General features: G+C 35.3%; 2 non-coding genes across 2 annotated transcripts; one reads left to right on the plus strand and one right to left on the minus strand.

The window, feature by feature from the left end:
* Positions 1–31,052: 31,052 nt before the first annotated feature.
* Positions 31,053–31,160, plus strand: LOC112760614 (small nucleolar RNA R71). The gene has a single exon (XR_003181046.1). It is a non-coding gene; the product is annotated as a small nucleolar RNA R71 (small nucleolar RNA).
* Positions 31,161–40,127: 8,967 nt separating this feature from the next.
* Positions 40,128–40,235, minus strand: LOC112760241 (small nucleolar RNA R71). The gene has a single exon (XR_003180690.1). It is a non-coding gene; the product is annotated as a small nucleolar RNA R71 (small nucleolar RNA).
* Between the last annotated feature and the right edge of the window lie 31,854 nt (positions 40,236–72,089).

Raw genomic sequence — 72,089 nt, forward strand, 5'->3', positions numbered from 1 at the left:
TATATATATATATATATATTAATTTACATACATCTCATCACAACCCTATCCCTCTTACAAGACTTGCAAAATTAAAGGCGAGGGAAACATAAGTACTAAAACGATACAAAAATATCGTCTGACAGAAAATAAATAATATCTTCTGAACTTCGTCGTCTGTAACCTGAAAAGAGAAGATCTGTAGGGGAGTGAGAACATCATCCTCGAAAGGGTTCTCACTTTAGTGTTGCAGAATTACTATAATAGGATACGGGAGATAAGATCGTTACAGTGATTAATAACTGCCTTATGCATCTTTTCAAAAGCAAATGTTTACTATAAAATAATAATCTGAAATCTTTTCTAAAAGAGGAACTGCTCATTTCTTAAAAATTCAAAAGCCTTTCAAAAGGTTTATCTATGTTGAGCCAGATTAATTTTTTCATAATTTTCCAAACTAGAAACACAACCGAAACCAACCATTGGCCCATCTCATAATCAACCACGGCCCTAGGCCCAAACAATCCAACAGCAGCCAATCCACCACAATCCAACAGAGTTTTAGTCACAAACACAAGTAGGAAGCTCAAGCACAAACAAGCAGTTACATCAAGTAGAGCAATTAGCAATTAAACACAATTAATCACATAGGCAAACCAAGTACAATATGCACACCCAAACAATGTCACATAGATGCAAATGATGAATGCCTGTCCTAGTGGCTGATGATATCATCTGTCAGTTATAAAGCCAACCCGACAAGTCCTGGTAGCTAACCATTAGACTGTCTCTCTGTCGTGCATCCCCAACTCGAGTTATTCACAATCATAATCATAATTTATATCCAACACCCTAACTGGTGTATATTCACAGGGGAGAGCTCATCCGAAACTTTCACAGTGTCCGGCCACACTTACGACATAGGGTCAGTAGAGTATCGAGTCTCAACCTGGAGCACATGGTGGCTAGCCACTGCTTCCACCCAGGGCAACTCGTATCTCAGATAATTGGAAGTACAATAATCACAATATCAATAACTCAACATATATGCATTTATTCTCAGCCATGAATCAACATTCATCTTAGCCATCTGGCTTAAATTCATAATTCATAGTCAGCCATCCGACTCATAACATATTCCATAATCAGCCATAATTCATTATCATACACAGCCATTCCGGCTCATAACAAAATAGCACTTCCACCATCCAACATCATCAAATTCATAACATCATCATTCAAGCCATAAATCACTTTTTCTCAATTCACTTCACGTTGAAATCAAATTTCAACTCTTTTCAGCCTTGGCTTTAAAGTTCCCATTCCTCAAATCATCTCAGGCTCATAAGCCACTTTTACTCAAGTAAATTCCCTTTTTAAAAAAACAAAGACACCCTCGGCATCTTGGTGCACGAAATTGTGATCTCAGGCAACGGCGCCAAAAACTCTGTACGCACGTCTTAATAAATCGTTTTTCATTCACAACTTCGATACAACTAACCAGCAAGTGCACTGGGTCATCCAAGTAATAAACCTTACGTGAGTAAGGGTCGATCCCACGGAGATTGTTGGTATGAAGCAAGCTATGGTCATCTTGTAGATCTCAGTCAGGCGGATATCAAATGGTTATGGAGTTTTCAGAAATAATAATAATTAAACAGAGAATAAAGATAGAAATACTTATGTATATCATTGGTGAGGATTTCAGATAAAGGTATAGAGATGCTTTCATCCCTCTGAACTTCTGCTTTCCTGCTGTCTTCATCCAATCAGTCATACTCCTTTCTATGGCTGGCTTTATGTAAGGACATCACCATTGTCAATGGCTATTTTTCATCCTCTCTGTGAAAATGGTCAGATGCGCTGTCACTGCATGGCTAATCATCTGGAGGCATCACCGTGGTCAATGGCTGCATCCTATCCTCTTGTGAAAATGGTCCAAATGCTCTGTCACAGCACGGCTAATCATCTGAGGTTCTCGATCATACTGGAATAGGATTCACCCTCCTTTTGCGTCTGTCACTACGCCCAGCACTCGCGAGTTTGAGGTTCGTCACAGTCATTCAATCCCAGAGTCCTACTCGGAATACCACAGACAAGGTTTAGACTTTCTGGACTCTCATGAATGCCGCCATCAATTTAGCTTATACCACGAAGATTCTGACTAAGAGATCCAAGAGATACTCATTCAATCTAAGGTGGAACGGAAGTGGTTGTCAGGCACGCGTTCGTGGGGGAATGATGATGATTGTCACATTCATCACATTCATATTGAAGTGGAATGAATATCTTAGAAGAGGAATAAGTTGAATTGAATAGAGAAACAGTAGTACTTTGCATTAATTCATGAGGAACAGCAGAGCTCCACACCTTAATCTATGGAGTACAGAAACTCTACCGTTTGAAAATACATAAGTGAAAGGTTCAGGCATGGCCGAATGGCCAGCCCCATGATCTAAGAACCAGACGGCCCAAGATGTCTAATACAATAGTAAACAGTCCTATTTATACTAAACTAGTTACTAGGGTTTACAGAAGTAAGTAATTGATGCATAAATCCACTTCCGGGGCCCACTTGGTGTGTGCTTGGGCTGAGCTTGAATGTTGCACGTATAGAGGCTCTTTCTGGAGTTGAACGCCAGGGTGTAACGTATTTCTGGCGTTCAACATTGGTTTGTGACGTGTTTCTGGCGTTTAACTCCAGATAGCAGCGTAGAACTGGCGTTCAATGCCCTTTTACATCGTCTAAACTCGGCCAAAGTATGGACTATTATACATTGCTGGAAAGCCCTGGATGTCTACTTTCCAACGCAATTAGAAGCGCGCCATTTTAAGTTCTGTAGCTCCAGAAAATACACTTTGAGTGCAGGGAGGTCAGAATCCAACAATATCAGCAGTCCTTCTTCAACCTCTGAATCTGATTTTTGCTCAAGTCCCTCAATTTCAGCCAGAAAATACCTGAAATCACAGAAAAACACACAAACTCATAGTAAAGTCCAGAAATATGAATTTAACATAAAAACTAATGAAAACATCCCTAAAAGTAACTAGATTCTACTAAAAACATACTAAAAACAATGCCAAAAAGCGTATAAATTATCCGCTCATCACATCTTCTTTCCAAACTTCCAAAACCATGGCAAATTATAGATTTATTTTGAAATATTCAAAATCACACATCCAACAACGGATTTTATAACAAAAGTCCCTCGACAGAGTCTCAAGTCTTTAGGGGAGAATAACATACTCATTTCCTTAAATTCGCTTAAAACCTTTAAAATCTTGGTTTTCTGATTTGAGTTATAAAAATAGGATCTAAGCCAAACTGAGTCGTATAATCAATTACTCCTTTCAAAACCATTCCCTTTACTTAAACAAAACCAGCTTCAACCTCATGATTAATTCTACAGCATTTCAAACTGCTCAAAAATTATTTTAGTCTTGCAAGAATTCAGAATTCAAAGAGTACGTAAAACTTTTCCCAAAACATTTTAAAATGAAACTTGTCAATAGACGTTCAGGCCCTTTCAAAGTCACTGAAACTCCTCCAATTGAAACCCTCAAGTCAAATTCAAAGACATAACCCTTTTCACATTTAAAACAGTCTTAAAACATAAGTTTCATATAAATAACTTGCTCCCAAAAGAGATACAATACTTTTCTTAAGAAACAAGACTAAATCACAATTTCCTTTTCAATGATTCATTTCAAAAGCATAAGTCATCCCTTTCTTAATAATTCAAATAAAATAGTAGAAGTCTTTAACTCATAATTTTCCGAATAACATTTCAATAAAGTCCCAGATTCTCTCGGAATTTCGACAGCACCTCCCCTAAAACTTGGACTCTGCCACCCTTTCCGGGTCCCATCCAAACAGATCCACAATCCTTTTCAACGGTTAAAAACCAAAAATCAGTTCAAAAGCAAACTGAATCCAACATTCACCTCATTTTCATATCTCAAGGAAATTGTCTCAAGTTCAAATCATTATCAACCGATTAAACTCATTTTCAAAACTTTAAAGGGACAATTCGGCAACAATCCATTTATCAAAACCAAACAATAACCCAATCAAACATATAATCATATTCATCCAAAATAGCCAGGCAATACATAAGACTTATACAATTACTGAAAAGCATATAATTCTCACATCAGTATCCATTTATACAATTCCAAATTATAAAATCAAAATTTTAGAAAAACCCCTACCTCGACACGTTGAAACCACAACCAAAACTCGTTAACTAACTCCTTTCGTCTCGACCCAAATCGACTGCAACCAACACCTCAGCTCCACTTGCTTTCTCGATAATCACAACCACTCTAATCGCAACATATAATAATCAGGACTCGACCCCACGTTACCAAAACTCATATTCATTAACCAAACACAACAGAATACTAACGCGAGGCTTTTTGAAACATAGTTATTTACCGAAATAACAAAATGAGGCAGCTGCGATTCCGAACCGACCCGACAACAGCTCTGGTAGCGGCCAGAAGCTTCGGTGGATCAACTATAATAACCACGCAGCATCAAAACCTTTTCGAAATCCAAAAAGACAGAAACCTCAATTAAAACCCTTACCGGCAGAGTTTTCCGTCGACGGCAGCGGGGTTTTGGGCGGCAGGAGTGGCGGCAGTTCCGACGGAGGCGACGCGAAAGGCGGCTGGGTGTGGTGGTTGGACTCCCAGCTCAGCCTTAGCTCTCTCTCGTCTGCTCTATTCCCGAACTCTCTCTCTCTCTCTGGCTCTGCCATAAATGACGGCGACTGACTCTGAAGCAAGGACGACGGCAGCGCAGTGAGGACGACGGCGGCAGTGAGACCCCAACAGCGGCGAGCTTCACGGCAGCAGAGCAAGCATGAATTGCGACGACGCAGACTGGAGGTTTTGGGGGGGGGTTCGGTGGCTGCTAGGGTTAGAGGGGATTAGGGTGTTGAGTAAAATTAGGGCTAGAGGCATTTTTATAATTTCATAGGATAATTAGAAATATAAAATAATAATAAAAAATCAAATTAAATATAAAATCTTTATCTTTAAAAATACCTTTCAATTATAATTTATTAATTTATTTCCATTCAAATACTAATTTAGTAAAACTCAGAGATAAGTAAATCAACTCTCTTTTATTTATAAAATAAAGTTAAAATTAAGAACTCTAAATTAAAAATAAGAATTATTCTACTTATATACGAAAATCTCTAAAAATATAATCTTAATTAAATATGTTAAATCATAAATAATTTATCAATAACTTTTCAAAATTCAGGGACTTACATCAGACTAGAGAATACTATGGGAAACGAAAAAAAATATTTACTTGAACTTTTACTCTTTTAAATATTAGGAGGATAATTATAAAGATGGATCAAGACTCTCAATCTATGAAAAACAGACACGGACATGGAATACGATATGACACGGGACATAGCGACACACCAATTTAAAAAAAATTGTCGGATACAGAGACACACATATATAAATAGTATATTAATTAATATTAAACCAATAACTATTTTCAAAAACAACCATATGATATGCATTCTTTCAAAAGTGTATAGGTATTCAAAAGATAAAATCATAAACTCTTATGTCTTAATAGAATTAGTAAGAGTTTTGTACATCACATGCACACAAAAAACGTTATGTAAAATCATACAATTTTTCTATCATATATGGTTAATATCTTTATCTTTAAAAAAATTAGTCTTTCCAACTTTGCTTCATTAAGAGAAAGGTGGACAACTTCAAAGACACCATTTTCTTCATCAATTGATGAAAAATCATCTCCGACAATATTCCACATCATAGTTTCTCCTTTATTGTATTGTGGAGTTTTTATTGAAAGAAGACAAAGATTAATATGGACAAATACTAAATTTTCTGCACATTTAAGCTTAAATTTGTTTCTTTTTAGGAATGGATAAAGGAATAAGTGCTCCAATTCCTTTCACAACAAGAAGATGAAGATGTTTGTCCTAGTAGTTTAAGAGCAATTGTTTGAAGAAGTTTTGTTTTATCACCATGAATTAGCCATCAAGATTTTGCATCGAATATGCCTCTATCATTTAAGGAGCATAATCATCAAAGATACTTCTACTATAAAAAAAGCTTACAAATTTAATGTTTATTTTTTTGCTATGTTTTTTCATCAGAAAAATACCTCTTTAAATATTTAACTCTCTCTCGTTAGTAATCTCAATATCTTGACGAAGAAAAACTCATGTAGAGTCTTCTCTCAACTATTAATGATACTTATATAATTAGTGGTTAAAAAAAATTAGTAAAAATTTAATTCTTTATTTATAAATAAAAATTATAAATTACAAATAAAAAAAATTGATTGTAAATCAAATTCTGCATTAATAATTTAATTAAGAATAAATATAAATATTTATTAATATATGAAGTTATATTAAATTTTTTAATTTTAATAAATATATACTAATTTTAAAAAGTATTTTTTTAAATAATTTTAAAAGAACCTATATTTTTTTTAGAAATACAAATACAAATATATAATTTTTTTACCAAACACAAAAAAAAATATTTGTGCTTTACCTCTCTAAAAAACTTACTGGATCTTAGTAATTTTATATATTCTCTTGCTTATTTATCTAAAATAGACAAGAAGAGTAACAAATTTTTTTTTTATTATTTAATCATTTACCAAAATAAAATAAATTAATATATTTAAAAACAATATTACAACAATTTATTAAAAATAAAGATAAATTAAATAAAAATCTAACAAAAATGTTCTAAATCGGAAGAACTAAAAAAAGAATTTTTGAAGAATTTTAATAAAGAATTAATAACAACTTTTAAATTTCTTGTTCTCCTAATAATAAACCTAATAAAATTCATGAATGAATTCACACCCTCCAAGGTCATTTCCTTGCCTCCAAAGTCCAAATCCTCATTAACCATAGTCAAGAACAAACCCTTGGTAAAGCTAGTCATCATTGCCATCTATATTTGGTTAGACAAAGCTTTAGATGTTTGACCAGTGAATCAATATTTAATTTGACCGGCGGGTCGCCAAATTTAAGTTATTATTATTTACTTTTATATATGAAAAAATAAAAAATATATAAAATAAATGTTTTAAATAACACCACTTATATGAACATTTTTTAACGGTCGTACGAAATACATGTATGGCTACAAAACTTTCTTAATACAAGGATATTAAAAATTAACCATCCTTTCTTATTTAAAAGAAAAAAACACTATGATGTGAACACATGACGTGTATTGCGTAGTATGCTCAATTTTATAGTATCTTACAAAATAACCAACAAATCCTGAAAGAACAACAAACCACAATTTCATATAATCTCACTCCCATATTTGGTTTTTTTTTTTTTTTTTTTTACGATATTTTTTAATCCATCAAGTCAAAGATTAATTTGTTATAAATTAGAATTTTATTTAAAAATTTATTTCTGATAAATAAATTAATATATACATAAAGTAAAAATCTTCAACATTTATTGAAAGAGACTAATAATCTAACTATTACACTAACCCAAGGTTCTTATCTCATTCCTATTTTTCATTGAACTCCAACCAAACCGTTTTGGAATTGTCCACGAAAGCCCAATTCATACGTCCAAGACTCAGAACAGTCCACAAAGACCCAATCTAAGGTGTAGGAATGAAAGTAGTATATGCGAAGGCCCAATATGGGACTTACAATTTGTCCATCAGTTTATCACATGCTCAACCAAAGAAAATACATATTCTCCAAAAAAAAAAAAAATCTAGAAAAAGGATCAAGTGATCAACTCCTAAACTTGCTTCAGCTAATTGGCGAAATTACACGAATCATAAATAGAGATGAGAATCAATTTTTATGAAAAGAGATTCCTTCCCGTCTTGGTCCTTTTTTTTTTTTTCATTTAATAAAATGTCCCATATTTTTGCCTCATCTTTATTATAGGTCTTCATTTATTTCTTTTTATACAAAAACAAATATCCATAAGTATTTAAGGATATTAAGATTAAAAAAATTTTAAAAAAATTATGACAACTATAATAAAATTTAATATAATTCCATCAAATATAGAGAATCAAATGCAATTCAAACATAATAACATACGCATAAAATTTTTACATTATAAATTAAAATAAAATAAATTAAAATTACTTACATAACTTTTATATATATATATATATATATGAGAATTTAAGTAAATTTTTTTTTACGAAAATTTCGTAGATTTTCATAGAACAGGTATCTTAATTTTCATCCCCGACTCTATTTATTTAGGGAACGAATTCCATTTTCGTAGAGATTTTGTAAATTCCTATTATTATCTCTATCACAAATAATTCTGTGAGTGTGAATTTTTTTGCCGTTTTTGACCATAAAACCATTTCTTTTATAACTTATGGAAATTAGAGCTAAGAAGGACAAAATAAGTAGATTAAAGAAGAAAAAAAAATTTTGCTAATGTTTTTTTGTGTAAAAGCTCGAAATTTATTCGGTGGTCTATACATTATGGAGAGGCGAGTGCTAACGTGAGAAAGTATCTTTTTTTCTACATGTGAGAAAGATGTGTGGATTTTAGAGTGCTTGATGTGTGGCAGTGCCATGTTGGCACGCACTGACAGTGACTTGGAAGGAGCAGAAGTTGTCGAGTAGTGGGTTAATTAAAGGTGTTAGAATATGGGATCTTTTTTAAATAAATAATTTAATTGTTTTATTTACCGATGTATTTAATTTGTAGCTTATTTACCAATTTCACAACGTTATATATCTTGTTTATAGTGTACATGAGATAAACCACGTTCCACATTGCATATATCACGTTTGCACATGTGTTGTGGCACAAGGCTTATCTGGTTTACATTGTAAATGAGATATGCTCAAAGTCAATTCGTTTACAGTGTAAATGAGATAAGTCTGATCCGCACTTATATAAGGAAGTCGTTTATAGCATGAGGAATGTCACTTTCATTCACTCTTACGCTTCCTTTCACTTTCTTTTGGATATTTTTTTTTATATTCTTGAGACACTTGGACATTATGGCGCGCAGATGCATAAGATGATGACATTAAGCGCCTAAATGTGACGTGGCATATCACTAGCGACTTCCGTGTTAGTGTTTTTATATAAGACTAGAATAGATGTTGCTTTAGTAACATAAAATAGGTTAGTTGCCAGATTAACTTTTATTAGGTGGTGGAATGTATTGTTAGTAAGTTGTTTTGCTAAGTATTAATTGTAATGTTATTAAATAAAATTTTTAAATGTTTGATTTAGAAAATTAATTTAGAAAAATTAATTTATTAATTAATTTAATATAATTTTAAAGAATAATAAATTATGAAAATGTGAAACAAATGTTTATTACATTTTTATTTCTTTATTTCAAAATTTATATTTTTAGTTTTGATTTTGAATATGCTAGATAACTTATTTTGCTGAATATTTGTTGCAGTGTTCTTGAATAAATGTTTTAAATGATTAATTTACAAAATAAATTTTTTTAATAGATTTATGGATGTAGTTAATTTAATTTTAACTATAATTAAATTATAAAATGTGAAATAATTATTTATAATTTTTTCTCTTTGTTTTGAATTTTATATTTTTATTTTTGATTTCAAATATGTCATCTATTAAATAGAATTTTTACTGAAATATTTTATATTTTAATAGAGGCTTTGCTTACTATTCCCTAGTCGAGTTAGCCACACTCTCGTACCACCGGATGTTATTCTCCCTTACTTGAGGGAGGCTGGGTTTGGCAACACGATGGAGCTTAAGGACTTTGTGTTTGACAATACCCTGATTACTATATTCATGGAGCATTGAAATCTAGAGACCCACACTTTTCACCTGCCTTGGGTTGAGTGCACCATCACCTTGCAGGATATTATGTACCACCTTGGGTTATGCATCAATGGAAAGCTTGTGGATGGGTACTTGCGTGACTTCCAAACATAGTACCAGCACCCAACGTTAGAGTGGGTAGAGGAGCTCTTCGGTGCTAGGCCTCCACATACTCAGCAGATCCAGCCACCCTCCGACAATACGCGAGGTGTTACTTCCTATTGCAGATCGGGGGTTAACTGATAATAGATATGTCAAACAATCAGGTCCATATCAGGTGGCTTCCATTGTTGGCCGACTTCAAAAGGTGTGATAAACCCCTATTTTATGATTCATCTTGTGCTCAATTAAGTGTTTTTATCAATTCTTCACCCACTTATTCATACTAATTGCATGGTTTTACAATTTCCTTCCTGATTTTGTTCTATGATTGAAAACATGTTTCTTTGGTCTTAATTTAGCTAATCTTAATCCTCTCTTATTACCATTCGATGCCGTGATATGTGTGTTAAGTGATTTTAGGATTTATAAGGCAGGAATGGCTTAGAGGATGGAAAGGGAGCATGCAAAAGTGGAAGGAATACAAGAAACTGAAGGAACTGCTAAAGCTGTCTAGACTGACCTCTTGGTACTAAATTGACCATAACTTGAGCTACAGAGGTCCAAATGAGGTGATTCCAGTTGCGTTGGAAATCTAACATCCGAGGCTTCGCAATAATATATAATTTGTCATAGCTGCCCTGAAGCCAGGTGACGCGCACGCGTAGATCACGCGGATGCGTGACTTGGCAAAAATTCATTCCACGCGAACGCGTGGACGACGCCCTCGCGTGACTTTGCAGCGACCTGTACGTAGGGCTGTTTTTGATCCAGTTTTCAGTCCAGAAAACACAGATTAGAGGCTATAAAGTGGAAGAATCAATCCATTCATTAATACAACATATTAGAACATTCATAATTAATAATTTTAGGTTTAGATGTAGTTTTTAGAGAGAGAGGCTCTCTCCTCTCTCTTAGGATTAGGATTTAGGATTTCTATTATGATTAGGCTACTTCTCTTCAATCACAGGTTCAATGTTCTTTTAATTTATTTTATACTTTTATTTATTCTATTACTTTAATTGTTATTTATCTTTTCAATTTGGCTTATGAACTTCATGTTAGAGTTGATTTCTTTATTTAATATAATTTGAGCGTATTTCAGATTTAAGATTTCTTTCTTTTATTTATGTTATTGCTGCTTCTAATCTGAAGGTATTTTTATTCGAGTAGATCTTCTCCCTTTTTGCTTTGGTTAAGTAATTGGTAACACTTGAGTTATCAAACTCAGCAGTTGATTGAGATTTGGGAATTACTGATTGATTTGGATCGCTCTAAAGCTAGTCTTTCCACAGGAGTTGACTAGGACTTGAGGATCAAATTAATTAGTCCACTTGACTTTTCTTTATTTAGTAAGGTTAACTAAGTGGGAGCAATAACAATTCTCATCACATTTGATAAGGATAACTATGATGGAATTTCCAGTTCTTATACCTTGCAAGAGATTTTTATAATTATTGATTTATCTTTCTTCCTATTTAAGTTACTTGCTCCCTATTTTAAAAAAAAACCCAAAAATACACCTTTTTCCTTAACCCATAATAAATCATACCTCCCTGCAATTCCTTGAGAAGACGACCCGAGGTTTGAATACTTCGGTTATAAATTTTATTGGATTTGCTTAAGTGACAAATAAGTTTTTGTATGAAAGACAATAGTTATAAATTTTATTGGGTTGGTCCATGCGGGATATAAGTGCTTGAAGAGTAGAGGTGAGACTAGTGATAGAGGCAAATGTGGTATGAAGCTCTGTTTGCCCTTGGTGAATAACACCAATGGTGTTGTCATCCAGTGGAGGTTGGGGTGGATATGGGTTAGGGTCATATAGAGGTGAATGGTGTAAAGGGGCTTGTGAGTATGTTGGTTCAAAGGTGTATTGGGGAGGTGGTTCATAAGCATATGATGGGGCTTGTTGGTAACTACAAGGGGTCCACCATATCTATCATCTTGGTATGCACCTCGGAATGGCTCTTGACCATAGTAATTTAGTGGATGTTGGTTGTCACGAAGGGGTCCACCATATCTAATGTCTGGGCATGCATTGTAGGATGGTCGTTGTCCATGGTATCTTGGAAGGTGTTGTTACCGAAAGGGTTGATCAGATCCTTGTGGCTCATTCCATCTTTGATTGTTTCGACCTTGATGCATGTTCCTGTTATAGCTTCCATTCCTTTCAACAACATTAGAACCAAACTTGAAACCAGAGGTGTGAGAATTCATAGTAGCAAAAGAAAATAAAAACAAAAACTAATAAAAAAATTAATGAAAAAATGGCAAGAAAAATAAATTGATATAAAAATTAATATCAAAATGGCGCCGTTGCCGGAGAATTGCAAACGTGTGCCTTATTATTGGTTATTGTAAATAGTTGCTTTTTGCTTGTTTATTTGTTTTTATTTTTGTTTTTATTTTTACTTTTTCGTAAATTAAGAGGTTATTGATTTTTATTTAGTTATTAAAATTTTCGAAAATAATATTCCTTGTTCTTTCTTGATTTTTAAGTTGTTCTTCGTGTTCATCTTGACCTTCAAGTTGTTCTTGGTTGTTTTCTTCGTTTTGATCTAAAAATTTTAAGTTTGGTATCATTTTATTATTTTTCTCTTTCCTCATTAAATTCAAAAATATATTTTCTCTTTATTTTAATTGATTTTTTCGAAAATTACAAAAAAAAATTCAGATTTTTATTTTAAAATTTTTATCTTATCTTATCTCAGTTTTAAATTTCAAAATTCAAATCTTTTTCAAAAATCATATCTTTTTCAAAATCTTATCTTATTTCAAAATCAAATTTCAAATTTCAATATTTAAATTCCAAAATTCAAAATTCAAATTCAAAATTCAAATTTTAAAATTTAAATTTAAAATTTTAAAAATCAAACCTTTTCAAAATTTAAACCTTTTTCAAATCTTTATCTTATATTGTTGTCAGTGTTTCTAGTTTTAGGAGTTTATTTTCATTAATTTTTTTATTAGTTTTTGTTTTTATTTTCTTTTGCTACTATGAATTCTCACACCTCTGGTTTCAAGTTTGGTTCTAATGTTGTTGGAAGGAATGGAAGCTATAACAGGAACATGCATCAAGGTCGGAACAATCAAAGTTGGAAGGAGCCACGAGGATTTGATCAACCCTTTCGGCAACAACACCTTCCAAGATACCATGAACAACGACCATCCTACAATGCATGCCTAGACATTAGATATGGTGGACCCCTTCATGACAACCAACATCCACCAAATTACTATGGTCAAGAGCCATTCCGAGGTGCATACCAAGATGATAGATATGGTGGACCCCTTGTAGTTATCAACAAGCCCCATCATATGCCAATGAACCACCTCCCCAACACACCTTTGAACCACCATACTCACAAGTCCCTTTACACCATTCACCTCGATATGACCCTAACCCATATCTACCCCAACCTCCACTGGATGACAACACCATTGGTGTTATTCACCAAGGGCAAACAGAGCTTCATACCACACTTGCCTCTATCACTAGTCTCACCTCTACTCTTCAAGCACTTATATCCCGCATAGACCAACCCTCTACCTCCAATATTCAACCCTCAAGCTCTAGTGCGCTTCTTTTTCAACCACATAATAATCTCCCCATCCCATCACCACCCTCCATGGAAGAGCACCCACATCCATCAATCCAAGAGCAAGATGATCCCAGTTATGCTATTGATATGAAACAAGAAAAAAGGAATCATCTTTGCGAATCCATACTTCATAAGAAGCTAGAGGAGACCCTACAGATGGAGGTAGTAGAGACCCTTGAAGTTGAAGAAGCGGTGGAAGAATTAGTGAAGGAAGATATAAAGGAGGAGTTCGATTTTGTCTTAGAGCAAGAGGAGGCCCAAAATGTGGAGATAGGAGAGACCCTTGCAGATGAAGGAGTAGTTGAAGGGAGTTGTCATGGAAAGGAAATCATTAAGAATGAGTACAATTTTATACTAAAACAACTGGACAAAGCAGCAATTATTAAAGAGGAAGAAGAGGTTGAAGACTTAGGAGATGCTGAACCTCCATGGGAAAGTCCAGTCATAGAACCTCCTTCCAAGACGTCTGAATTTGATGTTGAAGAGGGTGTATAACCTCCAAGGCATATCATGGTTGAAGACTTTGCAGAGGTTGATCAAGAGATAGAGATTAAAGAAGAGGAAGCACAACCTCCCATGCCCTTGGTAAGCCATAAAGAAGAGGTTGGTTTAGAAGAAAGCTACCAAGAGGAAGATGTTGGAATTGAAGAAGCTTGCAAAGAGGTGGAAGTTGTCAAAGAAGAGCACAAGGGAGTGGAGCTTGAAATCACCTTGCCAAAGTTGTTAGAGACCTCTCCGCCTAAGTCACCATTATCCTTCACAACATTCAAGTGGGTAAAATTCATATCCCTTAGCTTTCTCATCCCACTTGAATATGGTTTACTTGAGACAGATGGTCAACTTAGAGCTCTTTGTGGCATTAAGAGTAAGAGGAAAATGGTTAATGGTAGGAGTTGCCCTGCAAGGTTCAATACGGTTGCACACTTTAAGTTGAAATGCAAGTATTGGTGTAAAGCTCAACTGAATGGGTCTAGGAAGCTGTTTAGATGCCGTAGTGAGAATTCGGATTGCTTACCACCCGGATGGAATCATGATGATCAACTTGAAGACGGGTATAGAATCAAGATTTGGGATCCGGGAATATATGAGGATCAATTTTGGGAGCTCAAAGCTTGTGAAGAACTCCATCAAAGCTTGACAAATTTACCTGGTATTGATAGAGCTTATTGGAAGTCCAAGCATTGGTGGAAGTTTTAAGATGAGTTCAAACACAAGCCTCCATAACAAGGAGCTCATCAAATGTCCAACTTAAGGACTTTAACTAAAAGTGCTAGGTGGGAGACAACCCACCATGGTATGATCGTTCAGTTTCAGTCTTAGTTTTATTTTACTTTATTCTATTTTTATTTTTTTGTTAACGACTCTTCTTATAATCTCTGCATATAGCTGCATATAGCCTGCATTTGCACTTGCATACTAAAAAAAAACGCACGCGACGCGCAAGCGTCGCTGACGCGTCTGCGTCATAGGTGCATTTGAAAGAAAAGAGAATTGAACAGAAAGTCACGCGAGAGCGTGGCTGGAGGCGTGCCTTAGGCACAAACACACCCACGCGAACGCGTCCCTGACGCGTCCACGTCATTCTGAAAAAGAGCCTCCCACGCGACCGTGTCACCCACGCAAACGCGTGGTTCTGCAAAATCGACGCAAAGATGTATATGGCAGCAAGTTATGATGGAGCTGGGCTGGAATGGTGCTGGAAGCACAAGCCCTATCACGCGAATGCGTGCCCCACGTGTCCGCGTCATTTTTCAACAAATGACCATTCACGCGATCGCATGACCCACGCGAACGCGTCACCCTAAATTTTGGCAAAATGCATTCAAAACAGAAAGTTGCACGAATGCACGGCTGCACTCGTGCCAATAGCACAAATCAGGCCACGCGATCGCGTGACCCACGCGTCCGCGTCACCTGAACTTATCATACACCACGCGATCGCGTAGCTCATGTGTTCGCGTCACATGCGACGCACAGATTATCCAGATCAGCGCCAGAATTCCTATCTTTTCTTCTCCAATCCTACTTATCTTTTTATTATCATTCTTTCTTCTTTCTTCTATCTTTTCTTATTCTTTCTTCCTCCTTTCTTACTTTCTTCTTCTGCATCTCTTTAACTTCTCATCCTTCTTCACTTTCATTCTATTTTACTTAATTTATTTGCATACTTTCATTCATTGCATTTTAATTTTGTGCATATTTTTATTTTTTTCTAAATTTATTATTTTTTCATTTGTGTTAAAATTTTCTAATTCAAACTGTTGCATCTTTTCTTGAATTATTCTGGTACTTCATGACTTGTTTTATTCTGACTGGGTTTTATTCTTCATGAGTCAATGCTAATTTTTTTTATGATACTTGTATTCCATTTGCATTGACATGGACTCACACTGTCTTGCATTACCCACACTCTCTTTCCCATTTTTGCAACTTTTGCACTATTGATATGTCATTTGCTTCTACTATTTTTTCACTTACATGTTGTAGCTACCATGTAATTGAGACTCTCATCATTTGGTATTAACCCAACCATATTTTAAATTGTTTCCTATCTTTGTTTTTGGGTTATTTTTCTTCTTTCTCCTCTTCTTTCAGGATGGCCACCGAGGAAGGGAAACGGAAAACCTTTATATGGGACAACAGACAAGTCCATCTGCACAATCTTTGGAGAAAAGCATCAGTTGTAGCAGCCCGTCCACTTGCACATCTCAGCATGCACCGAGGACGGTGCAATCTTTAAGTGTGGGGAGGTTGATACCGATCTCCATGGGTTAGTTATTTTCTTCTCAACTCCAATATTTTATTTTCTTTGTTTGTTCATTGTTGCATTTGTATGTTTGATTGCATATTTGTTTGATTTTGTGCATATTTTACCACCACTTGGTTAAATTAATATTTTCTTTTTCAAGAAACTTTTTATAGCATTTCACTAATTTGAATAAAATTATTGATAAACTTGTTTGAAGGAACATTATACTGGAACACGGTTTAGAGCTCAGACACACAAAAACCTGTGAGATTTTGAGCCTATTTGATTGGTTGCATTTTATCAACCTAAAACCTATTTTGGTGTGTGTTTTTCTCTCTAAAATTGTGATCTTTGTCTTGCTTAATTCTATATTTCCATGGTTTGATGTATGCATGCACTTATATGATTGAGGCACTTGTTTTACTGAGCTTACATACCCATATGGCCTTACCCTTTCATTATCCTTTGCAAACCAATGTTGAGCCTATTATTACCCTTTGTTCTTTACTTTAGCACATCATTAACTCTAAGCGAAAAACAATAATGTCCTTAAATTTGAATTCTTGGTTAGCTTAGACTAGTGAGAGTGCTCATGATTTAAGTGTGGGGAAATTGGGTTTGGAAATGTTTGGTTTAAGAATTGGGTGTTATATATCTTTTTGAAAATGAAAGAAATACTTAGGACATGTTCATGCATTCAATAATTTAATCATATGCATTGAGAAAAATAAAAGAAAAAAAAATATAGATATATATAAAAATAAAAAAGAAGAAAAAAGGAAAAGAAAAATAAAGGAGAAAAAGAAAAGAAAAAGAGCAAATAAATAAAAGGGGACAAAATGCCCCAAAGTAAGTGGTAAAAGCAATGCATATGTACTGTACTTGAAATTAGAATGCATGAATATGTGGAAAATATGGTTAGTGGATAGTTAGATGTGGTATTATGATTACATGGATTGTCTAAGTTAGGTGGAAAGTTTAAGTTAATTAAGGATTCAGATTTTAGTCCACTTGGCCAAATACAATCCTACCTTGACCCTAACCCTATTACAACCCTTAAAGGACCTCTTGATATGTGTATTTGTGCATTAAATTCTTTGTTGATTGGTAGAAGAAAAGACAGCCTTAGAAAGCAAGATTAGTAGAGAATTGAGAGATCGAACCTTAAACACCTGAGCGATTAGAGTGCATACACTTCCAGTGAGGGTTCGATGCTCGATTCTTTGTTCCCGGCTTTCATGAGCTATTTTCTTCTGCAAGTTTACTTGTACTTTATTTTATGATTTGAATTAGTGAAATCCAGTTCTTGTCTATTCTTGGAAGATTTATTTACTTTGACCAAGTAGGTAAAAATATTTTGCATGTAGTTACATTCATATAGATAGGTTGCATTTCATACATTCTACCATTCCTCTTCACTCCTTTATAGCTTCTCTTGAGCTTAGCATGAGGACATGCTAATGTTTAAGTGTGGGGAGGTTGATAAACCCCTATTTTATGATTCATCTTGTGCTCAATTAAGTGTTTTTATCAATTCTTCACCCACTTATTCATACTAATTGCATGGTTTTACAATTTCCTTCCTGATTTTGTTCTATGATTGAAAACATGTTTCTTTGGTCTTAATTTAGCTAATCTTAATCCACTCTTATTACCATTCGATGCCGTGATATGTGTGTTAAGTGATTTCAGGATTTATAAGGCAGGAATGGCTTAGAGGATGGAAAGGGAGCATGCAAAAGTGGAAGGAATACAAGAAACTGAAGGAACTGCTAAAGCTGTCTAGACTGACCTCTTGGTACTAAATTGACCATAACTTGAGCTACAGAGGTCCAAATGAGGTGATTCCAGTTGCGTTGGAAAGCTAACATTCGAGGCTTCGCAATAATATATAATTTGTCATAGCTGCCCTGAAGCCAGGTGACGCGCACGCGTAGATCACGCGGATGCGTGACTTGGCAAAAATTCATTCCACGCGAACGCGTGGACGACGCCCTCGCGTGACTTTGCAGCGACCTGTACGTAGGGCTGTTTTTGATCCAGTTTTCAGTCCAGAAAACACAGATTAGAGGCTATAAAGTGGAAGAATCAATCCATTCATTAATACAACATATTAGAACATTCATAATTAATAATTTTAGGTTTAGATGTAGTTTTTAGAGAGAGAGGCTCTCTCCTCTCTCTTAGGATTAGGATTTAGGATTTCTATTATGATTAGGCTACTTCTCTTCAATCACAGGTTCAATGTTCTTTTAATTTATTTTATACTTTTATTTATTCTATTACTTTAATTGTTATTTATCTTTTCAATTTGGCTTATGAACTTCATGTTAGAGTTGATTTCTTTATTTAATATAATTTGAGCGTATTTCAGATTTAAGATTTCTTTCTTTTATTTATGTTATTGCTGCTTCTAATCTGAAGGTATTTTTATTCGAGTAGATCTTCTCCCTTTTTGCTTTGGTTAAGTAATTGGTAACACTTGAGTTATCAAACTCAGCAGTTGATTGAGATTTGGGAATTACTGATTGATTTGGATCGCTCTAAAGCTAGTCTTTCCACAGGAGTTGACTAGGACTTGAGGATCAAATTAATTAGTCCACTTGACTTTTCTTTATTTAGTAAGGTTAACTAAGTGGGAGCAATAACAATTCTCATCACATTTGATAAGGATAACTAGGATGGAATTTCCAGTTCTTATACCTTGCAAGAGATTTTTATAATTATTGATTTATCTTTCTTCCTATTTAAGTTACTTGCTCCCTATTTTAAAAAAAACCCAAAAATACACCTTTTTCCTTAACCAATAATAAATCATACCTCCCTGCAATTCCTTGAGAAGACGACCCGAGGTTTGAATACTTCGGTTATAAATTTTATTGGATTTGCTTAAGTGACAAACAAGTTTTTGTATGAAAGGATTATTGCTTGGTTTAGAAACTATACTAGCAACGAGAATTTATTGTGAATTCTAAACCATCAATCATCAGTTCGTCAAGGTGTCGAGGTTTGTCTTGAGGATTCGTTGTGCTTGCATGGAGGTACCACTCATTATGCTCTGTAGCACATCAATCTACCATTGACATTGTTGGATGCATGTCGCTACTGATGTCATGAATATACCATCAATTTTCAGAGTGGTGCCCATTTTATAGGCAGATTTTGAGGTTTCCACTAGCCGTGAGGTATATCTTTTTATATACGATTTTTTTATTTTCCTTCATAGTAATTTAATTTTATTTTGCATAAAGTGATGCATTGTTCGTTATTGTTTCACATGTCCACAGGTTGATAGGTATAACCCAGCAAAGTAGCTTAATGACCAATTTAACCAGAGAGTCCTTCAATGGCATCTTGCGCTGGATTGATTGCCATTGGATGCGGTACGTGACATTATTTTATTTAGTTTTCCTTAATTGATTTATCTTATGTGATATATTACAATTTAATTAGCAGTTTCAATAGACGCTGTTTGACGGCCATCACTCTGTACTGGTTGAGAGATGACTGGGAGAGGGGGACATGGATGTCTGTAGTTCTCTTGGTCTACTTTAAATATGCTGAGTTTCACCATGCTGATTGGGTGAAAACGCTAGTTCGGTGGCCAACAGCCAGTACCTGAAGACCCAGTCAACATTGATAGGTTCATCACGACCATAGGACTGGGAGAAGACGTATGATGGCCCACTTGTCATAGGGAGTAGTACAATAGATGGAGGTCTTGGTTCAAGAAAGATCACATGATTTTCATATAACCATTCACAGACTACCATCCTACGCAAGAGTATTGGGATTGGTGGCAGTTTGCTTGCTGTTAGGGATGACAACGGGTCCCTATAGAGGCGGGGACATCTCTCCCACCATCACCACCCATAATCCATCCCCATCTCTGCCCCATCCTCGCGATGGGTAACGGGAACCCTTTTATCTGCTGAGGACCGAGGTCTCCACAGATATCTACAAATTTTAAAGAAGATTAAAAGAAATCAATCATTAGAATCATAATCTCCATTACCAGCAACATTTAGTCATAAGTTTACAATCCATACCCAAACCAAATCAATCAAATACCAAAAGACACCTAAAATATAAGAATTTTTAAATTCATTCATCCAATTTCAAATTCACTTTAACAAAAACCAAAAATAGAAGCAGACATTAACCATAAAAAACCATAAAAAGTAACAAATTCAATCATCTAATTTGAAATTTACTTCAGCAAAAATCAGAAGCAGAAGTAGTTATCAACCAGATCTTCTGTAATTCAATATCAACCTGTATAAAAAAAAGCAGATTTTAAAAAGAAAATAGAACAATATCTTTTTAATAGTAACTAAAGCAATTTCTGAAAAGAAGAAAAATAAAATAAAATAGTGTTTTTGAAAAAAAAAAGAAATACCTTTTTCTTTGTCAGCTATAACATCTTCAACGGCAGAACCTCCATCAGTAGCGCCGTTTCTTTTAATTCTCTGATCTCTCTTTATCAAATGTTCTTTCTGCATACAGTAGTACCACGACCCTTCTCTCTTTTCAGAAGCACGATAACGGCGTTTGACTTGGTTGGGTCAGATGCGCCACGGCGATGTTTTCCTCGGTTAGGATAGGAGCGCGATGACGATGTTCTCCTCATGTTGGGTATCAAGCGAGTGACAAAGGTACTGTAGTCACGTTGAGAATGAGAGGGGGATGCAATGAAAGGAGAGGAGATTAGCGGTGACAGGTTGGTGGGTGGTGGACGGCAGTGAAGAGTTAGGAGGAGAGTTTTGTGCAAGTTTGAGAGAGGAAAAAGTAAAGAGAGAGGAGGAAGTGAGAAGAGAGGGAGTGACGGTAGAATGGATTAGAGTTTCATGTGAACTAATATATATATATATATATTAGGGTATTTTAGTAATTTTTTATTTATGGGTATTACATGGTTACCCACGGGGCGAGTATTTCATTCCCTGCCTCCGCCTCCGCCTCCGTTTTTGCCCCCGTCCTATTTAATAAATGGGCCCTCGTTCCTCATCCCTACAAGTGTAAAATTGCTCCCATATCCATCCCCCAACAGGTAATTCCCAGCAGATACCCACCTCGCCGGGGAAAAATTGCCATTCCTACTTTCCGTGTTAGACACCTGTCTGACTAGGACATGCTTGATGATCCTAAGCTTTCGACTCTTCTTCGAGATGTGCAACCTACCACCATTCAACCTAGGGATGTGCTAGACCTTCCTCGTGATGTACCTGATTATCGTAGGTGTGCAAGGGAGGTTCGGCCAGACACCCGGAGGCTGGCTAGGAGGGAGAGGGGATGCGAGTGACGGTCGAGGAGTTGCGGGGTCTTGGATGGAGCGAGTGAGACCTCGTATGGAGTGCTTAGATGTCGAGTCTGAGAAAAAGGTAGAGTATGCCCAACACGAGATCTCGATGACATCCCAGCTGATGAGGAAGGGCCACCACCACTTCTCCCCCACCGCCACTACCACCACCACTACCACCACTACCAGTGTCACAACCACAATCACACCCAGACGATCCTTCTGGGGCTCCACCTGGCTGGGTGGATATTGGTGCATCGATAAGTTGTCATCAGGTGAGTATGATAGATGATATCTAGATTGACAAGGTATTTTAGCTGCACACCATCGACTAGCACACCATGTAGCATATTGTAGACCAGTTCCACACGGGTAGAGAACAGGGTATCAGCCAGGGTATTCATGATTTATCTGCTCCTGTAGCCACTTCTATGTGGATTCCTGGTGTAGAATTTCTAACGATAACTTACCAGCAAGTACACTAGATCGTACCAAGTAATAAACTCAGGTGAGTGGGTGTCGATTCCATGAGGATTAATGGACTAAGCAAGCAATGATTGATTAATTGTTTCAGTAGATAAGTAGAAATAGGAGTTTTGAAAATCAAATAGCATAAAAGACAGTGAATTAAGAAAAGTAAACAGTAAATGGTTGAGTAAACAATATGAGAATAGAGTTAAGGCTTTAGAAATGTCTAAATGTCAACTACCTTGATCATACAATGATTCAGTTTATAGCAAACCCTAGGTGCTTGAATTCCTATTCCTAAGCAATTCAATCTCCTCTAATCCAATCAACTGTCAATTCCTTGATCAATCAATTAAACTAGAGGGTTAAGTGCAATTTCTGATTTATAAGCCATACAAACCCTAAGAATCCAAAAATAATGCAGTTATATGTCACATACCACATTAAGTACATATAATTAAGGAGTTGTGAGAAAGTGGTTTCAAGCTGTAATTCTAATGATATAACTTTTCCAAGATTCAAGAGAATTTAAATTAGATTAGAGTTATTTTTCAGTAATCACTAATCTGTAAGATGAAGAACGAAACCAATTCTTAAACATGAATGAATGCATTAATCAAGAGTAGAACAACAAATAGTTATTAATCCATCAAAGTAAATAGAGCTCCTAACCTTAACAATGGAGGTTTAATTGCTCATAGTGTGAAGAAAATCCTAGGAGAGAAAAAACTATAAATTGCAGAATAAAAAATTAGGAGAAGAGAAGTTTCCGCGAGGGCGAATCTCTATCCTATTTATGGTCCTAAATTGAAATTGATTTAAAACTTAAATAAAAACCTAAATATATATTCTCTAATTTTTATTTGATTTACAAAATCAAATCTCCAAAGACTTGTTGATTTATTTGCACGCATGGTCCCCACTTTGATCCACACTATCGGCGCTAAACGCCGGTGACTGGGCATTTAGCGCCATCCATATAGTGAGCCTTGCACGAGTTTCAACGTCCGCGGCGCTAAATGCTGGTGTGGTGGCATTTAACGCCACTAGTCCAGAAATTTTTGCACATTTTACAAAGCTCTCGGTGCTAAACACCGAGTTATGGCGTCTAGCGCCACCTATCCAGAGAAAAATGGGTCTTATTAAGATCTTGCAGTCGTGCGTACGCACATCATATTGGTACCCATACTTTCCCTTGTAGCTCCAATGATGTGTACGCATCATGATGCGTACGCATGAGCCTCTTTTGCTACTTCATGCGTTTTTCACCAATTTTTCATCCGAATGCTATCTAAAATTAACAAAGAACCACAGAAACTCAAAGTAGCACCCAAAGGGGTTTAACAAATCAACAGAATACCATATAAATTATACAGAAAAGATACTAATGATACTCACGTATCAGTTGCTTACTCGTCAGTTGGCCTCAGCTACTCATGTGGCATGGATGTCCGTCCTGGTGCTTAGTACGCAACACCCCCATCAGTCGACTATGGGTGGTTGATCACTGCATCCCAGCTGCTATCACCACCACCAGTGTTTTCACCTATGCTACCTCACTACCAAACACATCCGTATCCACCTATGCGGTACCATTATCCTCTGCAGTACCCACATCCTCCACCTCCTCCACTCCTGCACATACAGGCTCTTCCAGTGGCACGACCTATTAGACCCTTGCGTGAGGCACTGCCTCTATTGTGTGGCACAGGGCATCACTTGCGTTTCCCTCTAGACCAGTACCGATGATTAATTTTATATGCTTTGTGTAGTGAAATTTATTTAGTTTTTTGTATATTCCGAGTTTAGTTGAAACTTAACTTATTTAGTATTTTGTATTATCCAAGTTTAGGTGAACTTAACTTTATTTAGCATTTTATATTATCCAAATTTAGTTTGTTTGTATTATCCAAGTTTACTTGAAAACGAACTTCGTTTAACATTTACTATTTAATTTTCACATAACTCGTAGAGACGTCATAGTGTAGTTGACTTAAGAAAGACGAAAAAATAACACTACAAAAAAACCATCAATTTTTAATAAATGAAATACACAACACAACTACAATAATGAAATACCACAAATACATGACACAACTAGGTATCCTCTGTGGGTTGATTGGGGCACCCTTTCCGAGTATGGTCTGTTTGCACATTACGAAATCTCATAGCAACTGGTCTGCCAATTGCTTTTCTACTCATGGAGGGATTAGAATGCAAACTTGTCCCATACCACTCTGGTCATAGCTTCTCGTCTGGTATCGGCAAAAACTCTACGTCATATACCTTAAACAATGCCTCTTGCCTGTACAATGGATGAACATATCTCCCCAATTGACACTTGTAGTGACACAAGTAGCAAGTGCATGACGACATAGAAAACAAAGTGACTAGACCACAGGCACATATGCCTGCACTCAACCGAACCCGGAATAAACCTTAACTCCAACCCTCTAGAGGCTCTAACTCCTCCACCACAATCATTGAGGCCTTCTTATCGCAATGTGTTACCTGCATCTTTGGGATTTGGTGCACGAAATTGTGATCATCAATGGCACCAACAACTTGGTATGCACAATTGTAATCTCAACTCTTTATCACAACTCCACACAACTAACCAGCTAGTGCACTGGGTCATCCAAGTAATAAACCTTATGTGAGTAAGGGTCGATCCCACGGAGACTGTCGGCTTGAAGCAAGCTATAGTCATCTTGTAAATCTCAGTCAGGCAGATTCAAATGGTTATGGAGGATTGATAAGTAAAAGATGAATAAAACATAAAATAAAGATAGAGATACTTATGTAATTCATTGGTAGGAATTTCAGATAAGCGTATGAAGATGCTTTATTCCTTCTGAACCTCTGCTTTCCTATTGCCTTCTTCCAATCATTCATACTCCCTTCCATGGCAAGCTTTATGTTGGGAATCACCGTTGTCAATGGATACTTCCCGTCCTCTCAGTGAAAATGTTCCAAATGCGTTGTCACCGCACGGCTAATCATTTGTCGGTTCTCGATCATGTTGGAATAGAATCCATTGATCCTTTTGCGTCTGTCACACGCCCAACACTTGTGAGTTTGAAGCTCGTCACAGTCATCCCTTCCTAGATCCTACTTGGAATACCACAGACAATGTTTACACTTTTCAGACCTCAGGAATGACCGCCAATAATTCTAGCCTATACCACGAAGGTTCTAATCTTAGATTAGAAACCCAAGAGATACACATTCAAGCTTGATTGCATGTAGAACGGAAGTGATTGTCAGGCACGCATTCATAGGTGAGAATGATGATGAGTGTCACGGATCATCACATTCATCAAGTTGAAGAACGAGTGTATATCTTAGAGAAGAAGTAGGCATGAATTGAATAGAAAAACAGTAGTACTTTACATTAATTCATGAAGAACAGCAGAGCTCCACACCTTAATCTATGGTGTGTAGAAACTCCACCGTTAAAAATACATAAGAACAAGGTCTAGGCATGGCTGAATGGCCAGCCCTCATAAAGGTCTAAGATAGCATAAGACTAATCAAAGATCAAAAGTCCCTAAATACAATAGCAAAAGGTCCTATTTATAGAGAACTAGTAACCTAGGGTTTACAGAAATGAGTAAATAATGCAGAAATCCACTTCTGGGCCCACTTGGTGTGTGCTTGGGCTGAGTATTGAAGCTTTCACATGCAGAGACTTTTTTTGGAGTTAAACGCCAGCTTTTGTGCCAGTTTGGGCGTTTAACTCCAGCTTTTATGCCAGTTCTGGCGTTTTGACGCCAGAATTTCTATGCTGACTTGGAACGCCAGTTTGGGCCATCAAATCTTGGGCAAAGTATGGACTATTATCTATTGCTGGAAAGCCCAGGATGTATACTTTCCAACTCAATTGAGAGCGCGCCAATTGGGCTTCTGTAGCTCCAGAAAATCCACTTCGAGTGTAGAGAGATCAGAATCCAACAGCATCTGCAGTCTTTTTTCAACCTCTAAATTAGAGTTTTGCTCAGGTCCCTCAATTTCGGCCAGAAAATACCTGAAATCACAGAAAAATACACAAACTCATAGTAAAGTCCAGAAATGTGATTTTTATTTAAAAACTAATAAAAAAAATGAAAACTAACTAAAATATACTAAAAACATACTAAAAACAATGCCAAAAAGCGTATAAATTATCCATTCATCACAACACCAAACTTAAACTGTTGCTTGTCTCCAAGCAACTAAAAATTAAATAGGATAAAAAGAATAGAATATGCAATGAATTCAAAAATATCTATGAAGATCAGTCTTAATTAGATGAGCGGGGCTTATTAGCTTTTTGCTTCTGAATAGTTTTGGCATCTCAATTTATCCTTTGAAGTTCAGAATGATTGGCATCTATAGGAACTCAGAATTCAGATAGTGTTATTGATTCTCCTAGTTCAGCATGTTGATTCTTGAACACAGCTACTTTATGAGTCTTGGCCGTGACCCTAAGCATTTTGTTTTCCAGTATTACCACCGGATACATAAATGCCACAGACACATAACTGGGTGAACCTTTTCAGATTGTGACTCAGCTTTGCTAGAGTCCCCAATTAGAGGTGTTCAGAGCTCTTAAGCACACTCTTTTTGCTTTGGACCACGACTTTAACCGCTCAGTCTCAAGTTTTCACTTGACACCTTCACGCCACAAGCACATGATTAGTGACAGCTTGGTTTAGCCGCTTAGGCCAGGATTTTATTCCTGTGGGCCCTCCTATCCACTGATGCTCAAAGCCTTGGATCCTTTTTTATTTCACCCTTGCCTTTTGGTTTAAAGGGCTATTGGCTTTTTCTGCTTGCTTTTTCTTTTTCTTGCTTTTTCTCTTTTTTTTTTCTTTTTTTTCGCATATATATTTTTTTCTGCAAGCTTTTCACTGCTTTTTCTTGCTTCAAGAATCAATTTTATGATTTTTTAGATTATCAAATAACATTTCTCCTTTTTCATCATTCTTTCAAGAGCCAACAATTTTAACATTCATGAGCAACAAATTCAAAAAATATGCACGGTTCAAGCATTCATTCAGAAAGACAAAAGTATTACCACCACATCAAAATAACTAAACTGTTTTAAAATTTGAAATTCATGCAGTTCTTTTTCTTTTTCAATTAAAAACATTTTTCATTTAAGAAAGGTGATGGACTCATTTTCATAGCTTTAAGGCATAGACACTTAGACAGTAGTGATCATGTAATAAAGACACAAACATAAATAAACATAAAGCATAAAAATTTGAAAAACAGAAAATAAAGAACAAGAAAATTAAAGAACGGGTCCACCTTAGTGATGGCGGCTTGTTCTTCCTCTTGAAGATCTTATGGAGTGCTTGAGCTCCTCAATATCTCTTCCTTACCTTTGTTGCTCCTCTCTCATAACTCTTTGGTCTTCTCTAATTTCATGGAGGAGGATAGAATGCTCTTAGTGCTCCACCCTTAGTTGTCCCATGTTGGAACTTAATTCTCCTAGGGAGGTGTTGATTTTCTCCCAATAGTTTTGTGAAGGAAAATGCATCCCTTGAGGTATCTCAGGGATTTCATGATGAGGAATTTCCTCATGCTCTTGTCCATGAGTGGGATCTCTTGTTTGCTCTATCCTTTTCTTATTGATGGGCTTGTCCTCATCAATGAGGATGTCTTCCTCTATGTCAATTCCAGCTGAATTGCAAAGGTGACAAATAAGATGAGGGAAAGCTAACCTTGACAAAGTAGAGGACTTGTCTGCCACATTGTAGTGTTTTAGGGATATAATCTCATGAACTTCTACTTCCTCTTCAATCATGATACTGTGGATCATGATAGCCCGGTCTATAGTAACTTTAGACCGGTTGCTAGTGGGAATGATTGAGCGTTGGATGAACTCCAACCATCCCCTAGCCACGGGCTTGAGGTCATGCCTTCTTAGTTGAACTGGCTTTCCTCTTGAATATCTCTTCCATTGAGCGCCCTCTTCACAAATGTCTCTGAGGACTTGGTCCAACCTTTGATCAAAGTTGACCCTTCTAGTGTAGGATTTGCATCATTGGCAAGTTGAATGACAACCTTACATTTTCCGGACTGAAATCTAAGTATTTTTCCCGAACCATTATAAGCCAATTTTTAGGGTCGGGGTTCAAACTTTGATCATGGTTCTTGGTGATCCATGCATTGGCATAGAACTCTTGAACTATTAAGATTCCGACTTGTTGAATGGGGTTGGTGAGAACTTCCCAACCTCTTCTTCGAATCTCATGTCGGATCTCTGGATATTCACCCTTTTTGAGCTTGAAAGGGACCTAGGGGATCACTTTCTTCTTGGCCACGACTTCATAGAAGTGGTCTTGATGCACCTTTGAGATGAATCTCTCCATCTCCCATGACTCGGAGGTGAAAGCTTTTGCCTTCCCTTTCCTCTTTCTAGAGGTTTCTCCGGCCTTAGGTGCCATAAATGGTTATGAAAAAATAAAAAGCAACGCTTTTACCACACCAAACTTAGAAGGTTTGCTCGTCCTCGAGCAAAAGAAGAATAAAGAGAGTAGAGGGAGAAGAAATAGAGGAGATGGAGGGGGTAGTGTTTCGGCCAAGGGGGTAGATGTGTGAAAATGAAGAAGTGAAGATGGGTTTATATAGGAGTGGAGGGAGGGTTTGGTTCGGCCATGTATGGGTGGGTTTGGGAGGGAAAGTGGTTTGAATTTGAATAGTGAGGTAAGTGGAGTTTATGATGGGTGGATGTGGATTGGTGAAGGGTTTATGGAGAAGAGGGTAAGATTTGATAGGTGAGGGGTTTTTGGGGAAGAGGTATTGAGTTGATTGGTGAAGGGTATTTAGGGAAGAGTATTATGAAAATATGTGAAGAATAGAGAGAGTTAGTTGAGGTTGGTGGGGATCCTGTGGGATCCACAGATCCTAAGGTCTCAAGGATTTCTCATCCCTGCACCAATTAGGCGTGCAAAATGCCCTCTGCTGCCAATCCTGGCGTTAAATGCCAGGTTGCTACCCATTTCTGGCGTTTAACGCCAGCTTCTTGCCCTTTTCTGGCGTTAAACGCCAGTATGGTGCCCATTTCTGGCGTTAAACACCCAGAATGGTGCCAGACTGCGTGTTTAACACCCATTCTGCTGCCCTTACTGGCGTTTTTCTCCTCCAGAGTGTGCTGTTTTTCATTCTATTTTTCAGTTTGTTTTTGCTTTTTCAATTGTTTTTGTGACTTCACATGATCATCGACCTATAGAAAACATAAAATAACAATGGAAAATAGAAATATAACATAGATAAGTAAAATTGAGTTGCCTCCCAACAAGCGCTTCTTTAATGTCAATAGCTTGATAGTGGGCTCTCATGGAGACTCACAGATACTCAGAGTATGATAATGGCCTCTCAACACCAAACTTAGAGTTTGGTTGTGGCCTCCCAACACCAAACTTAGAGTTTGAATGTGGGTATTTTGTTTGACTCTGCATTGAGAGAAGCTTTTCATGCTTCTTCTCTATGGTTACAGAGGGAGATCCTTGAACTTTAAACACAAGGGAGTCCTCATTCACTTGAAGGACCAATTCTCCTCTGTCAACATCAATCACAACTTTTACTGTGGCTAGGAAGGGTCTGCCAAGGATGATGGATTCATCCATACACTTCCCAGTGTCTAGGACTATGAAATCAGCAGGGATGTAGTGGTCTTCAACCTTTACCAAGACATCCTCTACAAGTCCATAAGCCTATTTCCTTGAATTATTTGCCATCTCTAGTGAGATTCTTGCAGCTTGTACCTCAATGATCCCTAGCTTCTCCATTACAGAGAGAGGCATGAGGTTTATGCTTGATCCTAGGTCACACAGAGTCTTCTCAAAGATCATGGTGCCTATGGTACAAGGTATTGAGAACTTTCCAGGATCTTGTCTCTTTAGAGGTAATTTCTGCCTAGTCAAGTTATCCAGTTCTTTGGTGAGCAAGGAGGTTTCATCCTTCCATGTCTCATTACTAAATAGCTTGGCATTTAACTTCATGATTACTCCAAGGTACTTAGTAACTTGTTCTTCAGTAATATCTTCATCCTCTTCAGAGGAAGAATACTCATCAGAGCTCATGAATGGCAAAAGTAAGTTCAATGGAATCTCTATTGTCTCAGTGTGAGCCTCAGATTCCCATGGTTCCTCATTAAGGAACTCCTTAGAGACCAGTGGACGTCCATTGAGGTCTTCTTCAGTGGAGATCACTGCCTCTTCCTCTTCTCCAGGTTTGGTCGTGTGGGGTATGTTGATGGCCTTACACTCTCCTTTTGGATTCTCTTCTGTATTGCTTGGAAGAGTACTAGGAGGGAGTTCTGTAACTTTCTTGCTCAGCTGACCCACTTGTGCCTCCAAATTTCTAATGGAGGACCTTGTTTCAGTCATGAAACTTTGACTGGTTTCAATTAGATCAGAGACTACAGTTGCTAAGTCAGAGTGGCTCTACTTAGAATTCTCTGTCTGTTGCTGAGAAGATGATGGAAAGAGCTTGCTATTGCTAAACCTATTTCTTCCACCATTATTGTTGTTGAAGCCTTGTTGAGGCCTCTGTTGATCCTTCCATGAGAGGTTTGGATGATTTCTCCATGAAGGATTATAGGTGTTTCCATAGGGTTCTCCCATGTAATTCACCTCTTCCATTACTGGGTTCTCAGGATCATAAGCTTCTTCTTCAGATGAAGCTTCTTTGGTACTGCCTGTTGCTGCTTGCATTCCAGACAGACTTTGAGAAATCATATTGACTTGTTGAGTCAATATTTTGTTCTGAGCCAATATGGCATTCAGAGTATCAATTTCAAAAACTCATTTCTTCTGATTTGTCCCATTATTCACAGGATTCCTTTCAGAAGTGTACATGAATTGGTTATTTGCAAATATTTCAATGAGTTCTTGAGCTTCTGCAGGCATCTTCTTCAGATGAAGAGATCCTCCAGCAGAGCTGTCCAATGACATCTTAGACAGTTCAAATAGACCATCATAGAAAATACCTATGATGCTCCATTCTGAAAGCATGTCAGAAGGACACCTTCTGATCAATTGCTTGTATCTTTCCCATGCTTCATAGAGGGATTCACCTTCTTTCTGTCTGAAGGTTTGGACTTCCACTCTAAGCTTGCTCAATTTTTGAGGTGGAAAGAACTTTGCCAAGAAGGCATTGACTAGCTTTTCCCAAGAGTTCAGGCTTTCTTTAGGTTGTGAATCCAACCATGTTCTAGCTCTGTCTCTTATAGCAAAGGGAAAAAGCATAAGCTTGTAGACCTCAGGATCAACCCCATTGGTCTTGACAGTGTCACAGATTTGCAAAAATTCAGCCAAAAACTGATGAAGATCTTCCAATGGAAGTCCATAAAACTTGCAATTCTGTTGCATTAGAGAAACTAATTGAGGCTTAAGCTCAAAGTTTTTTGCTCCAATGGCAGGGATTGAGATGCTTCTCCCATAGAAGTCAGGAGTAGGTGCAGTAAAGTCACCAAGCACCTTCCTTGCATTGTTGGCATTGTTGTTGTTTTCGGCTGCCATGGCTTTTTCTTGTTTGAAAAGTTCTGTTAGGTCCTCTATAGAGAGTTGTACTTTAGCTTCTCTTAGCTTTCTCTTTAAGGTCCTTTCAGGTTCAGGATCAGCTTCAACAAGAATGCCTTTGTCCTTGCTCCTGCTCATATGAAAAGGGAGGAGAAGAAAATATGGAATCCTCTATGTCACAGTATAGAGATTCCTTGAGGTGTCAGAGGAAAATAAAAATAGAAGGATGAGGTAGAGAAGAGAGAATTCGAACTTATCAAGAGAGATAGAGTTCGAATTGTTGATAATGGAGAGGTGTTAGTCCTTTAAATAGAAAGATGTGAGAAGAGGGGAAGAATTTTCGAAAATAAAGTAAAAGATTTTGAAATAATTAATAGAAATTTTGAAAATTTAGTAAATGATTTTCGAAAACTAAGATTGGGAAAGAAATTAAGTGATTTTTGGAAAAGATTTTGAAATTAGAAATAAAAAAGATATGATTGAAAATTAATTTTGAAAAAGATGTGATTGAGAAGGTATGATTGAGAAGATATGATTGAGAATCAAATTTAAAAGAAGAAAGTTTTTAGAATTAAAGTTGATTACTTGACCAATAAGAAATTAAAAGATATGATTCTAGAATTAAAACTTTTGATCCTTTCTTAATAGGCAAGTAACAACTTGAAAATTTTGAATTAAATCACTAATTGTAGCAAGGATTTTCGAAAATAGTAATAAATAAAAAATTGAAAGAAATTGATTTTAAAAAGATATGATTGAAAAGATATGATTTGAAAAAAATTTGATTTTGAAAAATTATGAAAATTTGAAAAAGATTTGAATTAAAAACAAAATCTTTCCTCTAGTGTCCTCCTGGCGTTAAACGCCCAGAATGGCATCCATTCTGGCGTTTAACGCCCAAAATGCTACCTTTTTGGGTGTTTAACACCCAGCCAGGCACCCTGGCTAGCGTTTAAACGCCAGTTTTTCTTCTTCACTGGGCGTTTTGAACGTCCAGCTTTTTCTGTGTGATTCCTCTGCTGAATGTTTTGAATCTTCAATTCTCTGTGTTATTGACTTGAAAAGACAAATTTTTTTAAATTTTTTTTGAATTTTTAATGATGAGAAACAATAATAAAAAGAATGCAACTAAGATCAAATAAGCAATGCATGCAAGACACCAAACATAGAAGTTTGTATACTAAGGACTATAACAAATTGAAAATGCATATGAAAAACAACAAAAGACACAAAATAAGAGAAATTAAAGATCAGAGCAATGAAATCATCAAGAACAGCTGGAAAATCAATGAAGAACATATTACATATATTCGAAAAATGCAAGAAGAAGAAAGACATGCAATTGACACCAAACTTTAAAAATTGACACTAGACTCAAACAAAAAACATAAAATATTTTTTATTTTTATGATTTTATAATTTTTTTTTTGTGATTTTTCGAAAATTATATGGAAAGGAAAATAAAGGGATTCAAAATTTTTAATGAGAATTCCAGGAATTAGACATGGCTTACTAGCCAGCCAAGCTTTCAGTGAAAGCTTCGGTCCAAAATACTAGACATGGCCAATGGCCAGCCAAGCTTTAGCAGATCATTACTTTCAACAGCAAAATTGATAGAAATCAACAAGCTCTTGTGATGATAAGTTGAAACCTCAGTCGAAAAGATTAGACATGGCTTCACAGCCAGCCAGACTTCAACAAATCATCATGAAACTCTAGAATTCATTCTTAAAAACTCTGAAGAACAAAATAGAAATTTTTTTTTGTATTTTTGAAAATTTTTTCAAAAATAAGAAGTAAAAAGCTTAAACATAAAATAAAATTACCTAATCTAAGCAACAAGATGAACCGTCAGTTGTCCAAACTCGAACAATCCCCGACAACGGTGCCAAAAATTTGGTGCACGAAATTGTGATCATCAATGGCGCCAACAACTGGCACGCACAATTGTAATCTCAACTCTTTATCACAACTCTGCACAACTAACCAGCGAGTGCACTGGGTCGTCCAAGTAATAAACCTTACGTGAGTAAGGGTCGATCCCACGGAGACTGTCGGCTTGAAGCAAGCTATGGTCATCTTGTAAATCTCAGTCAGGCAGATTCAAATGGTTATGGAGGATTGATAAGTAAAAGATGAATAAAACATAAAATAAAGATAGAGATACTTATGTAATTCATTGGTAGGAATTTCAGATAAGCGTATGAAGATGCTTTGTTCCTTCTGAACCTCTGCTTTCCTATTGCCTTCTTCCAATCATTCATACTCCTTTCCATGGCAAGCTTTATGTTGGGCATCACCGTTGTCAATGGCTACTTCCCGTCCTCTCAGTGAAAATGTTCAAAATGCGCTGTCACCGCACGGCTAATCATTTGTCGATTCTCGATCATGTTGGAATATGATCCATTGATCCTTTTGCGTCTGTCACACGCCCAACACTCGCGAGTTTGAAGCTCGTCACAGTCATCCCTTCCCAAATCCTACTTGGAATACCACAGACAAGGTTTAGACTTTTCGGACCTCAGGAATGGCCGCCAATAATTCTAGCCTATACCACGAAGGTTCTAATCTTAGATTAGAAACCCAAGAGATACACATTCAAGCTTGATTGCATGTAGAACGGAAGTGGTTGTCAGGCACGCGTTCATAGGTGAGAATGATGATGAGTGTCACGGATCATCACATTCATCAAGTTGAAGAACGAGTGTATATCTTAGAGAAGAAGTAGGCGTGAATTGAATAGAAAAATAGTAGTACTTTGCATTAATTCATGAAGAACAGCAGAGCTCCACACCTTAATCTATGGTGTGTAGAAACTCCACCGTTGAAAATACATAAGAATAAGGTCTAGGCATGATCAAATGTCCAGCCCTCATAAAGTTCTAAGATAGCATAAGACTAATCAAAGATCAAAAGTCCCTAAATACAATAGCAAAAGGTCCTATTTATAGAGAACTAGTAACCTAGGGTTTACAGAAATGAGTAAATGATGCAGAAATCTACTTCCGGGCCCACTTGGTATGTGCTTGGGCTGAGTATTGAAGCTTTCACGTGTAGAGACTTTTCTTGGAGTTAAACGCCAGCTTTTGTGCCAGTTTGGGCGTTTAACTCCAGCTTTTATGCCACTTCTGGCGTTTTGACGCCAGAATTTCTATACTGACTTGGAATGCCGGTTTGGGCCATCAAATCTTGAGTAAAGTATGGATTATTATTTATTGCTAGAAAGCCCAGGATGTCTACTTTCCAACGCAATTGAGAGCGCGCCAATTGGGCTTCTGTAGCTCCAGGAAATCCACTTCAAGTGCAGGGAGGTCAGAATCCAACAGCATCTGCAGTCCTTTTTCAGCCTCTGAATTAGATTTTTGCTCAGGTCCCTCAATTTCAGCCAGAAAATACCTGAAATCACAGAAAAATACACAAACTCATAGTAAAGTCCAGAAATGTGATTTTTATTTAAAAACTAATAAAAACATAATAAAAACTAACTAAAATATACTAAAAACATACTAAAAACAATGCCAAAAAGTGTATAAATTATCCGCTCATCAGGATTCCTTCTCTATTCTTCTCAATAGCAGCCACTAAGAAAACTAATTACTGGCTGCTAGTTGTGCCTATGCCTCCTTACTCTTCATGACGAACAACTGTTGCAGCCTCTTGTAAGTACATCTAATAATGGATGAAATCGATAAATACCGCACCCTTCAAAACTACATTCATGCACTCGAAGAGGTTTGTTGTCATGTCCCCAATCCTACGACTGCTATCACAATGTTGTAACTATATTTCCTTGTTGAATCTACTGGCCCAGTGATAAACCACTATTTTGTGATTTATCTTGTGCTAAATTGAGTGTTTTTTATCAAGTCTTTGCACACTTATTCATACAATTTGCATGATTTTACAATTCCTTCCTGATTCTATTCTATGATTCAAAACTCGCTTTATACGCCCTTAAATTGTATATTTTTAATGTCCTTTTAAACCATTCGATGCCGTGATCCGTGTGTTAAGTGTTTTCAGGCTTTATAAGGTAGGAATTGCTTAGAGGATTGAAAAGAAGCTTGCAAAAAATGAAAGGAACACACGAAAGTAAGGAGCTGACCGGCGAAGAACGACGTGCGCACATACCTGATGCGTGCGCGTGAGTTGGAGATTTCCACAGCGACGTGTGCACATACTTGACGCGTACGCATGAAAAGCGAAATTGCATGGTGACGCGTGCGTGTACCTGACGCGTACGCATGACAGGCGAAGAAGACCATCGACGCGTACGCATGACTGACGCGTACGCATGATGTGCGCCACGTGTAGAAAGTGCAGAAGACGCTGGGGGCGATTTTGGGCTGAGTTTGGACCCAGTTTTCGGCCCAGAAACGCAGACTAGAGCCAGGGGACAAGCAGAGACTCAAGACACATTGACACATTCACAATTTACAGAGTTTTTAGTTTTTTTTTGCTTTGAATCTTAGGGAGAAAAATACTACCTCCTCTAGGGTTCTTCATATTCATAGTTCTAGGATTTTATGCTTTTGATTTGGATATCGAGAAGAGTTACTACCTCCGTTGAAGTTTTCATCATTCTAGTTTGTTTCCTTATTCGTTTACTCTTTTTATCACCCATTAACCCTGTTCAGATATGGATGTTTATGGCTTTGGAATTTATTAATGCAAAGAATTATTTTTACCTTTAATTAATTTTCTATTATTACTTTATTCGAATTATCATATCTTCTTTTTATTCCCTTTACATGTCTATAAGAATGGTATTCATATCAATGGAGTAGATGATGAGCGGATAATTTATCCGCTTTTTGGTATTGTTTTTACATAGTTTTCAGTATAATTTAGTTAGTTTTTAGTATATTTTTATTAGTTTTTAGTTAAAATTCACATTTCTGAATGTTACTATGATTTTGTGTATTTTTCTGTGATTTCAGGTAATTTCTGGCTAAAATTTAGGGACTTGAGCAAAAATCATATTCAGAGGTTGAAGAAGGACTGCAGATGCTGTTGGATTCTGACCTCCCTGCACTCAAAGTGGGTTCTCTAGAGCTACAGAACTCAATTTGGCGCGCTCTCAATTGCGTTGAAAAGTAGACATCCAGGGCTTTCCAGAAATATATAATAGTCCATACTTTGATTAAGGATAGACGATGTAAACTAGCGTTGAACGCCAGTTCCATGCTGCATTCTGGAGTCAAACGCCAGAAACAAGTTGCAAAGTGGTGTTAAACGCCAGAAATAGGTTACAAACTGGCGTTCAACTCCAAGAAAGACCTCTACACGTGTAAAGCTCAATGCTCAGCCCAAGCACACACCAAGTGGGCCCCGGAAGTGGATTTCTGCACTATTTAATTATTTCTGTAAACCCTAGTAACTAGTTTAGTATAAATAGGACTTTTTACTATTGTATTTACATCTTTGGAACATCTTTGGATTATCTTTTGATCCTTTGATCACGTTTTGGGGGCTGGCCATTCGGCCATGCCTGGACCATTATCACTTATGTATTTTCTACGGTAGAGTTTCTACACACCATAGATTAAGGTGTGGAGCTCTGCTGTTCCTCATGAATTAATATAAAGTAGTACTACTGTTTTTCTATTCAATTCAAGCTTATTCCTTCTCTAAGATACCCATTCGCACCCAAGAACATGATGAATGTGATGATTATGTGACGCTTATCATCATTCTTACCTATGAACGCGTGCCTGACAAACACTTCTGTTCTACATGCAAACAAGCTAGAATGAGTATCTCTTAGATATCTAATACAGGGGACCGAGTCCGAGCTATTAGAGTCTTCGTGGTATAAGTTAGAACCTATGGATGGCCATTCCTGAGATCCGAAAAGTCTAAACCTTGTCTGTGGTATTCCGAGTAGGATCTGGGAAGGGATGGCTGTGACGAGCTTCAAACTCACGAGTGCTGGCCGTAGTGACAGACGCAAAAGGATAGTAAATCCTATTCCAGTATGATCGAGAACCGACAGATGATTAGCCATGCAGTGACAGCGCATTGGACCATTTTCACAAAGAGGATGGGATGTAGCCATTGACAACGGTGATGCCCTACATAAAGCTTGCCATGGAAAGGAGTAGGAATGGTTGGATGAAGATAGCAGGAAAGCAGAGGTTCATAGGAACGAAAAGCATCTCTATACGCTTATCTGAAATTCTCACCTATGAATTACATAAGTATCTCTATCCTATTTTAATTATCTTTTAGTACACTATAATCTCTTAATACATTTGAATCCGCTTGACTGAGATTTACAAGGTGACCATAGCTTGCTTCAAGCCGACAATCTCCGTGGGATCGACCCTTACTCACGTAAGGTTTATTACTTGGACGACCCAGTGCACTTGCTGGTTAGTTGTATGAAGTTGTGAAACAGAATTAAGAACATGAACGTGCGTATTGAGTTTTTAGCGCCGTTACCAAGGAAGGAATGATCACGATTTCGCACACCAAGTTTTTGGCGCCGTTGCCGGGGATTGTTCGAGTTTGGACAACTGACGGTTCATCTTGTTACTCAGATTAGGTAATTTTATTTTAATTTTAAGCTTTTTATTTCTTATTTTTGAAAAATACAAAAAAATTAATTTCTTCTTTTTCGTTTTTCCCAATTAATTTTCGAAAAAATCCAAAAAAATTTATAAAATCATAAAATCAAAAATATTTTTGTGTTTCTTGTTTGAGTCTAGAGTCAAGTTTTGAGTTTGGTGTCAATTGCATCTTTTTAATTATTTTTGAAAATTTCATGCATTGCATTCTTCATGATCTTCAAGCTGTTCTTGGCCAGTCTTCTTGTTTGATCTTCATATTTTCTTCTTTTGTGTCTTTTCTTGTTTTTTATATGCATTTTCAATTCGTTAGTGTCTAAAGTTTGAAAATTTCTAAGTTTGGTTTCTTGCATGTTTTTCTTTTCTTAAAAATTTTCAAAAATAAGTCTTGATGTTCATCTTGATCTTCAAAGTGTTCTTGGTGTTCATCTTGACATTCATAGTGTTCTTGCATGCATTAGTTGTTTTGATTCATAATTTTTATGTTTTGTGTCAATTTTATGTTTTTCTCTCTCATCATTAAAAATTCAAAAATAAAAAAAAAATATCTTTCCCTTTTTCACTCATCAAAATAAAAAATTTGAGTTGACTTTTTCAAAATTTTTTAAAAATCTAGTTGTTTTTATGAGTCAAATCAAATTTTCAATTTAAAAATCTTATCTTTTTCAAAATCTTTTTCAAAATCAAATCTTTTTCAATTTTCTTTTCATATTTTCGAATACCTTTTTAAAATTTTTCAAAATCTTTTTCATTTTTTTGAAAATATTCAAATTAATTTTCAAAATTATTTTTCTTATTTTATTTCTTAATTTTCGAAAATTTTATTAGCATTTAATGTTTTGATTCAAAATTTTTCAAAGTTGTTACTTGCATATTAAGAAAGGTTCAATCTTTAAACTCTAGAATCATATCTTTTTAAATTTCTTTTTCAAATCTTTTTCAAAATAAATTTCAATCACATCTTTTTCAAAATCAATTTCAAAATCTTTTCTAACTTCTTATCTTTTCAAATTTGATTTTCAAATCTTTTTCAATCAATCTTATCTTTTTGTTTCAATCATATCTTTTTCAATTTCAATCATATCTTTTTAAAAAAAACTACCTAACTAACTCTCTCCTTCTAATTTTCGAAAATACCTTCCTCTTTTTCAAAAATTCCTTTTTAATTAATTAATTGTTTTAAAAATTTAATTTAATTTAATTTCCATTTTAATTTTCGAATTCTAAATTTAATTTTAAAATATTTTTTTAATTTTCGAATTCCTTTCATCTCCTTCTAATTATTTATTTACTTACTAACACTTCTCTTCATCTCATATCTCAGCTCTTATCCTCACCCTTGTGTTTGGATTATCCATCTTTCTTCACTTTTATTCTCTTTATTCTTCTACTCACATAAAGGAATCTCTATACTGTGACATAGAGGATTCCATATTTTCTTTTCTGTTTTCTTCTTTTTCATATGAGCAGGAACAAGGATAAGAACATTCTTGTTGAAGCTGATCCTGAACCTGAAAGAACTCTGAAGAGGAAGCTAAGGGAAGCTAAAGCACAACTCTCTGGAGAAAATCTGACAGAAATTTTTGAAAAAGAAGACAACATGGCCAAAAATAATAATAATGCAAGGAAGATGCTTGGTGACTTTACTGCACCTAATTCTAATCTACATGGAAGAAGCATCTCAATCCCTGCCATTGGAGCAAACAATTTTGAGCTTAAACCTCAATTAGTTTCTCTGATGCAACAGAACTGCAAGTTTCATGGACTTCCATCTGAAGATGCTTTTCAGTTCTTGACTGAATTCTTGCAGATCTGTGATACTGTTAAGACCAATGGGGTTGATCCCGAGGTCTACAGGCTTATGCTTTTCCCATTTGCTGTAAGAGACAAAGCTAGAGTATGGTTGGACTCTCAACCTAAAGATAGCCTGAACTCTTGGGATAAGCTGGTCACGGCTTTCTTAGCCAAGTTCTTTCCTCCTCAAAAGCTTAGTAAGCTTAGAGTGGATGTTCAAACTTTTAGATAGAAAGAAGGTGAATCCCTCTATGAAGCTTGGGAGAGATACAAGGAACTGACCAAAAGGTGTCCTTCTGACATGCTTTCAGAATAGACCATCCTGGATATATTCTATGATGGTCTGTCTGAGCTATCAAAGATGTCACTGGACCATTCTGTAGGTGGATCCATTCACCTAAAAAAATGCCTGCAGAAGCTCAAGAACTCATTAACATGGTTGCAAATAACCAGTTCATGTACACTTCTGAAAGGAATCCTGTGAATAATGGGACGCCTATGAAGAAGGGAGTTCTTGAAATTGATACTCTGAATGCCATATTGGCTCAGAATAAAATATTGACTCATCAAGTCAATATGATCTCTCAGAGTATGAATGGATTGAAGAAATCATCCAACAGTACTAAAGAGGCATCTTCTGAAGAAGAAGCTTATGATCCTGAGAACCCTGCAATAGTAAAGGTGAATTACATGGGTGAACCCTATGGAAACACCTATAATCCCTCATGGAAGAATCATCCAAATTTCTCATGGAAGGATCAACAAAAGCCTCAACAAGGCTTTAATAATGGTGGAAGAAACAGGTTTAGCAATAGCAAGCCTTTTCCATCATCCACTCAGCAACAGACAGAGAATTCTGAGCAGAATCTATCTAGCTTAGCAAATATAGTCACTGACCTATCTAAGGCCACTTTAAGTTTCATGAATGAAACAAGGTCCTCCATTAGGAATTTGGAAGCACAAGTGGGCCAGCTGAGTAAAGGGATCACTGGAACCCCTCCTAGTACTCTCCCAAGCAATACAGAAGAAAACCCAAAAGGAGAGTGCAAGGCCATTGAATTGATTACCATGGCCGAACCTACAAGGGAGGGAGAGGACGTGAACCCCAGTGAGGAAGACCTCCTAGGACGTCCAGAGATCAATAAGGAGCTTTCCTCTGAGGAACCAAAGGACTCTGAGGCTCATCTGGAGACCATAGAGATTCCATTAAACCTCCTTATGCCATTCATGAGCTCTGATGAATATTCTTCTTCTGAAGAGAATGAGGTTGTTACTGAAGAGTAAGTTGCCAAGTACCTTGTGCAATCATGAAGCTGAATGCCAAATTGTTTGGTAATGAGACTTGGGAAGATGAACCTCCCTTGCTCATCAATGAACTGAGTAATCTGGATCAACTGACATTACCTCAGAAGAAACAGGATCCTGGAAAGTTCTTAATACCTTGTACCATAGGCACCATGGCCTTTGAGAAAGCTCTATGTGACCTTGGGTCAGGGATAAACCTCATGCCACTCTCTGTAATGGAGAAACTGGGAATCTTTGAGGTACAAGATGCCAGAATCTCATTAGAGATGGTAGACAACTCAAGAAAATAGGCTTATGGACAAGTAGAGGACGTGTTAGTAAAGGTTGAAGGCCTTTACATCCCTGCTGATTTCATAATCCTAGACACTGGGAAGGAAGAGGATGAATCCATCATCCTTGGAAGACCCTTCCTAGCCACAGCAAGAGCTGTGATTGATGTGGACAGAGAAGAGTTGGTCCTTCAACTGAATAAGGACTACCTTGTGTTTAAAACTCAAGGATCTCCTTCTGTAACCATGGAGAGAAAGCATGAAAAGTTTTTCTCACTGCAGAGTCAACCAAAGTCCCCACAGTCAAACTCTAAGTTTGGTGTTGGGAGGCCATAACCAAACTCTAAGTTTGGTGTTGAACCCCCACAACCAAACTCTAAGTTTGGTGTTGGGAGGTCCTAACCTTGCTCTGATTATCTGTGAGGCTCCATGAGAGCTCACTGTCAAGCTATTGACATTAAAGAAGCACTTGTTGGGAGGCAACCCAATGTTATTTAATCATTTTTATTTTATTTTCTCTTTGTTATTTCATGTTTTATTAGGTTGATGATCATATGGAGTCACAAAAACTACTGAAAAATCAAAAACAGAATGAAAAACAGCATTGAAAATAGAACACCCTGGAGGAAGGGCTTACTGGCGTTTAAACGCCAGTAAGGAGCATCTGGCTGGCGTTTAACACCAGAACAGAGCATGAAACTGGCGTTAAACGCCAGAAACAAGCAGCAGTCTGGCATTTAAATGCCAGGATTGCACCCAGAGGAAAGCTGGCATTAAACGCCAGAAACAAGCATCAGACTGGCGTTTAACGCCAGAAACATGCTACAGACTGGCGTTGAACGCCCAAAACAAGCATGGAAGTGGCGTTTAACGCCAGAAACATGCTGCAGTCTGGCGTTAAACGCCAGGATTGCATATATAGGGCGTTTCACACGTCTAAAAAGTGCAGGGATGAAAATTCCTCAAACACCTCAGGATCTGTGGACCCCACAGGATCCCCACCTACTTCTTCTCTCCTCTTCACACCTTTTCATAACACTCTTCCCCAAATATCCCTCACCAATCAACTCAATCACTCTTCCCCATCACCTCTTCACCACTCACATCTATCCTCTCTTCCCCAAAAACCCCACCTACCTTTAAATTCAAAATAATTTCCCTCCCAAACCCAACCCTAAATGGCCGAACCCTAAACCCCTCCCCACTCCTATATAAACCCCTTTTTCCTTCTTTATTTTCACACAACACAACCCTCTCTTCACCCCTTGGCCAAAACCACTTCTCCCTCCATCTCTTCCATTCTCTTCTTCTTCTACTTCTTTCTTTCTTCTTTTTCTCGGGGACGAGCAACTATTTTAAGTTTGGTGTGGTAAAATCATAGCTTTTTGTTTTTCCATAACCATTCATGGCACCTAAGGCCAGAGAAACCTCTAGAAAGAGGAAAGGGAAGGCAATTGCTTCCACCTCTGAGTGATGGAAGATGGAGAGATTCATCTCTAAGGTCCATCAAGACCACTTCTATGAAGTTGTGGCAAAAAAAAAAGTGATCCCTGAGGTTCCTTTCAAACTCAAAAGGAATGAGTATCCGGAGATCCGACTTGAGATTCAAAGAAGAGGTTGGGAAGTTCTCATCAACCCCATTCAACAAGTCAGGATCTTAATGGTTCAAGAGTTCTATGCAAATGCATGGATCACTAGGAACCATGATCAAAGTGTGAACCCGAATCCAAAGAATTGGCTCACCATGGTTCGGGGGAATTACTTAGATTTCAGTCCGAAAAATGTAAGGTTGGCGTTCAACTTGCCAATGATGGAAGAAAACGCACGCCCCTACACTAAAAGAGTCAACTTTGATCAAAGGTTGGACCAAGTCCTCATGGACATATGTGTGGAAGGAGCTCAATGGAAAATTGACTCAAAAGGCAAGCCGGTCCAACTAAGAAGGCTTGACCTCAAACCAGTAGCTAGAGGATGGTTGGAGTTCATTCAACGCTCAATCATTCCTACTAGCAACCGGTCTGAAGTTACTGTAGACCGGGCCATCATGATCCATAGCATCATGATTGGGGAGGAAGTAGAAGTTCATGAGATCATACCTCAAGAACTCTACAAGGTGGCTGACAAGTCCTCTAATTTGGCAAGGTTAGCCTTTCCTCACCTCATTTGCCACCTCTGCAATTCAGCTGGAATTGACATAGAGGGAGACATCCTCATTGAAGAGGATAATCCCATCACTAAGAAAAGGATGGAGCAAACAAGAGATCATGGACCTCCACATGAGCATGAGGAGATTCCTCACCATGAAATCCCTGAGATGTTTCAGGGGATGCACTTTCCTCCACAGAATTCTTGGGAGCAATTCAACACTTCCCTAGGAGAATTAAGTTCCAACATGGGACAACTAAGGGTGGAGCATCAAGAGCACTCCATCATCCTCCATGAGATTAGAGAAGATCAAAGAGCTATGAGGGAGGAGCAACAAAGGCAAGGAAGAGACATAGAGGAGCTCAAGAGCACCATTGGTCCTTCAAGGAAAGGAAGACGCCACCCTCACTAAGGTGGACTCATTCCTTAATCTCCTTGTCTATTTATTTTCTATTTTTCGATTTTTGAGCTTTATGTTTATTTATATTTGTGTCTTATTACATGATCATTAGTGTCTAAATGTCTATGCTTTAAAGTCATGAATATAAATCCATCACCTCTCTTAAATGAAAACTGTTTTAAAAACAAAAGAACAAGAAGTACAGGGTTTCGAATTCATCCTTGAAACTAGTTTAATTACTTTGATGTGGTGAAAATACTTTTTGTTTTCTGAATGAATGCTTGAACAGTGCATATGTCTTTTGAAGTTGATGTTTATGAATGTTAAATATATTGGCTCTTGAAGAATAAGGAAAAAGGAGAAATGTTATTTGATAATCTGAAAAATCATAAAAATGATTCTTAAAGCAAGAAAAAGCAGTGAATACAAAAGCTTGCAGAAAAAAAAAATAGCAAAAAAAAAAGAGAAAGAAAAAGAAAAAGCAAGCAGAAAAAGCCAAAAGCTCTTTAAACCAAAAGGCAAGAGCAAAAAGCCAATAGCCCTTAAAACCAAAAGGCAAGGGTAAATAAAAAGGATCCAAGGCTTTGAGCATCAGTGGATAGGAGGGCCTAAAGGAATAAAATTCTGGCCTAAGCGGCTAAACCAAGCTGTCCCTAACCATGTGCTTGTGGCGTGAAGGTGTCAAGTGAAAACTTGAGACTGAGCGGTTAAAGTCAAGGTCCAAAGCAAAAAGAAGAGTGTGCTTAAGAACCCTGGACACCTCTAATTGGGGACTTTAGCAAAGCTGAGTCACAATCTGAAAAGGTTCACCCAATTATGTGTCTATGGCATTTATGTATCCGGTGGTAATACTGCAAAATAAAGTGCTTAGGGCCACGACCAAGACTCATAAAGTAGCTGTGTTCAAGAATCAACATACTGAACTAGGAGAATCAATAACACTATCTGAATTCTAAGTTCCTATAGATGCCAATTATTCTAAACTATGAGTTTGTGTGTTTTTCTGTGATTTCAGGTAATTTCTGGCTGAAATTTAGGGATTTGAGCAAAAATCAGATTCAGAGGTTGAAGAAGGACTGCAGATGCTGTTGGATTCTGACCTCCCTGCAATCAAAGTAAATTTTCTGGAGCTACAGAACTCCAAATAGCGCGCTCTCAATTGCGTTGGAAAGTATACATCCAGGGCTTTCCAGCAATATATAATAGTTCATATGTTGATTAAGGATAGACAACGTAAACTGGCGTTGAACGCCAGTTCCATGCTGCATTCTAGAGTCAAACGCCAGAAACAGGTTGCAAAGTGGAGTTAAACGCCAGAAACATGTTACAAACTGGAGTTCAACTCCAAGAAAGACCTCTACATGTGTAAAGCTCAATGCTCAGCCTAAGCACACACCAAGTGGGCCCCAAAAGTAGATTTCTGCACTATTTACTTATTTCTGTAAACCCTAGTAACTAGTTTAGTATAAATAGGACTTTTTACTATTGTATTTACATCTTTGGAACATATTTGGATTATCTTTTGATCCTTTGATCATGTTTTGGGGGCTAGCCATTCGGCCATGCCTGGACCATTATCACTTATGTATTTTCTATGGTAGAGTTTCTACACACCATAGATTAAGGTGTGGAGCTCTGCTGTTCCTCATGAATTAATACAAAGTACTACTGTTTTTCTATTCAATTCAAGCTTATTCCTTCTCTAAGATACCCATTCGCACCCAAGAACATGATGAATGTTATGATTATGTGACGCTCATCATCATTCTCACCTATGAACGCGTGCCTGACAAACTCTTCCGTTCTACATGCAAACAAGCTAGAATGAGTATCTCTTAGATATCTAATACAGGGGACCGAGTCCGAGCTATTAGAGTCTTCATGGTATAAGTTAGAACCCATGGATGGCCATTTCCGAGATTCGGAAAGTCTAAACCTTGTCTGTGGTATTCCGAGTAGGATCTGGGAAGGGATGGCTGTGACGAGCTTCAAACTCGCGAGTGCTGGGCGTAGTGACAGACGCAAAAGGATAGTAAATCCTATTCCAGTATGATCGAGAACCGACAGATGATTAGCCATGCAGTGACAGCGCATTGGACCATTTTCACAGAGAAGATGGGATGTAGCCATTGACAACGGTGATGCCCTACATAATGCTTGCCATGGAAAGGAGTAGGAATGGTTGGATGAAGACAGCGGGAAAGCAGAGGTTCAGAGGAACGAAAAGCATCTCTATACGCTTATCTGAAATTCTCACCTAAGAATTACATAAGTATCTCTATCCTATTTTAATTATCTTTTAGTATACTATAATATCTTAATACATTTGAATCCGCTTGACTGAGATTTACAAGGTGACCATAGCTTGCTTCAAGTCGACAATCTCCGTGGGATTGACCCTTACTCACGTAAGGTTTACTTGGACGACCCAGTGCACTTGCTGGTTAGTTGTACGAAGTTGTGAAATAGAATTAAGAACATGAACGTGTGTATTGAGTTTTTAGCGCCGTTACCAAGGAAGGAATGATCACAATTTCGTACACCAGTAGACTCCTAACTTGACTTAGGAGTTGATTAATAGGAGACCCTTGAGTTGGAATACTCAAGTGTTGATTTTAATTGGAAGTTGTTGGCCAATTCTCTAGTCACTAACGCTAATCCTCCCATAGGAGAGGATTAGGACTTGTGAATCAGAGTTGGCTCAATTACTTGACTTTCCTTTATTCGGTAAAGGTTAACTAAGTAAAAATAACAACCTCTTACTATTATACTTGAGAAAATCCAACAAGGATAGAACTTCCAATTAATCTTCTCCCGGTCAAGGCTTTTATTTTGATTATATAAATTCTCTTGTTAATTTTCATTGATTTAAGTTATAATTATTTATTTTGCTGTTCTCCAACTCCTTAAAATTTCTCGGAAAGATTTTTGATCAATAAAATAGCACTCTTTTGTCAACTCGTTGGGAGACGACCTGGGAATTATACTCCCAGTAATTTATTCTCAATTTGTGACAATTATTTCTAAATTGATAAGCGGAATTTTCGTCGGTTAAGAGCTGTACTTGCAACGCTGTTTTCACTATAATTTCTTAATCGGCAATTTTCCGCCCGTCACCCAGTCTGACATCTCACGGGATAGCCCATTTCATGAATCCATGTACCACTCATACCCAGCATTGCTTAGACTATATGAAGCCTTCATGAAGTATCGCTTCCCCTCTGTGGATTTTAAATGAGACATGAAATTCACCTCCATGTGCCTGGCACAGTACGCATGAAATCCATTAGGAGGATTCCAACCACTATCAGTCTCTAAGTGCGGCTTTGATAGCTTGGAATCTATGAGATATAATCAAAACCCCTTCTTGTGGTGTGATATGTCATCTTAGGTTGGTAAGGAAAAACGACCAGAACTTCATAGTCTCAGACTCTACAATTGCAAAAGCCAGAGGGAGGATGTTACTGTTACCATCTCGTGCCACTATAATTAGCAACACACCACTATATTTACCACATAGGTGTGTGCCATCGACAGAGACAAAGGGCTTGCAATGCTTGAAAGCTTCAACACATGGAGGAAAAGCCAAAAATACCTTATCAAATTAGCTGCAGTACGAACCACCAAGTGTCCTTCATAGTATGGTACCGCATTAAAATCACATATCATTTTAGGACAATAATTCTGCAATGCTTGCAACAACCTCAACACCTTATTATATGACTCCTTCAAATCACCATAGATATGCGCAATTGGCTTTTGCTTTGCCACCTAGATCTTTTTGTATGAGGGTTTGAAGTGATAGCTTTGCCTAACCCCACCTTATAGAAGAAAGATAGTAATGATGGGTTGGACTGTACGAGGGGCAGGATGACACTATAAATGAGGTTGCTGTCCAACTGTCGATGGTCTTCAGACATGGTGGGGGCTAAACATGTGTGCGATCCTCCAAATTTACGCACCTTCCTAATGAATTAAAATGGAATCGGTAGACGTTCTTCCCAAAATAATCATGATAAACAAGAATATACTTTAGACATTGAAGAATGGCTAACCAATATTCGAGTTTCTGTCGGAGGGCAACATAGAGACTCCAAGGACATCTTGCTGCAGATTTCTTGCAATGCACATGGTACTTTGATCGATCTGACTCCACAACTCTATACTCATCACTTCTCTGAATGCTGCAATTCTTCACACCTAGCATGACAGCCTCCCTACTTTTGAATTTGTGACTGATGCATGAGCATTTTATCCATTTTAGCTAGTTAATTTAGTTAGTTTTTAGTTTATTTTCATGAAATTTTAGTCAATAAACATGTAATTGCATCAATTATCTCTGCATGCATTGGTTCATCAAGCATTAGTTGAAATTGTGATCATTTCATGAAAATATAAGAGTTATGTGATGCAATAAGTGATGACAAAAGGAAATGTATTAAGAAGATTATATTGCACTTAGATGAGACAAAATGTCTTGTATTAATTCATGGAATGACAAGCTTTGATGTAGTTTATGTGGTTGATGACAGGTGAAGCAGAGCCCTGAAACAGAACCTTGGAGTAGCAACTGGGCGTTGGCAACGCCAGTTGCAAAGGCACTCCCACCAACAATGTCAAGATGAAGAAGCCAGCATGGAAGACTTGGCGTTGGCAATGCCAAGGAACAAAGGCGTTGCCTCCAACAACACCAAGATTAAAGAGGCATGAAGGGGAGTTGGTGTTGGCAACGCCAAAACAAAAGGGCGTTGCCTCCAACAATGCCAAAATATATCCCTGGGAGGAGAACCTGGCGTTGGCAATGCCAAGTTTCAATGGGTGTTGCTTTCAACAACGCCAGAAATAAAGGCCATGCGTACGCGTGAGGATGATATTTTTGTATCTGGAGGAAGGGTTCTGGTGTTGGCAACGCCAGGTTATACTGGCGTTATTCTCCCAACAACGCCAGAAATGAAGGCCACGCGTATGCGTGGGCAACACGTACACCTGAGGATGAGATTTTACCCCTGGGAAGATAACTCTGACTTTGGCAATGCCAACGTTTAACTGGTGCTCGCCTGGGCAACACCTGCAATAAGGGCCACACGTACGCATGGGCTACGCGTACACGTGACAAGAAAAAAACAACACCCATTTTAAAGGGTGCTTGATTGAGCAAACGCCAGGAATCAATTCCTGGGCATTGGCAACACTAAGTATTGGAGGCGTTGTTGAGAATGACACCAAGGCCTTGCCCAATGCCCACAATTCAAGTCCAACAAAGCCCATTCCTCATTTTGGAAGCATAATTTGAATCCATCCAAAGAGCAGAAATTAGTATAAATAGGGGTGGACTCCCTAGCTGGGATGACACATCACTTTTCACTTTTAATTGTACTTAGCTTTAGTTTAATTTTCAGTCTTTAGAATTCCAATTTTTATTTTCATTGTAACAAGAGCTATGAATTATTAAACCCTACTTTATTAGGGGGAGGAGCTCTGTTTTGATTTCAAAGAATTAATGCTATTGTTCTTCTTCTCAATTCAAGTATTATTCATCTAAGAGAGAGTCTTTATGCTTTAAAGATCTAATTACTATCGAGAGAGGGATTAGATCTATTTGAATTCTATGATGAACTTGAGAAAGGAGTCATAGAATTTAGTTTGAGACTCTTCTCTCATAATTTTTTTGATTGATAATTCTTAGTCTGGTATGTAACATGTAACCACTTTGAATTGATATCTTGAGGGTTATGTGGCCAGAGATTAGAAATTGAACTTCACCTCTTCTCATGAGCAATAGATCAAGAGACTGGCAATTGATTATGTGAAGAGAAATTGAATTATTACAAAGAGATTGAGATTTGATTACTCATAATCTGCTATGGGTCTACTTTACATGATTGAGAAGGAGTCAAGAATCATTGATTCAGGAAGAATTAAAACATCTCCAATCCCTAATGAACTTACCAACTATCACTTCTTCATTTATTCCAATTTCTCCCTTCAGTTGCTTACTTTGACTTCCTTTCCGAATTTCTAATTTCAATTTTATGTTTAATTCCCCAAGTCCTTTTACATTTCAGCAATTTAGATTTCTTTGTCATTTATTCTTCCGCACTTACTTTCTTGCAATTTAATTTTATGCTCTTTACATTTCCAGTTATTTACATTCTATTCTTCTATTCAGTTATTTACTTCTTGTCATTTAATTTCTTCTAATTTATTTTACTTTCAAGTTATCTAAAATTTCAATCAATCATAACAAATTGTTTGTTTAACTAGAATGGTTACTTAATTAAAATTGCTTAATCCATCAACCTCGTAGGATCGACCTCACTCAAAGTGAGTTATTACTTGACTATGACCCGGTACACTTGCCGGTAGAATTTTGTTCTTAAAATTCGTATCAGTGATCAATTCGAAACTCCACACCACCGTCTGTGTTGTAATTGTCTTTTCCTATATTGGAAAATGGAGTTTTCTCGTGCATCACGTTCAGATCCAATGTATGATAGTGGATGGATACAATTGACAACTCCGGTATCAGTTTTAGGGTAGAAAAAAAATACCGAACTGTTCCACTGACAGGAATCCCTAGTACAAACTCCTCCTCCTCATCATTCTTAGAAGAACTACTTTCGTTGCTATCGGCAACATATTCTTCATCTGACTTTTCACTGTCCACATCCATGTGTACCACTGGACTAGCACAGTGCAGAAGTGGTGGTGCAAGAGGTAGGTTATCTTGGATAAAATTCGAGTGGCTAGAACTACCACCACCAACATCACCAACCTCCGCAGAAAGCTCCGTTACTTGTTTGGCCATGATTCTCCCGTGGACATCAAATATCAGGTGCACATGCTCATCGCCATTGAGCGAAAAAACATGAAACCGAAATACTCAATTTTCCATCTATGCTAGCAACCTATACCCAACTCTTTCATCATCCTTCGTCCCATTAACACCGAAACTCATCAATATTACACTCTTTAACTCATACAAAGAACTTAGTCTCCGAGTACGAAATAAAATAGGACTATCATACTCAAACACAATCCCATTGTCATTAATTCTCATGTGACAATTGGGATATACATTTACAATAATATATCTACTACCATTAGATATTTTTACTAAATTTATCAAAAAAACGGCGACGAAAAAGTAAAATGTTTGTGGAGAACACTAATGCTTGTAGATCCTTTTATAGTCGTACCCTATCTCGTTTACAATGTAGATGAAATAGTTTTCACATATCTCGTTTATAGTGTAAACGAGTTGAATATAAATATATCTCGAACATACTGCAGTCGCGAACTAGGAGGTGTCCATCGTAGAACGGTTTGACACATAGGTCACAAACGGTACCAGAAAAACAGCTCTGCAGTGCCTGAAGCAACTTCGGCACCTTATTGTACGACTCTTCCCAATCTCTGTATATTTGTGCAATTGCCTTCTGCTTGGCCATCCACACCTTTCTGTAGGATGGTTTGTAGTGATAGCTTTGCCTGGACTGCACCTTGCAAAACCAGAATGCTTACAAAGGGGTTGGACTGAATCAACGGCAAGATGACCCTACATATCAGACTGCTGTCTAACTGACGATGGTCTTGAGACATGGTAGGTGCTAGACAACTGTGCACTCCACCAACCCTCCGAACCTCCCTGAACACAACAAAACAATACTGCTTTAGCCATGTCGTACACCTACTTAAAATATATTGTACAGAAGTACTGAAAAGCGTAACTAAATTTAAGCTCACCAGTATCCGAGGTTCTGTCGAAGGACCACACGAAAGCTCCATTGACACCCATTCTCAGCTTGACGGTACTGCACATGATACTTTAACTGGTCCGATTTGATCACCTGGTACTCTGCACTCCTACGAATACTATAGTTCTTCACACCCTGAAGCACTGCCTCTCGGCTTCTAAACTTGTGGCCGACCCGAAACTTTACACCGCCGTCTAGGTTGTAATCTTCTTCACCCGTGTCAGGAAACGGAGTCCTCTCATGCATGGCGTCCAGATCCAGACTATGATAGTGAGCTGGCACTGCCGATAATGGCAAAATTGGGTGAGGTGGAGGCAGAACATGGCACGCCACAGTCTGGATAGGTGTCTTCGGAACACACTCATCCTTATCCCTACCATCAGACGAGTCGCTATCCGCACTGTCCGCCACGTAATCCTCGTCTGACTCCTCCTCGCCCTCCTCTACCTCATCCACTGGAATGGCAACATGAATGGACAATGGTGCGAGAGGTCGGTCGTCCTATACACAGGTCAAGTGTACGGAACTCCCACCACCACTATGTCCCACCTCTGCAGAAAGCTCCATTACCTGCTCCACCATGATCCTCCCATGGATGTCGAACATCAGTCACACATGCTCGTCCCCTAGAAGTCAGAATAGTCAAAACCAGAAGACTCCGTTACCCATGGGTGTCAGTAACCTATACGCCACCTTTTCGATTTCCCTCGCTTGTGTACCGCCGAGCTTACTCAATATCAAACTCTTCAAATCTGACAACGTTTTCACACGTTGAGTGCGAAACAATATCGGATCCTCATACTCAAATGTCACCCCGTTGTTTCCATTTCTCATACGACAGTTGGGATAAACAAGAACAACTATGTATAAACTATTACTGGCCATTAATGCATTGTATTCGTGAGAAATATGATACACAAAAAGGATAGAAAAAGTTTATGAGGAATACCAAGGGTTAGACATCCTTTTATAGCTGCTGCGATTGTCTTCTATATATCTTGTTTACAGTGTAAACGAGATGAACATTTCATGTATCTCATTTACACTGTAAACGATATATATATCTTGTTTACAATGTAAACGAGATAGACACGTTGCAGCTGACGTGTCGTATCTCGTTTACACTCTCGTTTACAGTGTAAACAAGATACATGAATTTTCATCTCGTTTATACTGTAAACGAGATATGACTTGAGAATGCAAAACCGTAAATTTTTGAAAATTATTTATTTTGATAATTATTACATTTATTTTATTTATTTAAATAAAAAATCCTAGATAGCCCTTATGTGCAGGGTTTGACATAAAAAAAATGTGTTTAGAGTTGTAGACTAAAAAAAACTTTATTTAGTGTTTAGGGTTATATAAGTAGACGGGCTCATCCTTAAACGCTCCTTGTTAAGTATGGAGGGCTGCACACCTTGTTAATTCGTTAAATCTGAACTATTTATTTATTATATTTTATTTGAATGGTCTGGATTTAAAAAGGTAACATGTTAATCAGGTTAACCATTTTTTTTTAATTTTAGATTTTTTTATAAGTTTCAGATATTGGGCTGAAGTCTAAAACAAAAAATATAGTATATAAATATTAAAAGCAACATATCTATACAACAACAAAAATTACTGGACTTTAGAATTAAAATAAATAATACATAAAAAATAAGTTAAAAATTCATGTACTAAATTCAGAAAAAAAGATATATTAGAATCTCAAAAAAAATAATATTACATATATATTATGTATATAATATTAAAATTTAAATAAATTTTGTTTTGTGTAAAACAAAATTATAATATTAAATATAAATACAATAATAAAAAATTTTGTGTTATATAAATTTAATTAATACATATATATACAATTTTATTTTATGTGAAACAAAATTATAACATTAAATATGAAGTGAATGATAAAAGATTTTGTATTATATAAATTTAATTTAAAAAACATATATACAATGTAAGAAGTAAACAAACATATAATAATTTTATTTTGTGCGAAACAAAAATTCATATAAAAAATATTTATATAATTTTTTTATTAACAATTTTTTTATTGAAATATGTTACTTTACTATATTTAAAATATATTATTTGAAATAATTATATTATTTTAGTTAATATATGTTATTTAAAAGAATATTTAAAATTTATTATTTTGTATTAAAAATATTATTAAAAATATATTATTAGTTTCTCTTAAAATAACATTTTTTTGTTCAAATACTATGACAAAAAAATTTTACGCGACTATTCAATAAATATTATATAAGTTAATAAAAGAAAGAAGTACTCATTTCTTTTTTACCAAAAATAAGAAGACTTAAATCCACCATCTTTTAGGTGAGTATGAAAAGAGTATGCCATTTGAATTATAACTCGTTGGCAAAGAAAGAAATACTCTTAATTATATATTAAACAGAATAATTATTTATTAAGCTCATTCTTATACAAATAAAAATTTCTCTTAGTTTTATATCTATAATATTTTATACCAATTAGTTTAAAGTTTAATTACTTTTTGAATAAATTAATAAAAAAGTAATACAAATAATTGTTTAAATATAATTGTATTTTAATTTTTCATTCTATTACGTACACGTTGAGCATAATTTGAAATAAAAGATAATGGACTTGTTGTAACTGCCATGTATTCTGTGCTTTGACTGCATCGTCATCTGAGAATTATGGTGCCTTCATGGAGACCGGGGTTCTTCTACAAAATCGATTTTGTGTTTGGAGTTAGCCAACCAGCAGCGGCGACAGACAGGCTTCTTCCTCTTCTATGGCAGCGATTTTTCGGGTTCAAGAGCGTCAAAATCTATGGCTAGCCAGAACGATAGTGGAAGCACCGCCATCAAACAAAACAGTGAAGATGCTTGAAGACATCGCATCGACAATAACAGAGTAATAGAAGGATTCGATCAATTTTTGTGAGTACTTTTGTGGTGTAAAGATCGTCATGTGTTAAAAGAGGGAATTAATTTTTTTGTGAGTGTCAATTTATTTATTCAGCCCATGAAAAAAATAATAACAATAATAAATAAATTTAATTTATCTGATAACTTTTGATAGTAGATTAATTTTTAAAGAGTGTTGTACTTTTTATTTTATTTGGAGTGTACCAACTTTTGTCAAATAGATGTATTACCCAATCTAAAAAACAAATGGATGTATTAGCAAAAAATGTTATAAATATATTTTTATTATTATAATTTTATTTTATAATATAACTGGTGTTTTTGAAGGTGTTGTGTAAGGTTCTGAAAATTGAATTGGCGATGAAAATAGTAGAAGTAGAGATTTCAAGGTTTAAAAATCTAGCTAATATTAAATTCGGTCGAAGCATATATAACAAATAACAGATTTATGTATAAAAAGGATAATTTTATTTAAAAAAATTATTGATGGAATATATTAATTAAAACTAGTTATACTTTTAGATAATGCGTCCTACATTTACTTTTTCTAACGTGTCTGATAAAGAAATGTAATAAAATTAAAAATTAAACCAGGAAAATACTGTGCGACACGCTGAAAGCACATTTTCAGTTTATTTATTTTTTTGCGTAAATTAAAGGATATATATTGCTATTGGATTTTTATGTTATATAAATAAAAAAAATAATTATTTCCAAAAAAAGAAAATAAAAGAGTATTATTGATCCGGATATAACATTTTTTTTAGACATTGTATCCAGTTTGCCCACTGATTAGGTGAACTGCTCATCGACCATGCAGTTCGCTCAGTGATTAAGTAGTGAATCGTGTGTTTGCACTCAAATTTGATATAATTTAATATAATTTAAATTATATTAGTATATTTTAATATTTTTTAATTTTATTCAAATAATATAAAATTTTAAAATATTTTAATTTGATAGAAATATATATATTAGATTATTGTTTTCGCATGACTAATTATATATATTCGATTTTTTAAAAAATTAACGGTTTAAAATTGTTAATTTATATTTAAAAAATATGTATATTCGTATTATTTTTAAACAAATATACTCGTATTATTTTTAAATTAAAAATTTTAAATTAAAAAATTAAATAAATATACTAATATTAATTTTGAAAATAAAATTTTAAATTAAAGGATTTAAATAAACGTAGTAGCAATTCATTATTGTTCTTTTAATTACCATTATTATTATGAAATGGAGTATAAAAAATGTCAGAAAAAGTATGAGGAGCCAATATAATTGCTCTATACAATGAGAATAATTTTGTAAATAAAATCAAATGAAAATTAAAGTAATTAATTATTATTTATTTTAAATTTTAAATTAGAATGAAATTAGGATTCTCCCTTTATTGTTACCTCCTTCATCTAACCCTCCCTCTCCTTTTGACGTAGCAGAAACCTCCTCCCCCAATTTGACCAAGCAGCCACCGAAGAGAGCCCCGTCGCCGGCGCTGGAGAACCAACCTCCATGAAGTCCGCTGCAACCTGAGCAGTCGGCGCTACCCAACCGGTCCTTCCGCATGATTGGAGTGTTTCCTTCACGCTTGGTGTTCACTGCTGCCATCATCCCGCGCACCTCCCTCGTGATACTGTCGAGCGTCGGTCGTCGACTAGGAACTCTCCGTCGCCGTCGCCTGGCCGCCGGACATCCGCACGCCTGCGTGGACCTGTGTCGCACCATACTCATCTTTGAACGCCGCATATTCTTTGTGCTGTCTATGGTCTGCCGTCAAGGAATCCAACACCACCGTTCCCTCTGCCTGATCGCGACACTTCTCTTCGTCCCACTCTTGGACTACAAAAGGTCAGTATAAAGCTATTGTTCTACTCTATAGTGTATGTTTGTTTGACACCTAGGTTTCAGATGTTCCTTGATTATATGTATGCTGATTTTAAAGTTTATGGTGGTGCAATGGGATTGAGTTCTTGCTGTTTATATATGATAGGACTCCATACCAAACTCAGGAGAGTAAGCTTAGGAGAGGTGTTGATATTGTTGTTGGCACTCCAGGTCGCATGAAGGTATCGCCTTTATAATATTTGTTGGTTTCATATAATGGTTTTTTATTTTTGCAATATGATTCATACCTTTTGCCAATGTTGATAGTAGAAGCTTCAGTCTATTTAATGGCTATTGTTGATTTTATATAGGATCATATAGAAAGGAAAAATATTGACCTGAGCCAGCTAAAGTTCCGTGTCCTTGATGAGGCTAATGAGATGCTCAGAATGGGTTTTGTTGAAGATGTGGAACTAATTCTAGGTATTTGGTTTGGTTTTTGCCTCTTTGGCCAAATTTTATTTTTTTAAATCTATAATTTATAAATTATTTTAGTCCACTGATGTTCCATGCCAGTGTTTGATTTTTTACTCTGTAGCTTCCTTCTTTTTTTAGTATAACAATGGTCATTGATTTTTACAGGCAAGGTACAAGATGTTAGCAAAATTCAGACACTTCTTTTCAGTGTTACTTTGCCAGACTGGGTTAAGCATGCATGTTTTGTCATCATCCTATGTTTCAGTGTTACTTTGCTAGCCATTTTTTGGGTAAAAAATCTAGCAATGATACAAAAAAGGGTGCAGCCAAAGAATTCAACACCAAACTAGCAGAATAGAGAGCCACCTTAAGAGAAGGTATTTGACATAACAATTGATCCAAGATGAAAGAGGGAATATAATCATGCTAATTTGTTACATTTTATTTTTTTGTTGTTTAGTTTAGGTGTGATTGTAATAATTTTTTTTGTCTTGAACACTGTATTGTGCTAATTAGGTGTGGGATATTGCATATCATTATTTACATTTAGATATCAAGTTTGATGAACTAGCCTTTGCTAGTTATTGTAGTTGGTTACTTTAATTTCTCACACAAAATTTTAAACTGTTCATTTATTAATTTTCATATTATGTAAACTTGTATGTTTAAGTCAAGGTAAAAACTGACAATTTTTTTTGTGCCATTAGAATTTTTATGCACATGACTCAATTTTGTTTTCGGGTTTCATATCTTCTCTACTGATATAATTTCTACTATCTTTCTTTTCTATCTTTTCTTGCATTAAAACCCATGCAATATGCTAAATTTCATCAGCATGAGCAATCATTCGTACATTCATTTTTTTGTTTTGTAGTGCAAGCAAATAAGCAGCATGTATTCTTATTAATTTTGTTATATACAATCCCACTACTAGAGAAATACCATTCTATATGCAAAGGAAAAGTATCAGCCAATTTCAATAATTTTCTTTTAAAAATGTATTTTTAATTTTATATTCACAACTCTCTTCTTTTTCAATTTTAATTCGAGGAATGTTACATGTTTTGTATATATCCATTTTTTGTTTTTGTTTTTATGACTTGGAGTTCCAATGGTTCTTTTTCATGAAGGGAAGCATAGATATATATTATAGAATTTAATTTTGATGTACTCTCAGTGTAAAGTAGTTTTAATATAGGCCGGATGTTCATTTTACTAGGTAGGTCGATAGTTATTTTCATTCTAATTTAGATGTTTATGTGATTTGGATTGAATTTAATATAATTTTACCTGATTAGAAGTATTTGTTAAAAAATAGTGAGCATGGTGCCTATTATAAACTGAAATTTTAATAACACGCTTAATCCTGTTTAAGTTAGTCATTTTCTTGGTAGTTTATATTGTTAATATTGCTGATATTTAGTCACCTCAAAAAAGCATAACTAAATGATTAACTAAATAATTGTTTTCACTATAACCAATAAAATAGAATGAAACTCAATTCCAACACAAAATAATTATTCTGGAAGTTTTCCAATTGTCAATTAATATAATGTTAGGTTTTATTTGCTACATATTGTGTCTTGCTGTCTAATAGAATTTGGCCCTTGCTTTTTTACCATAACTTTTCATTTATATACAGGAAGTTCTTGAATCCGTAAGATTCATCCATGTTTGCCATCTTTCAAGGCTGAATTCACTACATCTGTTCCTCTTACTCGAATTAGAGATATTGCTCACTGAAATGACATCTCATATGACCTCAAGGTTATTTTCCTACAGTACCTCAAGTATGTAATCCCATTTCAGTTTAATGTATGATAGATTGCCTGTTTCATGCTCTTTTTTGGCAGTTACAAATTAAGCACACTATACAAAACAAGCTTCACCGAAATGGTATCCCTGAAGATTTGGTTGCAACAAAAGCTATACTTGCTAAAATCACAAAGAACCCAGGAGAATATAATCAAGCATTTGTGGAGCAATTCAAGATATTTCATCAAGAACTCAAGGACTTCTTTAATGCTGGCAGGTTTATCTTGAATTCTCAGTATCACTTGTAAATATATGTAAATTAAACTTGTTTTTCTTATCTTAATTCAAAATATCACATTATGAGACATGTTATATATCATGATATTTTCTATTGAAGACCTTTAACCTTCTACTGGATCACTACATCATTTGAATGCATGATTAGACATTATAAACCAATAGATCGATCATGAAACTTCATGCATTCATTGACAAGACTGAGCATGCAACCCAGTGCATGCATCTGTGCAATTGTCTGGTTTGGTGAGTGTTATGCAACCTTTCCCCTTGTGTTAATCCAAATTTTCTTCATTACTCCGAAATCACTTAACAAAAGAAACTAGTGAAGCATGTACATGCAGAATTCAGCAAATCAAGCAAAAGATCAATACTATAACTAAAATAAACATCCACTTTTCGAATAAACAAATCATCTGCATACATAGTAAAATGAACATCCATTTTAATTGATAATAAACATCTAACAAATTAAAAATTTTTATTCAATTATTACATTCTTAATTAAAATCCAATACCACCACCAACAGCACAAACAGACAGTATATATGCAGAAAAAGAAAAAGAACTATCATTAAAACCAACCATCCGATATCCTGCTAAAGTAACCATCCAATTAGGGTCAACTACAGATCGACAATGGTCACCTTGCGTACGTCACACTGCATGCAAAGGACAACCAGGCGAGGGAAAAATATTCTCTGCTATTTGAACCAGATTACCTAAATTTTGCAACCTTTCCCATGCTATACTTAAATCAATTTCAACAATCTCAGCAAACATCTTATTCAACATGTTCCTACATACTAAAATTGCATGTATTCAGTTTTCCATCATGTACAATCAAACATCTCAACAGGCTAAACTGTGTCTAGAAAATGAAGCAACAAAAAGATGAATCCTGAAAAAAGGAAATTAACCTACTAATCGTAGATGATTGATGACGGTCGGAGATGGGGGCCTTAATACTAACGAGACCCTGGACTGTCGAATGGTCACGGCATCAACTCTCTGACGCAGGAGGTAGGATCGTGGTAGCAGGCTGACGCAGAGATGATGTGTGGAAAGCAGGTCCGGGTGCTGCTGTTCGGATAGGCGCCGATGACTGGTCCACGGCATGAGGGGACGCAAGGCTGGGATGTTCAGCCCAGAACGGTGTGCCGCGGTACGGGTTCGGAAGATGGGTGCTGCAGAAGGGGGTGGGCGATGCAATTCTCGTCCGGGCTGCAGCAGGTTGCGGGTGCAGGCGGCGATGAGAGGGTTGGGGGCAGGTTGAGCAGCGACAGTGTGGGATTTTAGGGGAAGAGGGTTATTGACGGTCATAATAGGTAAATGGAGATAATTTGAAATTGGGAGTTTCAATTAGGGTAAATGATAATTTATTTTTATTTTTATTTTAAAATAGACCAAATTAAAATTTTATTGTACATATTGATATGTATACTTCATTGTCTCCCTAGCGGGACTCAAAATGTCACACCACAAGTGCAACCCAGCCCACGCCAACTATGGTTTACCAAAAATTGAGTGCTAACTGATTCACCTTAATTAACCACAACCTGGTCAATAATTTTTGTCCCTTTTGCAACTGCCACAGCACCTGCCTAGTTCGATCGAAACTAACACTACACGTGTATTCTTTTCCTGCATATACGACATTTTAGCAGGTGAAGAAAAAGTTTAACTTCCTCAAAGCAGCATAACCCTCATGTTATGGTAATATGAATATTGATAGGAAAATTCTCTAGTGCTGAGGCATAGATTCCTTCGTACATGCTGATGAAAACGTGTCAAGCTGGAGTGTGCTGTTGATGCATGAGCAGCTTCCCCCTAGCTGCAGCATGTGGAGGATTCAGACGTAGGTCCCACACTTCAGAAGAGATGTGAGGTAGATTTTAGTCAAACATTGCTTAATCAATTTATGTTAATAAAGTAATTATAATATTTATTTATTTCCAATATGGACCTGGACACCAATATGTCAACAGTAAGGACTAACTGGACATGAAAAGGAGGTTGGGCTATGTCAACATTTTTGGTTAGTTTTGCATGAAAAAAAGATATGAATAAAAAATTAAAAAGAACTATTGAACCGTTTCATTTTTTAGAAAACTATTCATTACACATAATTTACAAAAAAATATTTTTTAAAATTTTTAAAACCTAAACTATTAATTATACATTTTAATTAAAATATAAATAGCAGAGTGCTAGGGACCAGTAAATTTTGTAATTTTTAGTCATTAATTAGCCATTATTAATATTTTTAATAGTGTGAGATTAGATCTAATGGTAAAGATTACTTACTTTTTTGTTGGTTAAATGCTGGCCAAATTTTAGTAAAACTGCTGACCCCATAGACTTTCTCTTATAAATAACCTATCCTGCTAAAAAAATTTTCTTTTATTTAATTTTATACACATTTAATAATAAAAAGAGTGAATTCTCTTGAAACGTTTGTACTTGTTGATATGCTAGTATTTATACGTGAAACTAGAATTGTATATAAATAAAAAAATAAACATATATATAAAAATATGTTTATATGAAATAATAGAAACTTATATTACAATTATTTTTTTAGTTTTCTTTTTAAAATAACTAATTTTTTATATATTTTTTAATTCAATTTGAGACAGTGTTAGGATAAAGATTTTATGCATCTATTTAACTATGTATTATAATTAAAAAATTTTATACATTCATCATGTACATAATTATTTAAAAGAATAAATATAATTAAATTATTATATAAAAATATACATATATATTTTAAAATATCAAAATAAATTACTATATTTTTAAACAATTATTCTAGTACTCATTATATTTTTCAGTTATTAATTACCTTCAAGGCCAAATAAATTTCTTAACTATTATTGTTTTTAAAAATTGGACTACATACCTGTATTTTTTTGGACATTAAAATAAATTCTTTTCTATGTTTTTTGAGACAAAAAGAGTCCAACTCTGATTGACTTGTCCATAATAATCTACGGCCCATACAATATTTTCACGTCCATCCAGTCTAAACATCAAAATAAAAATACTTCATTACTATTATATTATACTTATTTTCTTAAACCAAATTCATTACTTTTTTTAATCTCGTTGTTAATAAGAGAGTCTGACACAAGTCTTTTGAATAGTGAAATCCTCTCCTGAACTGTCTGCTTCCAACTGCAACGCCTCCAACCATGATGAACACTTCAACAAAACACGTGTAGTCACTACCATGTGACATGCACTCTCCGCAGCTGCTGAAGAATCTTTCTTTCAGCATCATAGCATCTCCCATATTGATATTTGCTCTGGGTATACTAATTATAGGACAAGTTATTTAAATAAAATAATTAAAAATTAAATTTATTAGAATATAAATTTTTTTTTAAATTTTATATATTTGTTTATAATTTTTTAATAACTATATAAATCGCTATAGATATCAGCGAATTTAAAATTGAACGTCCGTTACTGCTAACTGCAGAATTGGACATAAATTATTATAGACTGTAGCGATTTTTAAAGGAGGTGCAATATACATAAACTGTTGTTGGCTATAGCAGTTTATGTACAAATAGGGGTAGGTAAATTTGTGGTATATTGTAGCAATTTATGCATAAATAAATTCTCTGTATATATATGTATTAACATTTGACCGCTGAAATATTAATATGTTTATTTATCAAATAAAAAAAATGTTATTAAACTAAGAATTGAAAGTGGTGTTACCTGGTCGCAACAATAAATTTAATTGAATGATAGTAAATAAGGGTTATTACTATTTACTTAAACAATAAAGAGTACTTTTTAAAAATTATTTTCTAAAAATATTAAAAATGGATAAGTTAAATTGAATGATAGTAAAAATTTTAAATTTTTATTTATTAAAAAGTATGTAAGATTAAACTTATTGTTGCTACCACATAACATCACCTTCGATTCTTAGTTTAATGGTATTTTTTTCTTATTTAATAAATAATTATATTATTATTTCAGTGGTCAAATGTTAATTATATTATAACTATCTTTAATCTTGTCAAAAAAATATTTATATATATATATATATATATATGACGATCAGTTTTTTCTATCGGTAAAGAAATATAAAAATATGATCGCGTTGTAAGTATAGCTTCTAAACCAACAGAAAATTCTTTCGTACAAATATTTTGGTTGTCACAAGTAACAAACCCCTTTAAAATTGATAACCGAAGTATTTAAACCTCGGGTCGTCTTCTCAAGGAACTGCAGGGAGGTGTTCTTATTATTGGTTATGAGTTTTGTAAATTGGGGGTTTTGAAGGTAAGGAACAAGTAATTTAAATAGCAAGTAAAATAAATAAATAACTGTAAAATAAACTCTTGGCAAGGTATGAAAATTCGGAAGTTCTATCCTAGTTACTCCTATGAGAATTGAAGTTAATCCCACTTAGTTAACCCTTACGAAAACAAGGGAAAGTCAAGTGAACTAATTAGTTAGATTTTCCAAGTCCTAGCCAACTCCTAAGGAAAGACTAGAGTTAGTGGAATTCCAGTCAATTAGCCGACATAACAATTAATCACGATAAGTTGATAACTCAAGAGCCTCCAGTTAATCAATTAAAGCCAATAATATAAAAAGCTAAATAAGAACCATAAATCTGAAATACCTCAATTACATTAATAAGAGAAAATCAATCTAAACATAAAGAGTTCATAAGCCAATTTGGCAACATAAGTAATTAAATGAGAGCATTAAAGTATATGAAAGTAAAAGAGAAATATAAAGTGAAAGAAATATTGAACCTGATGAAGAGTTGAAATCCTAAATCCTCCTAAAACCTAAGAGAGAGGAGAGAACCTCTCTCTAAAAACTACATCTAAATCATGAAAAGTGAATAATTGGAGACTTCCTCATGAATGGATGCATTCCCCCACTTTATAACCTCTAATCTATGCTTTCTGTACTTGGATCTGGGCCAAAAAGGGTTTCAGAAATCGCTGGGAGCATTTTCTGCAATTTCTGGTGCGTGGCGTCTGTCACACGTCCGCGTAGGTCACGCGGTCGCGTCATCTGGGAGTTTTCCTTATCACGCGTTTGCTTCGGTCACGCGTACGCGTCATATGTGTTCTGCTCAAGGCACGCGTTCGCGTCAGTCACGCGTTCGCGTCAGTCACGCATTCGCGTCACTGCCTTTTTCGCGCTAGGCACGCGGCTGCGTCATCCATGCGTTCGCGTCGCTGCTAGTTTCTTCAAAAACTCCATTTTGTGCTTTCCTTCTATTTTTGTATGTTTCCTTTCCATCCTTTAAATCATTCCTGCCTTAGGAGATCTGAAAATACTCAACACACAAATCACGGCATCGAATGGTAATAAAAGGTAATTAAAATAATTATTTTTAAGGCATAGGAAACATATTTTTCACATATATCACGTAATAAGGAAGGAAAAGTAAAACCATGCAATTTCACATGAATAAGTGAGTGAAAGGTTGAATAAATCACTTAAATTGAGCACAAAATATATCATGAAATATGGGTTTATCAATATATAATTCATCTATGCATAAACCGCTACCGTATGCAACGAATTTACCTATCCTTATTTGTACATAAATCACTATAGCCAGTAGCAGTTTATGTATGTTGCACCTCCTTTAAAAACCGCTACAACCTATAACGATTTCTGTTCAACTCCATTTTAACGTAAACCGTGGCTACTAGTAGTGGATTACGTTCAGTTTCAAATCCACTGGTACCGGTAGCAGTTTATATAATTATAAAGAAATTGTAAACAAGTATGAAATTTCAGAAAATTGTGATTTGATAAATTTAGTTTCCAATAATTTGATTTAAGTAACTCGTCCCTAATTATATTAAAGTTCACATTAGTGATACAAAGGACAATAGGTGGGAATGCACTTTCTTGCATGACAACCCCGTCTTCTCTCGTAGGAGAAATGTGTGGACAAACCTTAGCTTACAGCAAGGAATGTTTTCTCAGCTTAACCTCAATTTTTCATAAGTAATTACGATGATATTTTGTGGTAAGAGGAGTAGATTGAGAAGCACACAAAACCAAAAATTCAATCTGAGAAATTTAGAACCGGTATACTCCAATTCGCTCATAGATTTAGAGCTAAAAGAATGCAAATTTACTTGGTTATGTTGTCAACTCCAAAATATTTCAGACTGATTTTTTATGATTAACAAATTAAAATATAATCTAATAATTTTATTAAAGAGCTATTTAATATTTGTTCAAATGTGAAATATGCTAAGAATTATTTTTTCAAGTAATATAAGCAAATTCGATGCCTTTTTAATTTGAGAAAGTATGAAGATCAAAGTGTATAATTTCAGAAATTAAACTGAGTAAATAAGACCACATAAAAAATAGCCAAACTACCTAAGAGACAACAAAGCACATCTCATAAGCACCTTGTCCAATTTTTACATATGAAAATGTTAAAGGTGCAAAAGTGCTTGTCTCAATAGACCATTAACAAAATGCAAGTTTTTTACTCCAACTTTTAAATTTTGAGTGTGCTCAATAAGCCAAACCGTTTAGAGAAACTTCCTCTCACATCTGCACAAAGTACATTGCGAAGCTTCTATACATAGCAAAAAGCATTGACAAGAGTAAAAGCACGTCATCCTTCATTTTTTCTTAAGGAAATATGAGGATAACAATTGGCAAAGGTTCATTAGCTACTTTGTAACTTCAAGACTGTTGAGTTTGGAAAAATATTTCATTATTTATTGTGATGACAAATATTTGGTTAAGAGTTAATTTCAATTTATGGTGTGATTATTTGTGTTATAAAGTTTTAGATTTGACATTATCATATATGGTAATTTGATTTGATTTGGAAAGAATTAACCATTAAGAGAAAGATATGAAAGAGATTAATGCTGTGAAATAAGAAAGAAACAATCATGACAATTATGAGAGAGATTGGACAGCAAACAATTAGTGTGAATAATAAAAAATTGATTTAATTATGTTTGAAAATAATCAAATATCAAGACAAGATATGAAGGAAATATAAAAACTTGTAGCTACCCAAAGAAAAAAGAATATCAATTCTTCAATGGAAATTAATTAGCTGCAACGGCTAGTATTAGCTATTTTTTTATATAAGTAGAATAACCAAATTTAAAGAAGAACAAGGAGAATATTCAAAGATAAAAACACTACACGTTGAAGTATAATTCTTTTTCACTTTGGTTACTTTTGATATTCAATTTTTGTGTCTTCTTAGTGAACGAAAAAAGGCTTATAATTCATTGAGAGATTATTTGAAGAAAAAAAAGCCTACGAGTGAAAAGGCATAAACTAGGAAAAAGTCAACACAGTTTTAGATTGAATTTTTCATTTGATTCTGTTTGTTCTTAATGTTTTTGTTGGTCTTTTCTTTAGTTTGTGAAGCACGAAATTGCTGCTTCATTTGTCTTGGCATAGAATCGGTTTGTTCGATTTGTTTTTATCTTGGTCTTGGTCTTGGCATTGATAATTGTAATATTGAATTGGATATAGTGAATTTCACCATCATTATGATGGAGACTGGACATAGACCTCATTGCACTTTGAGGTTGAACCAGGATACTTGCCGGTGTCGTTCTCTTTACTCTTTCCTCCTTTATCTTCTGCAGTTGCAAGAGACTAAACCGAACAAATCTCTTGTTTTCTCTGTTACATGCTTCTAATTTTAAAAGAGTTCCTTGATTCATACCCCTTTCTCAAGGCCTATAAAACCTTCAATTGGCAGAAGAGCTTAGGCTCTAGGAGTCAAGCTTAATAGTTTGGAGAAAAGATTCATGGCAACCAATCCAGTCTCTTTCAACCTAATCGAAGGTCAATCTTATCATCGACTTAGGGGTGAACATGGATCGAATAATATCCACAAATTCGCAGTAATGATTTGCATCCTATCCGCAAATTGTGGATATTATCTGATCTGCAGTCAAATAGGATTGGATCACGAATTTTATATCTGTATCTGTTGGGAATAAGTAGTATGACCACAATCCAATCAATCACGTGTCAAATAATTTGTTATTGTTATTATATTAAAATGTTAATATAATAACGTCCTTGATTAAATTTAGAGATTTATCATTATGATAGTGATCACAATATTGAGAGATAAATCTTTTATAATTTAATCTAAATTGTTCTTGGTCATAGGATTATTAAAAAGGACATTAATAATCCGGAAAGATCAATATATATATAATGGTCTTCATTGGATGAAGATTAATAGATCTCATTTATTAAATTATATATATAGATGGTGCATATAGAGATATGACCATTGAACTGACTCACTTTGAGAATTCCTAATGGTTATAATTACCGTATATTTGTCAATAGGATATTCTCAAGATGAACACAGTAATAGAGTTTTCTTTGACCTGCGACTGTCATAGTAATTAACAATGTATTTATTATACTTTGATTCCGGACACCTAATACCCTAGGGTGCTAGTTGAATGGATATTGGGTATGATTTAAATACTTGTAGAATTAATGATTAGTCAATAAGGAATCCGTCAACTCTCGGTAAAGAGTTTGAGCTCTATGATTATAATGACTGAGATGAATAAAACCTTGGCCAAGGGGATTGAATGAATGAAGAAATGAGTTTCTTAGGTCATTCACAGTTCATTATAATAATGGTAACAAGTTAGAGTTTGACAATTAAACCATACTCTAAGGGTTAACCAAGAGCTGGAAAGATGGAAGGAATTATACTTTGTTCTTCTAAGGTTCTTAGTAAAAATATATTACTTCATACTATCGGGTCGTTGAGGAGTGTTGCTAGACGCCAACCTTGATTAGTAAATTTAGTATAACTAATTTACTATCCGCTTAGTATTGAACCTATGGGGTCACACACTAACGAGTGTTCTAATCTTTGCTGTAGAATTATTTAATTATTAATTTGATTTGATCAAATAAATAATTATATTAATTCAAATGGAATATTATTATATTTTTTGCTAGCACCAAAAATATAATAATAGTATGATAATTGAGTATATTATATGAGATTTGAGAATAATTAGTTATTCTATTTCTAAATTTGAATTCTAAATTTGGATGAGATCCTAACTGATTCTGTTTCAAATTGAGTTATGATATGATTCATAAATTTGAAAGATTCAAGTTTAAAATAACAAGATATGATTTAAATTTGAATTGAGAATCAAATTTAAAATCAGTAACAAATCTCATACTATATATATGTATGCTAAGAGTAGAGGAATGTGAAAAGAGACAAGAATAAAACACAAGGGTTTTATTCCTTTACCTCTACGCACATAAATGTATGTGAGCCTAATTCTTGGAGAAGAATTTTATGGCGTGCAAAGAGTTGCAAGAGGTTTCTCAATTTAGATCAGATGTCCATTGGTCAAGGAGTTAACAGCAAAGGTTGGTCTCGGTGTGGATACGCATAGCGCCTTCATACCATTGAAGGAGAAAATGATTTTTACTAGCGTACACAGGTATTTAGATCTGATCTATATATTGCATATTATTGGAATAAAGTTTAAACACAAAATAGGTCTTTAAGGATTACTTTCTTTTCTTCCGCTACGTGTTATGAACACATGGTAATCCTTACAGTGATATTAAAGCTTTGGCTTTTTTTTGTTTAAATTTTTATTCCTATATTTCTTAAAGTTTGTGAATTAATAGGATTAATTCCAAAATTTTAAACATGAGATGTATTTATTTTCATTGAGATGATCTTCTAATAAATTAATAGTTAATTTATTTTAATTATTTAATTGTGATTAAATTATCATTCTTTTAATATAAAAATTATATTTATAATCAAATATTTTGTTTGATTTTATATATTAAATTTTATTGTGATTTTGATTACAATAAAAGGAATAAAATGCAAAATATCTTTTATTTGTTTCTTATATATATAAGTGTATATATAAAGGTCAAATTTGATTTGATAATTTTTTAAGGCTAAACGTTAGTACTGAAAAATCAAATTTTGATTTGATTATGTGTTTTGAACACTATAATTTTAGAAATTAGTTTTTCTAATATTCTTGATTATAAAGAGCGGCCTGACAACCAGGAGTTTTATTTTTAAGATACTAATCAGTATATACATTTGATGTATAGGGATTTAATTTTATATTTACCTAGACAACCTAGGAGTATAAAATTTAATCCATGAATACTGGTAGAAATTCTCTAACAATTGAGATAAATTCTAAAAGTTAGAAGTTTTGCCAAAAATAAATTTATCTCTTGTTTACAAGAAACAACCTGACAACCAGGAGACTTGTACTCAAAGATAGAATTTATTTTTGCATATAATGATGTATAAGGATAATTAATTTTATACTTGAACCTAGACAACCTAGGGGTATAAAATATAATTCAGTTAAATAATTGTCTGACGACCAGATAATTATTTGGGATTATAATTGTATGGGATGCAATTTAATCATGTTTATTTGGAATAGGTATGAGTAACAACTTGACAACCAAGGTACTCATACACGATTCTAAATAATTTTAACAGAAATATAGATTTCTTAATTTACTTTCATATTTTAAATTTTTAAATATGTCTACCTTTTGTGTGGCATATTGAAAGTAATATAATGGCTAACATCTGAGAATTGTTCTCATATATGAAAGGGTTATCATGGAGATGATAATTCTATTAAAATAATATCCTCCAATAAAATTGATTTTGGAATGGTCAGAACTTTTGAAGTATTTGCAATATTATTTTACCTGGTTGTTTTGACAACCATAAGTTCTAATTTCAAAGGCATCTCCCCACTATTTATTACTGAACATCTTGAGAAGATGTATGGTGCCCAAAGTAAGATAGTATGACTATCAAAGATTTTATTTAAACTAGTGGGAATATTGGGCAATATATTTTAATTAAACAACTTTAGAAGTTAGAATGCCATTAGATAAATGGCTTTAGCGAGAATTGTTCTTGCAAGCATTTTTGGAGATTTATTTTGTTACAAACAAAATTTCCTTAATATGATTAAGGTTTGTGATCTTTTTAGAAAAATTCAACATGAGTATTGAGGATGCGAATCAAAATTGCTCTTAAGGGTTGGTTTGACCAATAATAAAAATATTGAGTATTTTTATTATAAGAGTTTTAAAGTAAAATCTCTAATATCTAATTGATATTCTATTAAATAGAGAATGAGATTCTCTCCATACATAAATACTAGTACTCTATGTACTCCATCATGTTTAAGAAACATGAAATTTGATTTAGTTGAATATCACTATTTGTTAAATATTTAGACTACGTTTTAGAAATATTGCTAAATTAACAAATTTTTTACCAAATCAATTTTTTATCCATATGAGATATGGAAAAGGCATAAGCTGAAACTGAAGAATATTAGAGTTTGGAAATGTCTTATATGTGTTAAGAGATTGCACAACAATAGAATTGACACTAGGTCCGATAAATGAGATTTATTGGTTACCCTAAAGAAATAATGAGATTATTTTTATCACTCTTCTTATGACAAAGTGTCTGTGATAAGAGGTTAAACTCCTTTTTTAGAAAAGGGATTACATCTTAAAGAAAGAGTGTGAGTACAATTACTTTTACTAGAATTGTATACCACTCAATAGAGGATATACTTTTTTCTTGAAAGTATAAAAGTGAAAGTATAAAAGGTTTGATCGTCAAACTAACTTTTCACAAAAAAAAAGCCTATTTGTATAATGATACAATTCTATAAAGATAGATTTAATGGTTACTTAAATTTTTTTATAATCATGTTCAATAAGGATTGTCCTTAAAATAAAATTATGCACTATTGCAGTGGAAGATTTCATGTTTTGAGAAAACGTGATATTTATTATGCACTAGGTATATTTTACAAAAGGTCAAGTAAACATGCTCAAGAGCAAAGGTGCTTAAGGTCAAAAAAGTTTTGATAAACACAGATGTGCATTGAAAAATTATACACATGATTGATTGGCTCTAGTGCAAGTGGGAGATTACTGTGATAATAGTATGCCCAAGATCCAATCCATCATGATTGGCTCTCGTGCAAGTGGGAGATTGTTGGGAATAAGTAGTATGACCACAATCCAATCAATCACGTGTCAAATAATTTGTTATTGTTATTATATTAAAATGTTAATATAATAACGTCCTTGATTAAATTTAGAGATTTATCATTGTGATAGTGATCACAATATTGAGAGATAAATCTTTTATAATTTAATCTAAATTGTTCTTGGTAATAGGATTATTAAAAAGGACATTAATAATCCGGAAAGATCAATATATATATAATGGTCTTCATCGGATGAAGATTAATAGATCTCATTTATTAAATTATATATATAGATGGTGCATATAGAGATATGACCATTGAACTGACTCACTTTGAGAATTCCTAATGGTTATAATTACCGTATATTTGTCAATAGGATATTCTCAAGATGAACACAGTAATAGAGTTTCCTTTGACCTGCGACTGTCATAGTAATTAACAATGTATTTATTATACTTTGATTCCGGACACCTAATACCCTAGGGTGCTAGTTGAATGGATATTGGGTATGATTTAAATACTTGTAGAATTAATGATTAGTCAATAAGGAATCCGTCAACTCTCGGTAAAGAGTTTGAGCTCTATGATTATAATGACTGAGATGAATAAAACTTTGGCCAAGGGGATTGAATGAATGAAGAAATGAGTTTCTTAGGTCATTCACAGTTCATTATAATAATGGTAACAAGTTAGAGTTTGACAATTAAACCATACTCTAAGGGTTAACCAAGAGCTGGAAAGATGGAAGGAATTATACTTTGTTCTTCTAAGGTTCTTAGTAAAAATATATTACTTATACTATCGGGTCGTTGAGGAGTGTTGCTAGACGCCAACCTTGATTAGTAAATTTAGTATAATTAATTTACTATCCGCTTAGTATTGAACCTATGGGGTCACACACTAACGAGTGTTCTAATCTTTGCTGTAG

Source organism: Arachis hypogaea, chromosome 16 (genome assembly GCF_003086295.3).
Source record: "Arachis hypogaea cultivar Tifrunner chromosome 16, arahy.Tifrunner.gnm2.J5K5, whole genome shotgun sequence".
Taxonomy (NCBI): Eukaryota; Viridiplantae; Streptophyta; class Magnoliopsida; order Fabales; family Fabaceae; genus Arachis; species Arachis hypogaea.